The sequence below is a fragment of the Lissotriton helveticus genome, chromosome 1_2 (assembly GCF_964261635.1).
Source record: "Lissotriton helveticus chromosome 1_2, aLisHel1.1, whole genome shotgun sequence".
NCBI lineage: Eukaryota > Metazoa > Chordata > Amphibia > Caudata > Salamandridae > Lissotriton > Lissotriton helveticus.
This window is the reverse complement of record NC_136058.1, coordinates 348,394,944-348,466,654: the sequence shown is the minus strand read 5'-3', so window position 1 is coordinate 348,466,654 and position 71,711 is coordinate 348,394,944. Positions and strand designations below refer to the sequence as shown.

The 71,711-nt window shown below is 48.8% G+C and overlaps 2 non-coding genes across 2 annotated transcripts; one reads left to right on the top strand and one right to left on the bottom strand.

Annotated features, from left to right (window-relative positions):
- The first annotated feature begins 32,770 nt into the window (after positions 1–32,770).
- TRNAP-AGG (transfer RNA proline (anticodon AGG)) lies at positions 32,771–32,842 on the top strand. The gene has a single exon. It is a non-coding gene; the product is annotated as a tRNA-Pro (tRNA).
- Positions 32,843–32,967: 125 nt separating this feature from the next.
- On the bottom strand, positions 32,968–33,039 carry TRNAP-UGG (transfer RNA proline (anticodon UGG)). Its single transcript has one exon. It is a non-coding gene; the product is annotated as a tRNA-Pro (tRNA).
- Between the last annotated feature and the right edge of the window lie 38,672 nt (positions 33,040–71,711).

Below are 71,711 nucleotides of genomic sequence, written 5' to 3'. Positions count from 1 at the left end.
TTACTCATTACATTTAATAAGCTGTAATTCCTAATGGAGAGGAGGTGGTTCTATCATGTTTAGTACCTATGGAGTGGTAACGATAAATCCTCTTTAAGGGCAAAGTCAGATTTATTGCTACTTTTTTGGTAATGCTGCTTTTAGAAAGTCTGGATTTTTCCAGCTCTTAGCCATTTGGTACCTTCTGCCTGTCTCTGATTACTTGTCATGGTTGGGTGACAGCTGAGTATTCCTTCTAGACAGCCATACACAAAAGGAGCTTAGGTGTGACTTGATGGGCCATCTGGGAAAATGGGAGGGAGGGACTGGGCACAGCCTCACACTTACACCTGAATAGGCTGTGTCCTGTCCCCACACAAAGGGCTGCATACCCCCCTGTAGTGAGTCTGGAGCCAGGGCAGGAAGAGAGGACCTCTGTGCACTTCCACTGCCCTTCATTAAAGTCTCCCCCACTTCAAAGGCACAACTGGCTATAAGTACTAGACCTCTGACACCATAACTTCAGCACACTTCTGGACCTGTAACCACTCTGCCAGGAAGAAGAACTGGTATGCTGCAGCACTGCCACTCTGCTGGACTGCTACTCCGGAAGAACTGCTGCCTTACTGTGTTGCCCTGCTGCTCTCTCTTGCCTCATCTGAAGTCTCGGGTACTTAAAAGACTTCCAACCACCTTGATCCTGCACCTTGGAAGTTGGCCTAAGCTGCTTGCTCCAGCGGAACGATGCATCCACTGCTGCGAGAGCAGAATCAACGCATTGTCACAGTTGCAGGAATGGGACCGACAAAGATCGACACGTCACCGCAACTGTGTGGAGAAACCTGGTGCATCACCTCGGAACTGCCTCATTACCGAACCAGCATATCCCCATCAGAACCGATGCATCACCGCCGTTGCCTGGTGAAAGTCAATGAATCACCTCAATTGCTGAATCGACACAGATGCACCCCGCATCTTCATCGACGCAACCACGATTAAGTTTCTTTTGTTCAGCGGGTCTCACTGGGTCACTGTATCTGTCCCAGGCTCCATTGCACTTGGCCTGAACTTTTGACTTTGTTTCGGTCCGGTACTACCAGATATCTCAAGCAAGCATTTTTTAATGCTTCTACACGCTATTTTATAGTTTATTCTTTTAAAATCCATATCTCATGTTCTACTTATGGAATTTTGTCATTTTGTGTGGTGTTTTCACTGTTTTACTGTTTGAAGTGTTGCATAAATACTTTACACATTGCCTCTTAAGTAAAGCCTGGCTGCTCTGTGAGAAGCCATCAGAGGGAGAGCATGGGTTAATTTAGGGTGTGTTTCTGACTTACTCTGCCTGGGATTATGGTTACGGTTTGACCAGGGCTTCCACCCCATTCAACCAGGAACCCAATTTCCAACAGATACCTTATGTGGAAAAAATGTCCCTAAGCATGAACTACCCAGAAAAGGGCTGTGCATTAAGGTGAAAAGGCCCAGCAGTTAAGGGGTTAGTAAACAATTACGTTGTTCCACACATCATAACAATACTGACCAAACATGCAGATCACCAATTATGCAGTAGGAGAGCACCAAATTATTATTTTGCAAAGTTCACTAAATTATGCAGCAAGAAAATGCAAATTATGCAGCATAATACAGCACATCTTTTTATACTAATCATGATGTTCTTATTTTTACTGTCTGGGCTAACATTTCACCTCATTAGTGCTGGTTTAACAAAAAATACAGAAAAAAGCAGCTGAAAGATCAGTAATTAACCTTTGCAAAGGGCTTTCACTGTGCTCTTAGAGCCAAGCCATATCCCTGACTCGGCTCTGGCTCAGCTCCTCTGGCTTGCCCATCTGTGCTTCTGCTTTATCCTTAGAAACAGAAGGAAACTGCAGACCCTAAAGCTTTGGTGTAGACCCTGATAGAAAATTGTCATAATTGCTAAAGTGTTCAACCCAGTAATACCACCAACGGCCGTGGGAGGAGCCTAGTGGTGTGGTGGTTGGGATTAGAGTTGGGCGGATGTCGTACCGCCTCCCAGATCAAATAAGCATTGGCATAGCCAATAGGTCTCGCCTTTGGGGCGTTATAAGTGTTTTGACAGAGCTATGGGCTTTGTTAACGTTTTTAATATGTGTTGTATAATATTGTGAATGTTCTGCAGCATGTTTAAAAGTTATAAGGTATAATTAAAAAAAGTGTTACAACCATTTCTGGCAATATGCTCCTGTCGCTCTCTGGCCAGGGTCTATTCCTGAACATCTCTGCAATTAGGCACGCCCAATGCCAAGACCGATTGACTATGCCATTGCTTGTTTGCTTCAGGAGTAATGATTTCCATTTGCAAATGAATATACTGCTGCAAATAGACCTTACAAATACACTTTAGAATGTGAGTGAGTCGGGGGCAGATAGAGCAGAGTCTTCAAATTAAAATAAAATGCTAAGTGTGAGTTTCCTATTAAAGTCTGGCTGCAGTAAAGCTCTGCGTTAACTTTTGCCGAGGTAAACACTTGGGGCAGATTTACAAGCCCCTTGCGCCACTTTTGCGTCACTTTTCCCATGTTAAAAGTGGCGCAAGGGGCTTGTAAATCTGCCCTTTGGAACTTGGGGATTTCGGAGGACCCACTCTGGTCATTCTCCTAATTGGCTTCATAGAGGTGTTAAGACGAGAGGTGGAAAGGCCAGGAAGCCCATGATAGCTTTTTTTCTATATTGACTTCTTGCGTCAGCCTGATTTACGGTGTAATGGGAGACTTTACTTCACACACTTTATACATTTTGCGCCTCGAAAATTAAACACAATGCGCTATGGTGTTAAATGGCTCCGAGACCTAAAAAGATAAAAGCAATTCTAGTATGTGTGTGGTTGAAGTCATTCACTAGTATAAAGAGTGAAATGCAGACAAAGGGGCATATCAGCAAGGGCTTGTGATAATTATCGCTAAGCGCACTTAGCGCTAGGATAATTATCGCCGGCCAACTCTAAATTTTATCGCGGAGATAGCGTGCTATCAGCAACGCTTATCTCCAAAGCGATAAAATTCAAAGTGCAAGCTGCCAACTGCGTGATTATCGCTGGAAATCCAGCGATAATCGCACAACTTTTGGCGCTAGCTTGCTGATAGGGCTACACAGACTTAGCCATGATATCCACCTTCCATAGGATATCATGGCTAAGTCAGTTTCAAAGCAGGCGTAAGGAAAGTAGTGATAACAGAGGTTATCGCTACTTTTCTTGTCGCTATGCTTCTTTGCGTGAGGCTTGATAATAGGAGAAATGTCGCTTAGCGACATTTCTCCCGTTATCCTGGGGAGGAAAGCCTACTTTGCATCTCATTAGAGATGCAAAGCTGGGCGTTAAGGGAAAGGGCGAAAAAGCATGGATTCACGCGTTAGCGTGTCCTTTCTAATAGGGCATTAAAATTATTGCTGCTTTTCGTCCGAAAACGGACGCTAAAGTGGCGATAATTTTAACTCCGGCCCTTGCTGATATGCCCCAAAGTAACACGACTTTATATTGATGTTATGTGCGCATCTAATATACTAACAAATGAGTCTGCATCTCTTTACTTAAATGAGGATACATTGTGTTTATATAGAACCTAGCGCCTTACTATATCGTGCCTCCAGGCGCTGCAATCGGTTTAAAATGGCCGTTTTTGTTACTATTAAACAACAATATAGAAGGCTGGGGTGCTCAGTCAGGATTCAAACGTGCAATCTATTTCTCGCTGCAGATTTTAGAGGTGGGGGTTCTACTTGTAGAGCATCTTGAGTGCATTTGTCATGTAATTGACACCTCCGTGTTTCGATGCGCATTTCACACAATTGGCATTCGTGCTTTCAGGGCTCTGAAACACACCATTAAAGATATGTGCAATTTCTGATTATTGCATGTGCCATCCTGAGAGTGCAGTTATCTTCTTGAAAATGTACGTTTTAACAGTCACATGCGCAAAGAGTACGCGAGAAGTGCTTTTATATCGTTCTTTTAGGCAGCTATTCTCAGTCTTTCTCCCATGTGTAGTAGTATATATTCACAGTAGACCCTTTTTTGGGTGGGGGGCTTTTTTATGTCATGCAGTGGGACTGAACTGAGTTTTTAAAGGTCTCTGTTCCACCAGCCATTCAGATAATACCGCAGCATTGTCGGAGAGGTGAGAGCTGGGGACCCTGGCTGAGTTCAAAGTTCAGCGGTAATCTGAGCTGCGCGTTTCATCTAATTAGACCAGGCATTCTTCTCTGCCTGGGGCTGCAGGCTTCCCATTTGATGGACCAAACTGATTATTGCATGTGCCACCAGAGTTAAACCTACGCAAGTAAGTCAATTAATGCCCCGGTTACTTACCGGTAATCTTCATTACTCCGAGTCCTAGTCTTCCTCGCCACAGTAATCACTATACTGTGGCGAGGAAGACGGACGAGGAGGTAATGCCCCGGTTACTTACCGGTAATCTTCATTACTCCGAGTCCTAGTCTTCCTCGCCACAGTATAGTGATTACTGTGGCGAGGAAGACAGACGAGGAGGTAATGTAGTACAACCTTCACGTCTACGTTTGATGCACGCTCGTTGGCTGTTGACATGTGATGAACACTATGGGGTGGGTGGGCAATGATTAAGAGCCAACCCTCTAGAGGGACCATTGAACCCACTCTTTTTCCAAGGCTGGAACTAGTGAATCCTCGAGGCTTATCTCTTTCATTCCCTTCAAACACTCATCAATACGTACGTGTGACCGAAGGAAGCAGAAAAAGTGAACAAAACGCGTGTTACTGATTGCTTGTGGTCAGTCTTTGTTCCTGATAACAACACAGCAATCTGCAATAAGGGTAACCCTAACAAACCTTTTGGGCACAACATGGTGCAACACTAGAGAGCCGGATGGTCCCCAGCTCAGCAGTTACAGGCGCTCGAGAAAAGCACACGTAAAGAAATAACAAGCCCTGGAGTGGTGCGCGCCCGCTTGTGCCGGCCGCTGCGCATGAAAAACAGATGGCACACTGCGTGTAACAGCAAGCCCGAGACCATGGGCGGCTACAATTCCTGGCAAAGGTGAGACATCACCCGCCTTTGCCCAATTGCGGGCTGCCTTCACACTCAAAGACCAGTAGAAAGAAAGCAAAACAAAAAACAATCATTGGCATAGCCAATAGGTCTCGCCTTTGGGACCTCATATGTTTTTAGCTAGAGCTATTACCTTTGCCAATGTCTTTAAATTACAGTGTAGAGCAGTGTGGATGCTGTGCAGCATGTTGAAAAGTTATAATAAAAAAGCATTGTAAGCATTTTTGTTATTTTATATAACCAAGAAGATGTTATGTAGAACGGAACAACCCTATTAAACAAGTACTACAGTGCATTTCAATTTTCGAAGGGTATTTGTACATGTGGTTTCCTTCGTTAAAAACATGATAAACCTGCTCTGAGGAGGAGCTACGTCAGCAAACAAGATGGCTGCTTAGGCTCCCGGCTCCGCCGACCTCCGTATCCCGCCGAAATATCCTGTACATTATCCTGATTTTACGCCTAGCCTCTGTGTATATGAACTGTTCCGCACTCCGATGGTGAAATCCGGGAACTTTTATCGGCTGGTTTGACGAAGTTACATCGAGTTGAAGATTGTGGCCTACTCCAGCAGTGAAGCCGGGGCCTCGAGTACTTTCACAGCCGGGCTGCAGTACAACAACATCGGAGTGGAGGCTTTGTTTAAGCCCGAATTTGGCGGCGATCGTTTCTATTGCTCAGCATCGATGGAGGAGTGACTCTGCTTGCTGTTGGCTGCAGGTGGGGGTCCCCGTCCCGCGGACCCGGTATTGGGCCCGCCGGGGTCCGGTGGGTCGGGGTCTCTGGCCTGCGGCCTTAACCGGGTTGACCGTGGCCACGAATAAAGACTGGTCACCCTCCGCATCTGCACGTTCGTGATCCTGTTTGTCCCCCCTGAGGATGCCAGATTCACCCGGGGAGGTGATTGTGATTGGTGTCGGGTGTGAGATTATGGATCAAACGGTGCTTGAGCCATCGCTGAGGTCAATATTGGCAGAAATTAGGGCGTTTCATTCACATGTGGATGTCTTATTGTGCAAATTGGACACGCGCCTTTCTGAGATGCTCCTGGTGGAACCGGACCCAGCCTTACTGTTGGAACAGCAATCTGCAGCCATTCAAACCGCGGCCATTTTGACTCCGTGCGAGAACCCAGTTAGGAAGCAAGTATTGAAACCATCGGATGGTGCCCTGGAGGAAGGTGTTCCTGAGGTCGTCAGTGTATTGCCGAACCTTCCACCACTATCGACTTTGGAGGTATCGAAAGGCGTTCCCCTCCCGGAGACTTTTGTTCTTGACTTTCCATTCATTTTTTGGTCGTCTTCTCCTTTCTTGGTGACTTTACGACTCCTGGGCAAGATACATTGGGACTGTCCATCTAGGAGGGAGAGTTCTTCTGCGTCTGAAGTTCTTGTGGACTCACTGCCTACGAGTCGCCATAGATTGATTCTTGATGACTCCCTTCTCCTCTATTACTCCTTTGTGCTTTGTGTGCCTTTGGGTCTCGCTGGGGGGGTTCGTGTGCTGGTTCGGAAGGGCCAAGGTTAAGATCAACTAGGTCGGGACGGGTTGGAGTGGCTTTTACGGGTGTTTGACCTGCAACTGTTTGATCTAAAAGGCTGGGCAGTGTATTATGGTGCCCCCTAATTTCTTCTATAAGTGTTGTCATACGTTGGTCTTTTAGTGATGGGGGTGTCTGTTTCTGGCGGGGGGACTAAAGGGGCTGGGAGCCCAACCGGATAAGCCCTTGTGAGAAGTTGGCCTGATATATGATGTTTCCAATTCTGGAACCACCTTGTATCAGTCCAAATAACCCCTTATGGTGTCTGGTTGTAAGTCAACCTTGTAGACAAGCTATCTTAATGGTAGCATAGACTAAGCAGCCTTAAAGGCTTAACTCAAGAGGTCGTGTTAAGCGAGCTGTTTTACCAATCACAGTCCTGTAATATCAAATGAAAGGACACCACACAAGTATATATTATAAAAATATATGTATTTATTACTCAAAATAATCCCCAGTACTCTTTATGAATAAAGGGGCGCAAGCGTTAAATCAAAAGCACAGTATAACATACAAAGTTGCACAATTATGGATGAGGGCGGGGGGCCACTCAGACCATATACTAAACAAGTGGTATAAGAGATACCAATCGAACACTGGTTAGGCCTAGGGAATCGCTGGGAGCAGTCGGGACAAGCAATGCTGAAGTCGGGAAAAGCCCGCGGGATTCGGGTGCAGCGCTGAAAGCGCACGCATGCACCAATGTTAATCAATGGTGCGTAAAAGTCACACAAATAGAGTTTAAGGACACTTCCGCTGAACCTAGAAAGACAAAACTTTAGACACAGGCCCTAGAGGTGTGTACCAGTGTGGGAACACCGGTGTTGCAATGTTACCTCACCCACAGGAAGCGGGTGCATAGGGTCGAAGTGGCGTCGGGTCTCGTCACGCAGGTTCTTGGTGCTTGAAGCTGAAGAGGCTGCAGGCGATGTGAAGGAGAAGTGTCCGGTGGGATCCAAGAGTGGATCCAAGTCGAAAAGTACCTGAAAGCAGAGGGGACAGAGTCTGGGTCACTCAGCAGTGACCAGGGTGGAACCAGGACGGAACCAGGCAATGTCGGGCGCAATCAGGTGGTTGTCGAGGAGCTTCTCTCCGCTGTCACGTGGGCTCTGGGGCATCTGCGATGTCCAGGAGCAGGTCACGATCTGTCCCACATAGGCTCTCGCCGTCGGCGCTGTCGGCTTCAAGATTGGAGAAAACAACACTTGGCAAAAGCAATCCACGCGGAACTGGAAGATTGCTTCTCACTCGGACCGGGAGGGTCAGAGTGGGGACTCCTTTTCAGGGGAGCTGGTGCAAATCTGGAGCAACCAGAATCACAGGTCGTATTTCGAGTTTCGTCGGCACAGGGGCCACAAGCCGGCTGGCAAGGGACCGGGCCAACGCATTGAGCCAAAAGAAGCAGAAGGGCCCCACGCAGCACTCGTCAAGTGTAGAGGGGTGAACTTCGGTGCAAGAGTGGCTCAGGGTTGGGGCTTCTCAAACCCCGGTGTACAGCTTCGAGGGTCACTCGTGGGCTGCACGGTCAGCGTCTCGTGGTCTTTTCAAGATGACGTGCCCCACGCTTCCGGTCGCCTCCACGGGTCTCAGCTCTGCAGGGACTGTGGATCGGGCTGTAGGAAGGCAGGCAAGCTTGATCTCGTCGATCTCTGTTGCTCGAGTTCCGGCGGGAACTGCAACAAAGCAGACGTCGAGGGCTGGATGGTGCCTGTTTGCACAGGGTGGTCACTCCTTGACCACAAGGGAGATTCTTCAGTCTTCTACGTTGAGTAGGATGTCGAAGGGTCCAGAGTTTCGTTTCTTATGTTTCATCAGGATAATCTGAAGTGCTTTGGCACTGCTCCCATTCTTATACCAATCTAGGGGGCTGGATTACCTCTAGGACCCCTCCTATGGGTGGGACCCAGGAAGGGGGTGGTACACCCCTTTCCTTTGATCCAGGCCGCGCTGGGTCGGGGGCTGGTGTGCCCCAAAACCGGTTTGGCCGGATTATGCAAGGGGCAGCCTTGTGCGCCCCAAGCAGTGTCTGGTTTCTTTCAAACCTCCCTGCTACAATCCACTATCTCCTGTCTGGGGGGTTGTGACACCTCCCTGCGACAGGAAACCCTTTGGCCAGGCCCCCTTGGCTGAGTTTCGGTCAGCTACAGGGGGTCAGACTTGTGTCTGTGGCAGAAGCATCCATCTTGTGGATCTGAGGCCCTTTTAGAAATTAACCGCATTTCAGTAAAGTAACATGTCTTCTCCCTCTAGAGGGGTGGAATGCTATCCCCGTCGCCAGAACTGGCGAGGGGATAGTATTCCAAATCGTATGACACCTTACACGACATGTTTTGATAAAGCCACACCAAAGTTGCTATATAACCGCGAGGATTATACTGCACTTAAGAGTATATGGTATGGCATTATCCCGGAACAGCTTAGGGAGTTGTTCCCGACAGCTGCAGACAGGCTCAGCTCATGCTAGAGCTCTATCTCACATTAAACCACGCACTCTGCCTCCAGGATTGATAAGGCCTTCCATAGGAGTGGCTCACAGGTTTATATGTGTCCAGATAGGTTTAGATATAGGCATACTATATCTAAGCAAGGGGTGATTACACCACCTTGCCCCAGCTGAGTGATCAGCCAGTTGTGTCAATTTTAGATAGCCAGCCAGGGGGGGCAAAAGATATGCTGCAGCCCCTGGTAGGCCTTGGATGCACCTATGCCCTGGGCACCTATAGTGCTCTGTACAGGGGCTGATAAGGTGACCCAAGCCAATCTAGTTATGCACCTAGGGTACATGGAATCCATTTTACAGAGAGAGCAGATGGCCTGGGGCCCTGATTAGCAGGGAACCAGGCCAACTAAGTCGAAAACCAGCTAAACACAAGGCAAAACATCTGGGGTAACCATAGTCAGGTAGCCACCTTCCTACATAAACCCCCCCCCCCCCAACGAAAGGAGATAAGGCTATCCTTGGCCAGGTAAGCCTATATTGCCTGAGTGGCCATATGAGGAAGTACCTGCACTAGCATGGGTACCCCCTGTCTCATGGTCCACTAAGCAGTCCCTCACCCTTGGGGTATTAGAGGGTCTCCACCATAGGGAATCACTACCTTGGGTGTGTTTATGCAAAGTCAAAGGCTGGTTTGGATATGGAGTATTGAAGTGAGGCTCCACTAATTTAGGGCTCAGCTTCCTCCAATTATCTTCCACCATGTGTGCCTTTCTTTCTTCAACTGAGTTGCACTGTGCTCTCAGGGTCAACCTCTGGCTACCTAAAGCTGGAGGTTGGGTCCCTCTGTTTGGCTTGCTGGAGGGACAGTTCAGGTTTGGGCCCTTTGGGTCCCAGGTTTGGCTGTGCCCAACAGAATCCATCTGTGGGAGGTCCCTAACTATTTTTAAGGCGGCTCCCTCAGGAGTTTTTAAAGTTTTCACCTTACTCGGGCTATTAGTTTTGGTGCCCCTAATCTGTTGATGGGGGTTGCTTTATTTGACAGGAGGCCCTCTGGGTCTCACTGTCCTTCTTGTCCTCTGCAGCCCTGGGCTGACTAAGGCAAGGTAGAGAGGGGCAGGTTACCTGCTCCAGACTGGGTCCCACCTGAGAAGGGTCCACTGCCATCAGAGGCTCTGTCAGGCCAGGCCTAACAACCTCTGGGGCAGTTCCTTCATCAGGGGTAAGATCAGTTCCCTGAGGAGGCTGATCCTGTCCTAATGTCTGGTGAGGGGGAGATTTCTCTTCCTCCTCCATGCTCTCAGTTTGTGTGGAGTTATCCATCATTTCAGGCTTCACAACACTCACATCAGTTTGAGTTTGGGCTGTGGCCATCACAGCCCCACCAACCTTTTCAGGAGGAGACTCAGTTTGGTTTTCTGCTGTTATCATAACAGCTTTTCTATTCTGTTCAGGAAGAGCTTTTGCTAAAGATGGGGCAGAGAGTTGCTCAGCCCTACCAACCTTTTCAGGAAGGACATCTTGAATTGGGGCTGTAGCCATCACAGCCCCACTAACCTTTTGTGAGCGTGGGGTGGGAGCGGACCGGAATAACAAGCGTGGAGGCCGTATGTAGGAGGCTATCTCGTAGCCGCAGTTTATTATATTACAGTTTATCAAGGGTAGGGCACAGGGGTAAAGAGAGTCTCAACGAAACACAGGTTCCCGGTTTCCAAGTGAAGTCTACCGCGCTGAGCGTCCAGGGGCAGTTGTTGGTCTTGACTGAAGTCGAAGATGGACGTGGAAGCAGCCGTCGGCTCCGCTCCTGGAAGGTGGTTCCTCGGAGGGGGGGGGGAAAAGGAGAGATAGAATGACGGCCGTTAGTACTGTCGGTTAAACGGAGGGTAGAAGACCGTTTCCTTCACCGGAGTGTTGGGGCTGAAACGAAGGTGAGGAAAAGGGAGGGGAAGGTAGGAGAGGAGAAGAAACAGCCAGGTCAGGGTGGAGGGTGATTCCGGGTCAGGACGTGGGGGAGGGGTTCTTAATTACAGACGTGAAGGTGCCGCTCTCACACGTATATATACAGTGCTCGGTGAAACGTGGAAGGGAGGGACTCTATTATACAAGGGTGATATTTACAGGCTATAATCTACAAACACTCGTACCGTCTACTATTCTACACACACGCAGAACTGGTACTCACTTGGCCCGCCGCAACTCCGTCCTTGAGTTGCGGCCGCTCTCCAGCGTCCTCCTCTGGAATCCACCAGTCCTCCGTCCAGACCTCGTCTCCTGGTTCGGGTTCGTCTCTCTTCTGCGGGGGTTCGTCGCACGCCGTCTCCTGCCACGAGTCTTCCTGCTTGAACGCGGTGTTGTCTGTTCTTCCTGCTTTTCTGTGGTCCGCCTCCGGAAAGGGGAAGGAACTTCCGGGGTCACGGGGATGTTCTTCCTGTGGGTTCTGTGTTGTGATTGGTTCCTGTAGGAAAAAAGAAAGGGGTGGAGTCCTGGTTGTTTTGGTTGTCCGGGCAACAGGGAATGGTGGTGGTGATCGGGCGGGGAGCCGTGGTATCGGCGCTGGCGGCGCCGTGGTCCCATCACATCCCCTTCCCCTAGCTGTCCTTCTTGATCGGGGAGGCTGACAAGGGTAACGGGAAAGATAGTCAGCGTTTGCTTGGTCAGCGCCTTTCCTGTGCATTGTACGGAACCTGAAGGGCTGCAGGGAAAGGAACCAACGCAGGACTCTCTCGTTGTGTCCTTTGTTACGAGCCATCCATTCCAGCGGGGCATGGTCGGTATACAGAATGAATTCTCTGCCCTCGAGGTAATAACGGAGGCTGTCCACAGCCCATTTGATGGCTAGGGCCTCCTTCTCCACTACGGCGTAGTTCTTTTCCCGAGGGAACAGTTTTCTGCTCAAATACAGGATGGGACGCTCGTCTCCATTGGGGTCTTTCTGTGACAGGACAGCCCCTAGACCCTGTTCGGAGGCGTCTGTCTGAAGAATGAATGGCTGTGTGTAGTCTGGGCTGATGAGAATGGGACTAGACAGTAAGATGTCTTTTAAACGTTGGAAGGCCTCCAAAAGGGAGGGGTGAGGGTGTCTTAGGGCCTCTTCGGTCTTTATGGACTTCTTCAAGAGGTCTGTGAGGGGGGCTGCTATTTGTGAAAACCGGGGAATAAAGCGTCTATAGTACCCGAGAAGGCCCAGGAAGGCCCGTAACTCTTTCTGGGTCTGGGGAAAAGGTATGGAGTGGATAGCGGTGATTTTGTTACTTTGAGGGCGTATCATCCCTTCCCCCAACAGATAACCCAAATATTTTACAGTCGGAGCGGCCAATGTGGTTTTTAAGGGGTTGATCGTGAATCCGTAGGACCCCAGGGAGCGGATTACTCTTTTCAGGTGACATAAGTGCTGATCCCAATCATCACTATAGATGATTATGTCATCCAGATAAGCCCCGGCGTAGGGAACGTGGGGTTGTAGCACTAAATTCATGGCACGTTGGAATGTGGCTGGGGCCCCGTGAAGCCCAAAGGGCATCACTGTGAATTGATATAGACCATCTGGAGTGGAGAAGGCTGTTTTCTTTTTATCTTCAGGACGTAAGGGGATCTGCCAATAACCTTTGCATAGGTCGAGTGTACTGATGAACTTGGCCCTACCGATGCCCTCAATCATTTCATCAACCCGAGGTAATGGGTATGTGTCAAAGGAGGAGATTTTGTTAACCTCTCTAAAATCAATACAAAAACGGACTGATCCGTCGGGTTTTGGTACCAGTACGATCGGGGAGTTCCAATCGCTGCTGGAGGGTTCGATGATCCCCATGTGGAGCATCTGAGTTACCTCGTCCCGGATTACGGGTCGTCGAGCCTCAGGAAGCCGATAAGGCCGCTGACGCACCGTTTTCCCAGGTTCAGTGATAATGGCATGCTCGACGACTGAAGTAAGGCCGGGAGAGGAGGAAAATACCTGCTGCAAGGGCTGTAGGGTGGATCGAAGTTCCTGTTTCTGTTGGTCACGGAGGTCGGTATCTATACAGACCTCGTAGGGGAGTTCCCGGTCAGGGCAGCTGTTCAAGAGGACAGGACGAGGACCCACCCATTCCTTCAGTAGGTTCACATGGAATATCTGTGTGATACGTCGGATAGGGTCGAGCTCAATTTCATATGTCACTGGTGTGACCTGTCTCAGGATAGGAAAGGGACCTTGCCACTGCCCGAGCAGTTTGTGGTCGGATGAGGGCATCAAGAGAAGGACCAGTTGACCAGGAAGAAAGGAGCGAGGTTTGGTGTGTTTGTCGTATTGTTGTTTTTGTCTTGCCTGGGCTGTTACCAGATTTTGGCGTACGATGTCTCTAATCTGTCCTAGATGAGTTCTGAGGTTCTGTATGTACTCGGGTAGGGGTCTGGTACGGTCGGGTTCCGCCTCCCAGGCCTCCCTGGCCATGTCCAGCAGGGTCCGTGGTGGTCGACCATACAGAAGTTCATAAGGGGAATACCCGGTACTACTTTGGACTTTGCAGCGGATGGCAAAGAGGGCTAGGGGCAGCAATTCCTCCCATCGCTTGCTCTCTAAGGCCAGGAGTTTTTTTAGGGTGGTTTTTAGAGTGGCGTTATAACGCTCCACCAGGCCGTCGGTTTGGGGGTGATAGGCTGATGTTCTGATTTGTTTCACGCCCAATTGGGAGCATACCTGTTTCATGAGGGACGAGACAAAGGGGGTTCCCTGGTCAGTAAGTATCTCCCTAGGGAAACCTACCCGGGAAAAAACGGAGATCAAGGCTTTAGCGATATTCTGGCTGGTAGGCTGGCGGAGCGGTATAGCTTCAGGGAAACGGGTGGCGTAGTCCACTAGCACTAACGCGTACCGACACCCGCTTCGGGAGGGGAGCATCGGACCAATAATATCCATCCCTACTCTACTGAAGGGGACGTCTATCAGAGGTAGGGGCTGTAGAGGTACCCTAGGCGGTCGATACCGGCTGTTCTTCTGGCAAATGGGGCAGGCTCGACAGTATTGCTTGACTTGCTGGTGGACGCCTGGCCAATAGAACTTTTCCAGGATTGCCTGTCCTGTCTTTTCATCGCTGAAGTGGCCCCCCAGCAGATGGCTGTGGGTGAGAAACAACACCTTGTCACGGAAGGGTCCTGGGATTACCAACTGGGGAGGTTGTTGGGGTCCCCCTTTTCTATACAATAGCCCGTTCTTTTTGTAAAAGTGGGGACCTACATGTAACGGATCTTCTTGGTCCAGGGCCCTTCCCCAGGCTTCCTGCAATACGGGGTCTTCCTGCTGAGCAGCCCGAAATTCTTGGTCGATTTCCCAAGGATGTTCCTCTACTCTCACCGGTAAGGCCGTAGTGTAGCTCCTTTTCTCTTTTTTCTTCTGGGTTTTTGTTTTGTGCATCCGGGTAGGGGTTGCTCCAGCGTGGGAAGGGCTGCTGGAGAAAGGGGCCTCAGACCACCACTTCTCTAAGCTGTCGGTGGTGTCATGGAGAAGGCGAGGAAGACCAGGATAATCGCTGCCCAGAATGACTTGTTCGGGTAGGGAAGGAACAAGCCCCACCGTCAGGGCGCTTCCGGGATCCAGGGGATGTTGTACCTGGATTCTGGCCGTCGGGTACACCTTTGTGTCTCCGTGCACACACTGGATGGCCACTGTGCCGGTCATGGGTCCTACCGGGTGGGGTAGCTCTTGCGGCCGGAGCACGCTCTGTCTGCATCCGGAATCAGCAAGGGCCAACACCGGGTGTCCGTCTATTCGTACCGGCCGACGAAAAGTAGGAGGAGAGGTCTCAGCGAGACATACATAGTTCCTGGCTACTCCCACCTCCATTGGCTCCTCTTTCTGTGGGCATACCCGGGCGATGTGTCCGTAACCCCCGCAGTTGTAGCACTGGGGGCCCGGTGGTGGGAGTCTGGACATCACCGGGTAAGGAAACAGAGGGGGAGGATCAGGTTTTCTGGCCAGGAAGGGACGGGGCCCTCGTGTGTGTCCATGCGCTTGCGGTCGGTGACTGTGTTCTTCCTTGGGCTTCTGCATGTCTTGGGCGCGGCTGTATGCGCTGGCGATTTCTATGGCGTTCTCCAGGGTCAGACGTGCATGCTGACGGACCCACTTTTGGGTGGCAGGATGGAGCGAAGCCAGGAACTGCTCCAGATATATTTTTGAGAGTATGTCTTCTTTAGTGGCGGTAGAGGACTTCAGCCACCGATCAGCCAGGTCTTTAATCCGATAGGAGAGGGCCCTGGGCGTCTCCTGTGGTCCCTCTTTGGCTTGGCGGAGCCGCACCCGATAGGTCTCGTCATCGATGCCTAGTCTCTCGAGGATGCAGGTTTTGATATCCTCATAGGGGGTTAGTCCTTGCACGTTAGCCTGTTGGAAGGCCGCCTGTAGCTCGCCAGTCAATAACGGCCCCAGATAATGGCCCCAGCGATCGTGAGGCCAGGCAGCGGCTTGAGCCAGCCGTTCGAAATTAGTAAAAAAGTAATCCGGGTCCTCACCCGGTACATATTTTTGGAGCACCACCGAAGGAAGGGAGGTGGTGGGTCTTTGTTGGCCTAGGACGTCGGTGAGCTTCCCCAAAGCCTGGTCCTGAGCGGTGCCCTGGCCCTTTAGGACATCATGTAACTGGCCTCTGTCTTCTTCGGCTGTTTTCAGGAACACCTCCATCATTTTCCCCAGTTGTTCCTGGGTGTCTGCCAGCTTCTGCACCGCGGCCTCCATGCTTCCGGTTGATCCCACTTCTGACACCACCTGTGAGCGTGGGGTGGGAGCGGACCGGAATAACAAGCGTGGAGGCCGTATGTAGGAGGCTATCTCGTAGCCGCAGTTTATTATATTACAGTTTATCAAGGGTAGGGCACAGGGGTAAAGAGAGTCTCAACGAAACACAGGTTCCCGGTTTCCAAGTGAAGTCTACCGCGCTGAGCGTCCAGGGGCAGTTGTTGGTCTTGACTGAAGTCGAAGATGGACGTGGAAGCAGCCGTCGGCTCCGCTCCTGGAAGGTGGTTCCTCGGAGGGGGGGGGAAAAGGAGAGATAGAATGACGGCCGTTAGTACTGTCGGTTAAACGGAGGGTAGAAGACCGATTCCTTCACCGGAGTGTTGGGGCTGAAACGAAGGTGAGGAAAAGGGAGGGGAAGGTAGGAGAGGAGAAGAAACAGCCAGGTCAGGGTGGAGGGTGATTCCGGGTCAGGACGTGGGGGAGGGGTTCTTAATTACAGACGTGAAGGTGCCGCTCTCACACGTATATATACAGTGCTCGGTGAAACGTGGAAGGGAGGGACTCTATTATACAAGGGTGATATTTACAGGCTATAATCTACAAACACTCGTACCGTCTACTATTCTACACACACGCAGAACTGGTACTCACTTGGCCCGCCGCAACTCCGTCCTTGAGTTGCGGCCGCTCTCCAGCGTCCTCCTCTGGAATCCACCAGTCCTCCGTCCAGACCTCGTCTCCTGGTTCGGGTTCGTCTCTCTTCTGCGGGGGTTCGTCGCACGCCGTCTCCTGCCACGAGTCTTCCTGCTTGAACGCGGTGTTGTCTGTTCTTCCTGCTTTTCTGTGGTCCGCCTCCGGAAAGGGGAAGGAACTTCCGGGGTCACGGGGATGTTCTTCCTGTGGGTTCTGTGTTGTGATTGGTTCCTGTAGGAAAAAAGAAAGGGGTGGAGTCCTGGTTGTTTTGGTTGTCCGGGCAACAGGGAATGGTGGTGGTGATCGGGCGGGGAGCCGTGGTATCGGCGCTGGCGGCGCCGTGGTCCCATCACACCTTTCCATTGGCATTTACCATTCTAGAATGGTTTCCTGTTCAACCTCAGCCCAGGCTGAGATTTCTAAATCATTACCAAGTAGGCAGTCTACAGGCAAGTTTGATGACACTGCCACTCTCTTTGGGCCAGTGACACCTCCCCAGCTGAGACTTACTACCGCCATGGGATGATTTGTTTGGATGCCATCAATGTTTGTTACCTGGTATGTGGCACCAGGTAAAAGTTGCTTAGAGGGGACTATACAGTCAGCCACCATGGTGATGCTAGCCCCTGTGTCTCTAAAAGCTTCAACTTTCAAACCATTGATGATGGGCTCTTGTCTATATTTGCTCAAGGTATTTGGGCAATCAGAGAAGTTGGCAAACCCCATGCCAGTCTCATTAACAAGATTATTTGGGGATGGGGACCTGGATAGGCCAGGGTCCACCTGGGCTCCAAAAGTAAACCCACCCAGATTCCTGGGTGTGCTCCCACTTCCTGGGGGATTACTGCTGACAGTAACAGGAGGGGTTGGAACTGGCTTTGGAGGTATATTCTCTTTATTGTTATTCTTGGGACAACAGTTGTCTGTTTTGTAATGACCAACCTGTTTACAGGCATAACAATAAGGCTTTTTCTCAGTTGAGGAAGTGTCTTGGGACCCACCCCCATTCTTGGAGTTTTGGGGCCCTGGGGAAGTCTTTTCTTTACTTTTATCCCCACCCTTATCTTGAGGCTTGGTAGACACCTTCTTCTGGTTACTGTCCTGATTCTTAGGCCTAATCCTGGTTCAGACCCATTTATCTGCCCTCTTTCCCAATCAATTCTTGGGGAGAGGTCAAATCTGAGTCCACCAGGTGCTGGTGGAAGAGCTGGTTCTGACAATTACTTAGGATCTGCTCCCTCATAATCAAATTATACAATCCTGTGAAGTCATGTACTTTGCTGCCATGTAGCCAACCCTCCAGAGCCTTAGTAGCACAATCTACAAAATCAGTCCAGTCCTGAGTCTGTGTCTTCTGGGTGTCTCTGAACCTTAACCTGTACTGTTCAGTGGTTAAGCCAAACCCATCTATCAGAACACTCTTCAGGGGGGGCGTGGCTTGGGCGCCGAGCAAGATGGCCGGCTAGTGGCGGAGCTCCGCCGCATCGCAGATTCTCCAAACAGTTTTCCCGATGTGAAGGGACCTGTTCTCACGGCGACCTGCAATATCTAACACCGGAACCGGCGGTGAGCAATTACATCACCTCTATACCCCATTTCGTGCCATTTTTCCACTGTAATTCGCGACGCGCCTGTCGCGTATTGGAAAACGCGCGTTTTGGGAAGCCGCCATTTCGTGTTGCTGCAGCTTCAACGGACTTCTCCGTCGCTTCATGCTCCTCAGCGTTGGTTCTCCGCTCTCTCCCTCATTCATTTTGTGGACATTGCGGTAAGCGCTGGAAGGGCTCTTCCTGCTGCATGTGATACGCCCTGCCCAATTTTAACCCTTTCTTCAAGATGCGACTGTCGTCTGTCAGGAAGCCGCCATTTTGAGCGCGAATGATTGCGCTACAGCTTCACTCAGCATAACGACTTTTCCTCATGGCTTCACTGTTCTAGTATCAATTTTACCTGCTCCTCTCTCCTACAACATGTCTTTTACATACTGATGAGCACAACATTTGCTTTTCTGAGTATTAAATGATTATCTTTTATGATGTGCCCTCTTCTGGATGTATAATGATATTTTTATACTTACCTTTCTACGCCTCCTACGATATGCATGCCTACTGAAAGACTTCCAACATTTCTATTGTATTGGACCACTGTGTATTCTCTATTTTTCTTCGGTCCCTTGGGTATTGTGCTCCAACCATTTTACTCCTTCTGCCAGTTCACATGTCATAGGTGGCCCGTCTATACTCTACTGCTTTACGATATTTCGCATGGCAGTTGTGCCTCTCAGTAACTCTTAATAAGTCCGGACTTACAATTCACTATCTTTGTGGAGTCCTCCGTCCAGTTTCTATTCCTGCCTCTGGTAACTTTACTTGACTAACTTTCACTGGACCGAGTGTTGTCTCTACACCTCCTTTTCGTGCTTTCATTAAACTGGACTTTCTCGCATGGGCAAGTTACGCAAGCCTAAATTCATTGTTCCCTCCTCTGTGAAGACCCCTTTAAGTGCTCCCACTGATTTGCTTGCTTCCACACAGCCTCTCAAGATGGCCACCTCTACTTCTCAACGAACCTCACAATTACAGGCTTCTAATAAATCCTCACCTCCGGCGACGTCTTCCAAAAGGCTAAAACAAGATCCTCCCTCACCGGATAAATCTTCTTATTCATCCTCCATAGATTTGGTTTTATTTATTTATTTATTTATTTATTTAACTTATATAGCGCGTTATAACCACCGGGGTCTCTAAGCGCTGTTTGTCCAGATTTACATAATGAGGTATGGCATTCACTTGATCCCACTTCTGCGCCTAGGGAGGTCCCTAGCTATTTTTAAGGCGGCTCCCTCAGGAGTTTTTAAAGTTTTCACCTTACTCGGGCTATTAGTTTTGGTGCCCCTAATCTGTTGATGGGGGTTGCTTTATTTGACAGGAGACCCTCTGGGTCTCACTGTCCTTCTTGTCCTCTGCAGCCCTGGGCTGACTAAGGCAAGGTAGAGAGGGGCAGGTTACCTGCTCCAGACTGGGTCCCACCTGAGAAGGGTCCACTGCCATCAGAGGCTCTGTCAGGCCAGGCCTAACAACCTCTGGGGCAGTTCCTTCATCAGGGGTAAGATCAGTTCCCTGAGGAGGCTGATCCTGTCCTAATGTCTGGTGAGGGGGAGATTTCTCTTCCTCCTCCATGCTCTCAGTTTGTGTGGAGTTATCCATCATTTCAGGCTTCACAACACTCACATCAGTTTGAGTTTGGGCTGTGGCCATCACAGCCCCACCAACCTTTTCAGGAGGAGACTCAGTTTGGTTTTCTGCTGTTATCATAACAGCTTTTCTATTCTGTTCAGGAAGAGCTTTTGCTAAAGATGGGGCAGAGAGTTGCTCAGCCCTAGCAACCTTTTCAGGAAGGACATCTTGAATTGGGGCTGTAGCCATCACAGCCCCACTAACCTTTCCATTGGCATTTACCATTCTAGAATGGTTTCCTGTTCAACCTCAGCCCAGGCTGAGATTTCTAAATCATTACCAAGTAGGCAGTCTACAGGCAAGTTTGATGACACTGCCACTCTCTTTGGGCCAGTGACACCTCCCCAGCTGAGACTTACTACCGCCATGGGATGATTTGTTTGGATGCCATCAATGTTTGTTACCTGGTATGTGGCACCAGGTAAAAGTTGCTTAGAGGGGACTATACAGTCAGAAGAAGTTAGAAGAAATCCGGGCGCTATGACCATTTGTTGAAGAAACAAGTAAAGATATGCAACTTTTAAAGGATAAATGGGAGACTATGGATGCTCGCATCTCCTCAATTGAACAACAAATCCCTGAGGTTCAATCTAATACCCAACGCATCTCTTCTTTGGAAAAGACTGTTCTCTCACTTCAACAACATACAGAGGATTTGGAAAATCCAATCGAAGAAATAACTTACGTACTTATGGTTTGCCAGAATCTCTGGAGGGGGAGGATCCAGTCACTTTTTTCACCTCTTTCCTTCCAAAACTTCTGGACATGCCCCCCTCTACGAACATCAGCATCCAAAGGGCGCACAGACTTGGACCACGTACAACTACATCTACAAAACCTCGGGGTGTCATCATCCTTTTTTTGAAATTCACGGATCTTCTCTCCATTCTTTCTGCAGCTAGAGTTAAACGACAAGTATCCTGGCAAGGTCAACGTGTATTTCTAACCCAAGATGTATCTAACGCTACTGCCTCTAGACGGAAGGAATTTCTTTCCCTTCGCCCCTCTCTGCGTTCCATGGGAGCACGCTATGGCTAGTTTCACCCCTGCACCTTCAGAGTGACTCATCAAAATAAGACTTGGACCTTTCAAGATCCTGGTGAACTTCGAAACTTCCTCCTCTTGCAGAATAGCGATGGAATGGAATCCTCCCCTTCAAATAGTGGCTAACTGGTTTTGCTCTCTTATTACCTCTACCTTCTAAGTTGATATGTTCTTTCTTGTACTCATGTATTCCATGTTTTTTCTGCTTTTTCTTCTCTCTGCCTTTATTCATTTCCTCTAATATGCGGTAACCCTATAATAATATAATGTTATATTGTTTTTGTTCCACTTGACCCTCTTATTAATGTCTTTCTTTCCTTTTTATTACAGAGTTGTAATTTTTTGACTATTCCCTTCATCTCGTTTCACCCCTATGTTCATCTGTGAGGTCTTGATGCGGCCTTGTCCCTGCTCCTGGTTGGCTCCGTCTTGTTACGCGTCACCACTTCCCCACACCCCTTATTTGTATTCCCTTCAGGTATGTCTTTTACAGTCATCCTTCTGGATTTGTACTGTCTTCTTTGTTTTCTCACTTCTTTTTCCCCCGCTAATTTTTCTTCCTTTCCTTTATCCCCTTTTTTCCCATTTTCCTTGTTCTTTTTTCGTACTTTCTTATTTCCGGCTTTTTTATGCTTCATTTCTTACTGTTACTGTATACTTTTGCACGTTTCAAAGTTGAATTGTTTATTATGTTTCGATATTTAAAGTTATTTCATGGAATGTGAAAGGTTTTAATAATCCTATTAAGCGGCAGAAAGTATTATCTCACCTTTCCTCTTATAACCCTGACATTGTTCTTATCCAAGAGACTCACCTTTCTGATGTCGAATCTTTAAAGTTAAAACGACAATGGGTTGGTACTGTGTTGTTTTCTCCGGCCCTGCATAAAAAGAATGGAGTTGCCATTTTAATCCACAAACGGCTCAAATGCAAGGTTATACTAGAAGAAAAGGACGAAGAAGGTCGTTGGGTATTAGCGAAATTACTTATTAATGCAATTCCTATTACCCTGTTTAATGTTTATGGCCCCACACTCTTTGATTCTTCCTTCTGGCCCACAATTACTTCTAAATGTATCCAATATAAAGATGATTGCTTCCTTTTGGGTGGTGATTGTAATCAAGTAGTGGATCCCTTCTTAGATCGTAAGTCCTCGGTACGCTTCACCCCACATAAACCGCATAAACAATTCTTGGATACGATTGCACAGGCTCACCTCATTGACTCTTGGAGACTCACTCATCCTGACACTTTAGACTTTTCTTTTTTCTCTCCCCCACATGCCTCCTTCTCTCGTCTGGACTATATTTTTCTCTCCTCTTCTCTATCTCAAAATCTTCTATCCTCCTCTATTGAACGGATTGTCATCTCTGATCATTCTCCTATTATTATAGACTTTGACCTCCTTCCCCCTCTTCCTAAATCGTCTTGTTGGCGTTTTAGCTCATCTCTTCTATCTGACCCTAATTTCTCTACATCTTTCCGCTCCTTTACTACTGAATTTTTTCAATTTAACTCCGACCCTCTTCTTCCTCCACATATTTTGTGGGATTCCTTTAAAGCTACGGCCCGGGGTTTCATCATTGACTTTGTTTCCAAAAAGAAAAAGAAATTTCTCCAGAAACGTAAGGTTGCCTTGGAACACATTAATTCCTTGGAACATCGGTTTTATACTTCCTCCCCCAATCATATGCCTTCGGAACTTCTTCAAGCTAAAATCGCCTTCAATAAACTTACCACTGATTCGGCTTCTTCCTTTCTTCTCCATAGTAGCGCTCGCTACTATGGGGGACGTAACAAATCAGGTAAATTACTTGCTAACTATCTCAAGTCTCGGAAAGAACGTACTTTCATCGATTCCATCTATTCCACTTCTAATGTTCTCCTGCACACCGATAAGGATATGTTGAACCAATTTCAATCCTTTTATGAATCCCTGTATACTCCTGAAAATCCCCCCTCACCTACTCTTCTTCAATCCTACTTCGACTCTTCACCTAAACCTGATACATCCCAACTTCACTTCTCAGATATAGAAACGGATTTTACTTTACAGGAACTTTCCAATGCATTGTTTTCCCTCACCAAAGGGAAAACTCCAGGTCCCGATGGTTTTCCGGTTGAATTTTATTTACACTTTTCTGATATTCTCTTGCCCAAACTTCTTTCCCTCCTTCAGTCTTTTTGCTCTACCGGTCTTGCCCAAGGTTCCTTTCAAGACGCCACTATCTGTCTCATACCTAAGGATGGCCGTGATCCAAAATTCTGTAAAAACTACCGCCCTATCTCTTTGGTCAATGTGGACTATAAACTTTATGCTAAATTGTTAGCCCTCCGTCTTGACCCCTTCATGTCATCCCTTATTGGGAAAGAACAATGCGGATTTGTTAAAGGACGTCTTACATCGGATAATTCCAGATTGTTTCTTAATGTTTTAAATAAAGCCTCTTCTCTTTCGGTCCCCCTGGCTGCCATCTCTGTGGACGCTGAAAAAGCCTTCGACAGAGTGGATTGGTCTTTCCTACTCGCTTCCCTAAAATGGCATGGTTTTGGTCCCAAATTTATCTCGTTTATTTCTTTAATTTACTCTACTCCCAAAGCTTCAGTGCTGGTAAACGGTCAGCTCACTTCTTCCTTCACACTACAACGTGGAATCCGTCAGGGATGCCCTCTTTCCCCACTTCTTTTTATCTTAGCTCTTGAACCCTTTCTGTCCTCTATCCGTACCAACTCTTCGATTTCTGGTTTTCCATATGGAGAACATCAACTTAAACTATCTGCTTATGCAGATGATATTCTTTTATTTATTTCTGATCCGATTTCTTCTGTCCCCTCTCTATTAGCTGAGTTTGAGAAGTTCTCTCTTGTCTCAGGCTATAAAATCAATTCCGATAAGACCAAAATTCTTCCCTTGAATAAATATTGTCTCCCACACTTTTTTACCTCCACAGGCTTCGCTTGGAATAGTCATAAGATAAAGTATCTTGGGGTTCTTTTTACTAACTCTATTTCCTCTTCTATAAAACTTAATATGGTAGCAGTCATCTCCAGGATTGACCGTTTGTTGTCCTCTTGGAATCCCCTCTTTCTTTCCTGGTGGGGTCGTATTGACTCTGTCAAGATGATGATTGCACCTATTCTGATTTATTTACTTTCTATGCTCCCTGTCCACATCCCAGCCACCTATTTTCACCGTATTGATTCTATTATCTCCAAATTTCTATGGAAACAGAAAAAATCTTGTATATATTTAGCGACTCTTCGCAAGCCCAAATCAAATGGAGGACTTAATTTTCCAAACTTTCAACTTTATCACAAATCCTTCTCTCTTCGTCAAGCTTCCCGCTGGCTCTCATCAGTGTTATCCCCTTTTTCTCCTCTCTGGCTTCATGTTGAACACTCTTTATTGTTACCTTTCTCCTTTCAAGACGTCCCTCGTTTTACCTCCAAATCTCCCTATACCATCCCTCCTCTATTCAAATATACCTCTTCTCTTTTGAAACCCTTACTTTCCTCACCGGTCATTTCTCGTGAATCTTTTCTACTTTCACCTATCTGGTACAACTCGCTTATCCTTTTCCATAATAGACCCATCTCCTGGCCTTCTTGGAGATCGAAAGGTATCATTTGGGTTTCTCACCTCTTTGATGGCTGAAGAGCCATCAAAGAGGTGAGAAACCCAATTTCAGTTGCAGTTTCACTGCCCTCGTTCATTTGCGCAGAAATATTATCTCCTTGTGGAAATTGTTCTTGATCGCTATTATTCTCTCCCGTCTTCAGAAATAACTCCCACCTCTTCCCCTCTTCTTTCCATACTCTCCACTGTTCCTAAAGCCTCTTTTATCTACCGCTTCTTCTCTGTTCCTAATCCTGACCACCCTAAATCTAAGATAGAATTATCCTGGGAGAAAGAGTTGGAGTGTTCCTGGACTATCTCTCTTTGGGATAAATTATGGACTAAATCTTTGAAGACCTCTCGCTCTGCATCCCTTACTCAATCCATCTTTTTCTTCTATCACAGACTTTACCTTTCTCCTCTTTCCCTGTCTCGTTTCCTTTCCTCTTCTTTATCTAATTGTTGGACGTGTAATACTCCTGAAGCTGATCTCTTTCACCTTTTCTTCCTTTGTCCCTCTGTTCAAGTTTTCTGGAAACAAGTTTTGTTCCGCATCTCACGCATCTTTACACTCTCTGTTCCCTTTTCCAATTCCCTTATCTTTTTAGGCAGTCTGTCTGACTCTTTGGATCTTCCGACATACTCATTAGGTCTCCTTGATCTCATGTTAGCCCACACTGTTCAGCACATTGCTTCCAACTGGAAGTCCCTTACCAATATCTCCATTCGTGGTTGGTGGAATCTTCTTTGTAATTCCCACAGACTTGATGTTGCTTTTGCTGCTTCCTGCAAACCTCCCCGCAATATTGAGCTTTATTGGCTACCCCATACCTTGTTTTTAGATCAGTCTGTCAACAAGAGGTATACCCCACTTTCCCCTGACAACTTTAAGCCCCCTTGAACATATGTACTTCTGTCCGCAGTTATGTTCCTTCAAAATTTTCACAGTCTAGGTTTTTTTCGCATATGTTATAATTATACTTCTTCTTTCATTATTGTGCATTTGTTTTTGCTTTTTATGCCGATAACTGTTTATTTTAATTTATACGTATATAGCTTTATGATTGTTGTTTACCATGGTTTTTTATAATTCCCTCTCTTCCCTTCCCTTCCTCCCCCTTTCCTCCCCTTAAAATTAGAAAATGCTTGGCTTTTGCTTTGTAACATCAGTACTTTAATTGTCATTATCATTGCCTATTTCCCCATACTCATTTTGGTTCTCCTGATGTTACCTTGTGGTTTTTATATCTTGTTCATTCAATAAAGCTTTCAAACATAAAAGAACACTCTTCAGGACTTTGTAATTGTTTGCATCCTCATGTCTGACAGTGAGGAGCTTATCCCTCCCTTTCTCAGAAAAGGAGTACCATAAGATTGCAGCCCACTGTTCTTCAGGAACCTGCTGTACCATGCAGGCTCTCTCAAGTGCAGTCATCCATTTGTGGATGTCATCCCCTTCCTTGTAGGGGGGCACAATCTTTGTCAGGTTTCTACTATCATAGGACCTGGGTTTCTCTCTAGGAATATTGCTGCCACCAGTGGCATCTAAGCCACACATTTTCTGTTCTCTTGCCAAAGCAAGTCTAGCTTGAGCCAGGGCTACCTCCTCCCTCTCTATCTGGAGTTTGACAGCCCTCATCCTGGCCCTATGCTCTATCTTCTGAGAGGAAGTCATTCCTCTCTGAGATTCTCTTGAGGCACTAGAAATATGAGAGTCCCCTGCTGGAGATCTCACTCTTCTGTTGCCTGGGAGAATGATGTGATGGGATCTGGGGAGGTGCTGGCCCTCTCCATTCCCAAGTAGGTCTAAGTTGGCCTGGCTAAGCCTGGCAACTACAACCTGGCTACCCCTCTGATCCTGATCATCAAGATCTTCTACATCTGAGTCCTCCTCCTCTTCTTCCTCCTCTACATCTTCCTCCTCTGGAGTGGTCTCAGTTACAGGGGGGTTCACTCCATCTCCTGAGTCTAAGGGAGCTGCACTCGCCTTATCTAAGTCATCCTGTTCTAGAATGGCTATCAGGGTAGGACTGGTGGGACTTCTGCCCCTTTTTAGCCCCCTTGAAATGCACAAGGCAATGAAGTCTTTGTGGCTAAGTTTGTCATAGCTGGAAATTGCCTTGGTCAGGTCAACTGTCACAGGCAGAGAGCTTGGAGCTTCACCTGTGCCAGACATGACTCTAGTGTGGTGTAAGTGATGCACCTACCTACACTAAGTGTTTACCTACTGTACCTTGCTAGTGAGTTGTAGTCAGGATGTGCTAATCCCTATAACCTACAACTACTAAGTTCAGTAGAACTTAAATATGCTAAGCTTTTGATTTATATGTACCTAAGGTACTTGATGTGATCTTTCAATTTGATAAAAGGATTGCAATGGTAAAACAACAGCAAGCTCAAATCCGCACCGCTGCGCACCAATGTGAGAAGTTGGCCTGATATATAATGTTTCCAATTCTGGAACCACCTTGTATCAGTCCAAATAACCCCTTATGGTGTCTGGTTGTAAGTCAACCTTGTAGACAAGCTATCTTAATGGTAGCATAGACTAAGCAGCCTTAAAGGCTTAACTCAAGAGGTCGTGTTAAGCGAGCTGTTTTACCAATGACAGTCCTGTAATATCAAATGAAAGGACACCACACAAGTATATATTATAAAAATATATGTATTTATTACTCAAAATAATCCCCAGTACTCTTTATGAATAAAGGGGCACAAGCGTTAAATCAAAAGCACAGTATAACATACAAAGTTGCACAATTATGGATGAGGGCGGGGGGCCACTCAGACCATATACTAAACAAGTGGTATAAGAGATACCAATCGAACAGTGGTTAGGCCTAGGGCCTAGGGAATCGCTGGGAGCAGTCGGGACAAGCAATGCTGAAGTCGGGAAAAGCCCGCGGGATTCGGGTGCAGCGCTGAAAGCGCACGCATGCACCAATGTTAATCAATGGTGTGTAAAAGTTACACAAATAGAGTTTAAGGACACTTCTGCTGAACCTAGAAAGACAAAACTTTAGACACAGGCCCTAGAGGTGTGTACCTGTGTGGGAACACTGGCGTTGCAATGTTACCTCACCCACAGGAAGCGGGTGCATAGGGTCGAAGTTGCGTCGGGTCTCGTCACGCAGGTTCTTGGTGCTTGAAGCTGAAGAGGCTGCAGGCGATGTGAAGGAGTAGTGTCCGGTGGGATCCAAGAGTGGATCCAAGTCAAAAAGTACCTGAAAGCAGAGGGGACAGAGTCTGGGTCACTCAGCAGTGACCAGGGTGGAACCAGGACGGAACCAGGCAATGTTGGGCGCAATCAGGTAGTTGTCGAGAAGCTTCTCTCTGCTGTCACGTGGGCTCTGGGGCATCTGCAACCTCCAGGAGCAGGTCACGATCTGTCTCACGTAGGCTCTCGCCATCGGCGCTATCGGCTTCAAGATTGGAGCAAACAACACTTTGCAAAAGCAATCCACGCGGAACTGGAAGATTGCTTCTCACTCGGACCGGGAGGGTCAGAGTGGGGGCTCCTTTTCAGGGGAGCTGTTGCAAATCTGGAGCAACCAGAATCACAAGTCGTATTTCGAGTTTCGTTGGCACAGGGGCCACAAGCCGGCTGGCAAGGGACCAGGCCAACGCGTTGAGCCAAAAGAAGCAGAAGGGCCCCACGCAGCACTCGTCGAGTGTAGAGGGGTGAACTTCGGTGCAAGAGTGGCTCAGGGTTGGGGTTTCTCAAACCCGGTGTACAGTTTCGAGGGTCACTCGTGGGCTGCACGGTCAGCGTCTCGTGGTCTTTTCAAGATGGCGTGCCCCACGCTTCCGGTCGCCTCCACAGGTCTCAGCTCTGCAGGGACTTTGGATCGGGCTGTAAGAAGGCAGGCAAGCTTTATCTCGTCGATCTCTGTCGCTCGAGTTCCGGCGGGAACTGCAACAAAGCAGACGTCGAGGGCTGGATGGTGCCTGTTTGCACAGGGTGGTCACTCCTTGACCACAAGGGAGATTCTTCAGTCTTCTACGTTGAATAGGATGTCGAAGGGTGCAGAGTTTCGTTTCTTATGTTTCATCAGGATAATCTGAAGTGCTTTGGCACTGCTCCCATTCTTATACCAATCTAGGAGGCTGGATTACCTGCTAGGTCCCCTCCTATGGGTGGTACCCAGGAAGGGGGTGGGTACACCCCTTTCCTTTGATCCAGGCCGCGCTGGGTCGGGGGCTGGTGTGCCCCAGAACTGGTTTGGCCGGATTATGCAAGGGGCAGCCTTGTGCGCCCCAAGCAGTGTCTGGTTTCTTTCAAACCTCCCTGCTACAATCCACTATCTCCTGTCTGGGGGGTTGTGACACCTCGCTGCGACAGGAAACCGTTTGTCCAGGCCCCCTTGTCTGAGTTTCGTTCAGCTACAGGGGGTCAGACTTGTGTCTGTGGCAGAAGCATCCATCTTGTGGATCTGAGGCCCTTTTAGAAATTAACCGCATTTCAGTAAAGTAACATGTCTTCTCCCTCTAGAGGGGTGGAATGCTATCCCCGTCGCCAGAACTGGCGAGGGGATAGTATTCCAAATCGTATGACACCTTACACGACATGTTTTGATAAAGCCACACCAAAGTTGCTATATAACCGCGAGGATTATAATGCACTTAAGAGTATATGGTATGGCATTATCCCGGAACAGCTTAGGGAGTTGTTCCCGACAGCTGCAGACAGGCTCAGCTCATGCTAGAGCTCTATCTCACATTAAACCACACACTCTGCCTCCAGGATTGATAAGGCCTTCCATAGGAGTGGCTCACAGGTTTATATGTGTCCAGATAGGTTTAGATATAGGCATACTATATCTAAGCAAGGGGTGATTACAGCACCTTGCCCCAGCTGAGTGATCAGCTAGTTGTGTCAATTTTAGATAGCCAGCCAGGGGTGGCAAAAGATATGTTGCAGCCCCTGGTAGGCCTTGGATGCACCTATGCCCTGGGCACCTATAGTGCTCTGTACAGGGGCTGATAAGGTGACCCAAGCCAATCTAGTTATGCACCTAGGGTACATGGAATCCATTTTACAGAGAGAGCAGATGGCCTGGGGCCCTGATTAGCAGGGAACCAGGCCAACTAAGTCGAAAACCAGCTAAACACAAGGCAACAAATCTGGGGTAACCATAGTCAGGTAGCCACCTTCCTACAGCCCTCCTCCATTTTTTTTCCTACTTTTAGGGTTTTAGTTATTAGGGGCGACAGGCATGCTGCTAGTGGGGTTAGGCTGTAGCCATTTGCAGGGGTGCAGGGTGGGGGGTTGGAAAGGGTTTTTTAGTTTGCCTTATTTTTATTTCTATGGCCTTTTTCTTTCCTTCCCTTTCTCTTCCTTAAAGGATCAGTATAGCTTGTGAATCATTCGGATTCTTATCGTGTACTTGTATTTAGTGCTTATGCTTTTTATGATATCCTGATTCCCGGGTGGGAAGGCCCTGAGCACTGGCACTCAACATTGAATGTATATTGTATTGTCGTTTGCATCGATCCATATGCTTTGTCGCCAATGTTCCATTATAGCGGTTCTTAAGTGCACATCCTTTCTCTTGCCCTGTCCCCCGTATTCTTCCGTATGATTGTATGGCACCTGATCCTTTCTTAAATAATATAAAATGGAACCTTTGTCTCATCCTGGGACTCAGTTGTGCATTCTAATACAAGTTCTATCCTGAATCGCTGCCGGACCTCAGGGCTGTCGGCTGATGAGCTGTGTCGTACTGTGATATAGTGGGTCTTAATTTTGTTTAGCGGCCGGCCCCTGCGGTTGTAGGCCCATGCTTGTATTTTTATTGAATGCTACAATAAAGGTTTTTTAAACAAAAAACAATAAAAAAAAAACCATGATAAACATGGAAGTACCCAAATACTTCCAGCTTTTAAACTCTATATTTATCTATTTCTTCGTTAGTAGACAAGATCCACATGACCGTTTTATAGTAACTTGACACAATTAATAGATAGTAATGTTAAAAACAGAATATAATTGTACTCATGAAACAGAAGAAAGACTAAAAACAAATCACTCTTCTTACCGGCTCAGGACTTCATCTTAAAATGTAAACAAAAGATTTCTGCACATAATTATCCCCCACGGTAGCAGAGAAACAACAAAGATCCAACTTGTAGAGCAGACACAGAGGTTGTGGTGGGAGCACAGTGCTGAGATGTCAGGCAGAGTGCGGCTGTAGCTGCAAACACAGTTGAGGAGGAAGGGGACAGGAAATGGGAGGTTGCGTGCGTTTGACTGGTTCCTGTGTAGTCTTGTCTCACCCGGTACCTCAGACCCTGTTACTGCTACATACATAGAGTTACTGGTATTTGAATTTATTTTTAGATTGCACTTACTACCCCTGACGAGGCATCATGTATAATCACCAGTTGGCTTCTACCCTACTTCTCAAGAGTTATCACTAGAGGCTCAACTTTCATAGGTGCAGCATGTGTGGAGGCAACACTGCCTGGGGTGCTTGAAGCACACGATGCTGCTGGTGGAGGGAGTCGGTTTCATTAGCATGGACTGAGTGTGCTGCAAGCACCACATAGTCGGCAAGCTGCACTGCTGATTTTTTTTACCCGTGCACGCATAAACTACACTTGCTCTAAGCATCAGAATGGCCCGCTGACTGCACAAGATACCACCCTGCAGCTCAGGGACCAGGACGCTCGCCCCTCTGCAGGACACTGCATTCGGTCCATTGGATTACTGGGCAGAGCTCTGCTCGACGTGCCTCATTGATCAGCCTGGCTTATGTTCTTGCCCTTCGCCACAGAGCCTGCTGGTGTTCCTTGAGAGCACACATCAAGCTGTTTCCTAAAGGAATAATAAAAAGCGGCTCTGGAAGACGGCAGCATATCCGGAGCGCAGCAAGGTGACTTCAGCCGTTATTACCTGTGAGCGAAGGGACAGAGGTTCACAGGGGCGGTGGAAACTGAGTTCCTTTGTACACGTGGATGCCGTCAATTGCCCCAACTCGGGTGCACTCTGTGTGCCATTCATCCGTCTAGGCGATAACCTTGTGAGGCAATGAGTTATTGAAAGAGAAATAAAACCATGCTGTGAAAAATTAGTGGTGAGTGCGTGCTAACAAAAAAAAGGAAGAGCAGCCGCCTCTGCTAAAGCAGCGCCCAAGCTTCAATTAAAGTAAACAAGCATGCGCCTCGTGTGGCAGCAGGGGGAGGGGAGAGAGGAGGGGGTCTGCGCAAGTTTCCCTAGGCGCGATAATTTCTAACATATGGCGCCGCTGCTCGCTCCCGCAAGGTAATCACCAAACGTGCACGCGTTGCCATTGGAAGCAATGCAACGCGTGCACGTTTTGGCCTGCAAAAGTGTAGCGATGGCTAAAGGTCTTTTCCTATACAACGCATGTGCACTGCATAGGCGAGACCTAACCACATGCACGAGTGAGTGAAACGTAGAGGTCGTTTTCCTAGTGTAACGCATGCATGCTGCGCTAGGCTCGACCTAAAAAGAAGAGACACACATTGTATTGCAAGAATGTGAACACGCAGACTTGTCTGCTGAGTGACACAGTCATCCTTTAGTCAACCTATTTCACTGTGTGGGAGAGAAAGAAGTGTAAATAAATTAGTATTCTGGTCTTTCCTTGGAAGACAAAATTATGAATTATTGCTAATCGATATTTTGAAACTGATCTGATAAATATGTAGTTTTCTTTCTTGGGAAAGCAGAGCATAGTATGTCAACAGGATCACTTTCCATTAGTGTGTTAATGTTAGAATAGCCAGATAATAATGCAGTGGGCTATGATGGATCCGTTGTCTTTGATATCTTAAAATCCCACATAATGTTAATTTTCATCCCACATAATTTGCCTTTCATTCTCACATTATTTACAGAACACTCAGCTTAATGTGCCCTCCACTGCCTCTTAATTCCAGGGGCCCTGTCCATACAGGGGGGGAGTCCTCTGGGCGCCATGCACTGGAATATTTTCACCGTGAACTGACCCCTTGCAGGGGTCCCTGAAGCTGGGTACCACTAGGGAGACAGCTGAGGGGTCCCTGCACCTCTAATGTTCTGGCTGTTGGCTTGTGATTAGTGCAGACACACACTGGTCCCCTTGCACGATTTCACACTTCCATCGATAAACAGACACCCAATTACCGAGACACTCTTGTGCACCTTTGCACAAATAAGTGAATGAGTGAACTTGTGGGTTGGGCTACAGTTCACCCTTTAACTGTAGGGACCCAGTAGAGACCATCTCCTAGAATAATCTGTTTCCTTCCACTTCTCAATGTTGAATACAAGAAGCAGACACTTTTTTTTTTTAAGCAGGGTCTCTCTCTTTAAAGCAGGGCTTTTAGTGTGACTTCCAAGGCGCGGGTGAATGTAGAAAAATCAAAAAACAAAAAACAGCACCACACGTTTAGGAGCTGTACGAAGTACATGGATAGCTCTATGAGAACATTTGATGTTTGGCTCGTTGGTCTAGGGGTATGATTCTCGCTTAGGGTGCGAGAGGTCCCGGGTTCAAATCCCGGACGAGCCCCATTTTATTTTGAAAACATTTACAGAATATTTATACGCCATTCAATTTAAAAGTCGAAAATAAAACCGTGTAATAAAAGAATATAAAAGTGTTAAATAAAAAAAAAAAGTAAAAAAGTAAAAAATGGGCTCGTCCGGGATTTGAACCCGGGACCTCTCGCACCCAAAGCGAGAATCATACCCCTAGACCAACGAGCCAGCTGATTGTACTTGCTTACAGCTGGTTTGTAGTCGTGTCACTGAATCAGTGGGGTTGTGGGCGGGCTGCAGTTAATTTCTGGGTGGTGGGTATTAGGGTTTGGGCACTGCTGCTGCAGCCCTGGCCCGGCCCCTCTGAGCTACCTGCCAGTCCCATCCGGTCCACGGCTCCACGTCGGGTTTTGTCTGATGCACTGGATATTTTGCTATTCATTTTCACTTCCGGTTGGTTTGCAAACCTCTCCAGCATAATTTAACGCATGGATTTTTACACCGCTCTGGGCGAAAAATGAAAAACTACTTCATTCTTCCCTTGTAGGGATGGTCGAGCGGGGCAATATATGAAGGGGGGGGGGGGGGTTGTCACTAGCAGTGCTCATGGCACAGGCTCTGTACAGCGCTCCAGAGAGGGTCACTGTGCAGCGCTATAACGGGGTTCACTGTGCAGCGCTATAAAAGGGGGTCACTGTGCAGCGCTATAATGGGGGTCACTGTACAGCGCTCCATGGACCATGGAGGGTCACTGTGCAGCGCTATAACGGGGTTCACTGTGCAGCGCTATAATGGGGGTCACTGTGCAGCGCTATAATGGGGGTACTGTGCAGCGCTATATTGGGGTCACTGTGCAGCGCTATAATGGGGGTCGCTGTGCAGCGCTATAATGGGTGTCACTGTGCAGCGCTGTAATGGGGGTACTGTGCAGCGCTATAATGGGGGTCACTGTGCAGCGCTGTAATGGGGGGGGTGCTGTGCAGCGCTATAATGGGGGTCACTGTGCAGCGGTGTAATGGGGGTCACTGTGCAGCGCTGTAATGGGGGTCACTGTGCAGCGCGGCAGAGGGGGCCGGCGTGCGTCATTCTCGGAGAAGCTCGTTCTTCGCAGCGCTGGAATGAGTGCAGGCATGACTCAAAGACTGCATTCCAGTGTGAGGGTGAATATGCAGTGCTGCAGAGGAGCCACAGTGTGCAGTGCTGCAGAGGAGGCCACAGTATGCAGTGCTGCAGAGGAGGCCACAGTGTGCAGCGCTGCAGAGGAGGCCTCAGTGTGCAGTGCTGCAGAGGAGGCCACAGTGTGCAGTGCTGCAGAGGATGCACAGTGTGCAGTGCTGCAGAGGATGCACAGTGTGCAGTGCTGCAGAGGAGGCCACAGTGTGCAGTGCTGCAGAGGAGGCCGCAGTGCTGAAGAGGAGGCCACAGTGTGCGGTGCTGCAGAGGAGCCACCGTGTGCAGTGCTGCAGAGGAGGCCACAGTGTGCAGTGCTGCAGAGGAGGCCACAGTGTGCAGTGCTGCACAGGAGGCCACGGTGTGCAGTGCTGCAGAGGAGGCCGCAGTGCTGCACAGGAGGCCACGGTGTGCAGTGCTGCAGAGGAGGCCGCAGTGCTGAAGAGGAGGCCACAGTGTGCAGTGCTGCAGAGGAGGCCTCAGTGAGCAGTGCTGCAGAGGAGGCCACAGTGTGTAGTGCTGCAGAGGAGGCCACGGTGTGCAGTACTGCAGAGGAGACTGCAGTGCTGCACAGGAGGCCACGGTGTGCAGTGCTGCAGAAGAGGCCGCAGTGCTGAAGAGGAGGCCACGGTGTGCAGTGCTGCAGAGGAGGCCGCAGTGCTGAAGAGGAGGCCACAGTATGCAGTGCTGCAGAGGAGGCCTCAGTGAGCAGTGCTGCAGAGGAGGTCACAGTGTGTAGTGCTGCAGAGGAGGCCGCAGTGCTGAAGAGGAGGCCACAGTGTGCAGTGCTGCAGAGGAGGCCACAGTGTGCAGTGCTGCAGAGGAGGCAACAGTGTGCAGTGCTGCAGAGGAGCCCACAGTGCTGAAGAGGAGACCACAGTGTGCAGAGCTGCAGAGGAGCCACAGTGTGCAGTGCTGCAGAGGAGGCCACAGTGTGCAGTGCTGCAGAGGAGGCCTCAGTGTGCAGTGCTGCAGAGGAGGCCACAGTGTGCAGTGCTGCAGGGGAGGCCACAGTGTGCAGTGCTGCAGAGGAGGCCACAGTGTGCAGTGCTGCAGAGGAGGCACAGTGTGCAGTGCTGTAGTGAGAGTCGGTCTGTGCAGTGATGAAAGAGATGCACACTGCTCACTCATCGCAAGTCAACAGTGAGTGCGACTGCAATAATGTAGGGATTATCTATTTTGGTGCAGTGTTGTCATGACGGTCAGTCTGCGCTGTGCTGCTATGAGGGTGACTGGGTATACTGGAGGGACGCTCTGCAGTGCTGCAGTGAGCGTCACGCTCTACAGTTAAGCAGTGAGGTCTCTCCAGTGCAGAAACAATGGCTGTCACCCTCACTGTGCAGTGCTGCAGTAAGGGTGACTTGGTATTCTGCTGTGTAGAAGGACACTGTGCAGCTGTGCAGTGAGAGTCAGGTTCTACAGTTGTGCTGCTGCAAGGGTCACACTGCCCGAGCACTGCAGTGAAGTTCACCGGGTGCACCGCTGCAGTGATGTTGTCTGTGTGCTGTGCAGCGCTGTCTGTTTTCACAGTGAAGTGTCCTCTGTCACCTTTGGAAATAGCCTGAGACCTTCTATGTTGTGAAGAATGACACGCAGAGGCCAGACTGAGGGAAAGGAATGATCGGGTTCCATGAGAGAGTGAAGTTTGTCCCTTATTTCTCGTTTTTAGGTTTCGCCTGTCGAAAGCTGCGCAAGCAGCCTTTCGCGCAGGTGAAATCTTTAGTCTAGGGTATGTGTGTGTAGTCCCGCCCCTCTGTTCCATTGGCTAGCTCCATAAATGGAGGCTAGCCATTGGAAGAGAGATCTGCTCGTCATTCTGCGAGCAGATTTGTGGGCGTTCCTGCGATTTTTAGGCTTTCCGCCACGTCATGCGGTGGGCGGATGTTATTTTTTTTTTCCAGGCCGGCATCCTTCGTCACACCAGTCTGCTCGCTCTTCCTGTGAGGACGCAGACCCGACCCGCTCCCTACTCCGAGCAGGGGTGGGCTGCGCCATTTCACTTTTCTTGTCTTAAAACTGGTCGAATCGGCACTTTCGCATCGTGCTAGGGAGACTGCAGGGGTGGAATATTGACAACTTTGTGAAATGGGAGTTTCCCGATCCCTGTGCTTTTTGGTCCAGTTTGCTTGGACGCCAGTCCTCGGGGCGCGAGAATGTGCTGTTCCTGTACTGTAGCAGACGCGTTTGTTTTTCTCTGCGTGTTTATCTGTTTGGTTTTCCGTTTCTGACTGGAGTAAAGATTCGAGTTCTTCTTGGCAGTGCTTGATGTCTTGGCCAGGCCAGCAGGAATTTCCTGCTGTCGGCATGGCGATGTCAGCCCAGTGGTGGCGTCATGTTCGGTTTATCGCAGCCAGAGGCTTGGACACGTTCTGCTATTCTTAGGCACACGCAGGCCGGCGCATCGTTGCTATTGAGGGCCCACGGGCTCTTTTCGTGGCGCCGCCTCCCGCCTCCGAGAGGCGGGGTGTGAGAAGTTGGCCTGATGTGCAGTGCTCACTATTCTAGTGATCACTATATATCAGTCCAAACAACCCTTATTGATGATTGGTTGTAAGTCAACCTTATAGACCAGCTATCCTAGTAGCATGGATACGAGCAGTCTAAGGCTAAGACTCTAGAGGGCGTGTTAAGCCAGCTGTTTTACCATCACATTACCCCTTGAACACCCAGTGAAAGGACACCACACAAGTGTTATGAAAATAAACAATGTATTTATTAGAATCACAACAACCCTGTACTCTTTATGAGGACAGGGTGCTAAGCACACAACAAAACTCTTACGAAAATACTTTTAAGTTAGCACGTTACACAAATGCCCGAGGGGCACGAAAAACCATATACGCTAAAAGTAGAATGCGAATTACTAGCAGGTAAGTAACAGTTCTAATAGGCTTTGGAATCGCTAGGACTGGACTAGGGAATCGTTAGATTATTACTAGGAGGCCCAGGGGACTCGGGTGCAGAGTGTGCACTCTCACGCGGGATGCGGGACAAAGTCTATGGAAGCTAGAATTCACAAAGTTAGTGTTCACGGGCGAACCCGACCTGGTAGGGAGAAAACGACAGTGGATCCTGACCCTTGGATAGTGAGGCTATGCTGGGACACCGGAGTGCCGAAGTTACCTAGCCCAGGGGCTGCAGCTGCATAGGTCTGAAAAGACGTCGGGGATCTCGTTGCCGGACCAGGAGCCTGGAAGAAGGAAGTTGCTGGCAGGCGACCAGTGAAGGAAAGTTCGATGGATCCAAGCCTGGATCAAGGAAGAAGAAAACCTGAAAGCAGAGGGGACCAAGTTCTTGAATCACTAGCCAGTGATTAAGTGGGCACCAGGATGGCACCGGGCGAAGTCACCGCAGTCAGGTGAGTGGGCGCTGCTGGACTCTGCAGTCTCTCGGACCAGGAGGCGTTGTCGGCGACCAGGATGGAGGTGCGAGCTGTCCCACGAAGGATGAAGTCGTTGGCGTCGAAGTTACCCAGGATTGGGCAACAAGCCTTGGCTAATTCAAGCCCACGCGGTGGACTCAAAATGGCGTCTTGAGTGGACCAGGAGGGTCCAGGGTGCTCCTCTTCTGGGAGGGAGCAAGGGCCAGTCTGGAGCAACCAGACCAGCAGCAGAAATGTCGTCGGGCGTCGTCAGGAAGGCCACAAGCCAACGGGCTAGTAGCCAAACAACACGGTGAGCAGCGGAAAGCAGAAGGGCCCCACGCAGATCGTGGAGATGCTGGGGGGCTGCACTTCGGAGCTGGAGCTGCTCAGAGTCGGGGCTTCTCGGACCCCAAAGCACTCACCAGGAATTCACTCGGCGGGCTTGCTGGAAAGAAGTCGTGCAGTCTTGCAGATGGCCGGTCCCTTGAGGTCTCGTCGCACCCACGGTTCTCAGCTGGGCTGTAGAGGTGGGTAGAGGTCAGAGGTGCCAGGGAAGCCGGTTCTCGTCGAGCTGGGCAGTCGGATTCCGGAGGAAGGACTTGCAGCAGACCGCAGTGTTCTTAGATGGTGCCTGCGGATGCAGGGTGACTACTCCTTAGTCACAAGGGAGAAATCTTAGGAAGAAGTCTTGAGGTTCTTTCGCAGAAAGTAGTTTCAGGATTCAAAGATGATCTGATTTGGAAGGGGGCCAGTCTCTACCTTTATCCTGTAAAAAGGGGCTGGCACGCGACTAAGTCCTGCCCTATGGGTGGGACTAGGAGGGGGGTGGTTACACCCACTTCCTTGGCGGGCTTTTCCCCAGCACAGGGTCTGGAGTGACCCTGGAACTGGTTCAAGCCGGCCTATGCACAGTGAGCACCGGGGTGCTACTTGCAGTCACCTTCCTCTAAAGCCCTGCCTACCTACAATACACAAAACCCTGTCTGGGACGGTGCTGGCACCGCCCCTGGCAGGAAACCCTTTGTCCTTATCTCCTGCTCTGGGAGGACTCCCAGCAGCAGGAGGGCAGACTTGTGTCTCGGTGGCAGCATCCATTTTGTGGATGCTAAGGCTCTGTCTGACTTTTAACCGGGTTATAGGTTACAGGCATGTCGTGTCCCTCTAGAAGGGTGGAATGCTAACCCCGTCGCCAGAATTGGCGAGGGGTTAGTATTCCAATTCGTATGACACCTTACTCGACATGTTTTGATAAAGCGATACCAGAGTTGGCACATAACCGCGAGGATTATAATGCACTTAAGAGTATATGGTATGCGATATCATGGAAACGGCTAAGGGATGGATCCCGAAAGCCGCAGACAGGCTCAGCTCATGCCAGAGCACCATCTCACACGATTCCAAGCACTCTGCCTTCAGGATTGTTAAGGCCTGCCATAGGAGTGACTGATAGGAGATCTGTGTGTCCATTTTAGGGTTAGATATAGGTATACTATATCTAAAGCAAAGGGTGAGTACACCACCTTGCCCCAGCTGTCGTGCAGCCAGTTGTGTCAGTTTTAGTTAGTCAATCCAGGGGTGGCACAATACGTGCTTCAGCCCCTGGGAGACTTCTGGGTGCACCTCAGCCCTGGGTACAGGGACTTGGAGAGGGCCCAGTGCCAATTCAGTACCTGGGTACAATTTGGATAGAGAGAACAGCTAGGCTGTGGGTCTGATTAGCAGGCCCACAGCCAGGGAAAGTCGTAAACCAGTGCAGCAAAAAGCAAAAATCTGGGTGATCATAGGATTGCAGACCCTACTCTCCTACATGACCCCCCCCCAAACTTTGGGACAATAAGCTAACCTTGACCAGGTGAGTCTTCTTGCTCTAAGTGGAAATACCTGGAGAGCCCATCAGCATTGCTGTGATCAGTCCCAGGTCTATGCTCCACTGTAAAATCCATCCCCTGTAGGGAAATGGACCACCTAAGCAGTTTGGGGTTTTCACCCTTCATCTGATTTAGCCACAAGAGGGGCTTATGGTCTGTCTGAATGGTGAAGTGAGTGCCAAACAAGTAGGCCCTCAGCTTCTTCAGGGCCCAGACCACAGCAAAGGCCTCCCTCTCAATAGCTGACCAATTTTTCTCTCTGGGTGTCAACCTCCTACTAATGAAAGCAATAGGCTGATCATTACCATCAAAATTCAGTTGAGACAGAACAGCTCCCACACCCAACTCAGAAGCATCTGTTTGGACAATGAATGGCTTGGAGTAATCTGGACTCTTGAGGATAGGTGCTGTGCACATGGCCTGCTTTAGGTCATTGAATGCTTTCTGACAGCTTGCTGTCCACTGAACTTTCTTTGGCATCTTTTTGCTTGTCAGGTCATTAAGGGGGGTCACTATGGACCCATAATTTCTGACAAACTTCCTATAGTACCCAGTCAGGCCCAAGAAAGCTCGAACCTGAGTCTGGGTGATTGGAGGAGTCCAGTCCTTGATGGCCTGTATCTTACTCTCCAGTGGCTGAACCTGGCCTCCACCTACAAGGTGGCCCAGGTATACAACCTGTGACTGCCCTATCTGGCACTTTGTGGCCTTGATAGTGAGGCCTGCCTTTTGCAGGGCCTCTAACACTTTCCTCAGGTGGACCAGGTGATCCTCCCAGGTGGAGCTAAAGACAGCAATATCGTCAAGATAAGCTGCACAGAAGTCATCCAGCCCAGTGAGGACTTGATTCACCAACCTTTGGAAGGTGGCAGGTGCATTTTTCAGTCCAAAGGGCATTACCACAAATTGATGATGCCCTCCAGGGGTAGAAAATGCTGTCTTAGGTTTGGCTTCCTCAGCTAACCTGATTTGCCAATACCCAGCTGTCAAATCAAATGTGCTTAAGAAGTTGGCAGAAGCCAATCTATCTATAAGCTCATCTGCTCTTGGTATTGGGTGGGCATCAGTCTTAGTGACTGCATTGAGGCCTCTGTAGTCTACGCAAAACCTCATCTCTCTCTTACCACCCTGGGTGTGAGGCTTTGGCACTAGAACTACTGGGCTAGCCCAAGGGCTATCTGAGGGCTCAATGACTCCCAGTTCCAACATTTTCTGCACTTCAGTTTTGATGCAGTCTCTAACATGATCAGGCTGCCTGTAGATTTTACTCTTGACAGGCAGACTGTCTCCAGTGTCAACATCATGGGTACACCAATCAGTTTGGCTGGGTGTCAGAGAGAACATATGTCGAAAGGATTGCAGAACTTGCCTGCAATCCTGTTGCTGATGTTCAGTGAGGCTGCCACAAAAGACAACACCATCAACTGACCCATCATCAGGATTCTGAGTGAGCAGGTCTGGGAGAGGGTCACTCTCTTCCTCCTGTCCCTCATCTGTGGCCATGAGCAAGCTCATGTCCTTCCTGTCAACATATGCCTTGAGCCTGTTAACATGGAGCACTCTGAGAGGGCTCCTGGGAGTTCCAAGGTCCACCAAGTAGGTAACCTCTCCCTTTTGCTCAATGATGGTGTGGGGCCCAGACCATTTGTCTTTCAGAGCTGCTGGGGCCACTGGCTCCAGCACCCACACCTTCTGTCCTGGCTGGTACACAGTCAGTACAGCCTTTTGGTCATGCCAAGCTTTTTGAAGTTCCTGGCTGGCCTCAAGGTTTTTAGATGCCTTCTCCATATACTCAGCCATCCTGGAGCGGAGACCAAGTACATAGTCCACTATGTTGGTTGCAGGCTTTTTGAGAGGTCTCTCCCATCCTTCCTTCACCAAACACAGGGGTCCTCTTACAGGATGCCCATACAGAAGCTCAAAAGGGCTGTAGCCAACCCCCTTCTGTGGGACCTCTCTGTAAGCAAACAAGAGGCAGGGGATCAGGACATCCCATCTTCTCCTAAGAGGTTCAGGTAGTCCATGAATCATCCCTTTCAGGGTCCTGTTGAATCTCTCAACAAGCCCATTGCATTGTGGATGATAGGGTGTGGTGAACTTGTAGTTCACACCACACTCTTTCCACATGGCAGTCAGATATCCTGACATGAAGTTTGTACCTCTGTCAGAAACGACCTCCTTAGGGAAACCCACTCTGGAGAACACTCCAACTAGGGCTCTTGCCACTACAGGGGCTGTAGTGGTCCTAAGGGGAATAGCCTCAGGATACCTGGTGGCATGGTCCACCACCACCAGTATAAACTTGTGTCCTGATGCTGTCTGGGGTTCCATTGGACCAACAATGTCAATCCCCACTCTTTCAAAGGGAACCCCCACCACAGGTAGTGGTATGAGGGGGGCCTTTGTTGTGCCACCTGACTTGCCACTGGCTTGGCAAGTGACACATGAGCGACAAAACTCCTTGGTATTCTCATTCATATGGGGCCAGTGAAAGTGTGAGACAAGCCTGTCCCAAGTCTTTGTCTGACCTAAATGACCTGCAAGGGGAATCTCATGGGCCAAGGTGAGAAGGAAACCTCTCAGAGACAAGGGGATGACCAGCCTCCTGGTTGCACCAGGCTTGGGGTCTCTTGACTCAGAGTACAGGAGTCCATCTTCCCAGTATACCCTGTGGGCACCTGTGGCATTCCCTGCAGCCTCAGCAGCAGCCTGCTGTCTGAGGGGTTCAAGGGAAGGGCAGCTCAACTGTTCCTTCCCCAGGTCTGCTCTGGAGGGTCCCCCTGAGCCCAGAAACTCAACTTGATCAAGTTCAAGCTCTTTAGGCTCAGTTTCCCTCAGCTCTTCTAGATCAGCCTCCTCAGAGACTTGATCCTCAACCTGGGGCAAGGGGGAAGGCAAAGCCTTACCCTTACTGCTCTTCTTCTTGGAAGGTGTCTGGTCCATAATTTCAGGATCCAGCACCTGTTCAGTGGGGCATCTTCTGGCCTGTGACCTAGTCACAGCAAGCACATGTGCTGGCAAGCCTAACATCTCCATGTGAGTCCTCTGCTCCACTTCTGACCATTGTGATGACTCCAAATCATTGCCCAACAAACAATCAACTGGGAGGTCTGAACTGACTACAACTTTCTTTTGTCCCTTCACTCCACCCCAGGAGAAAGCCACAATTGCCACACTATGACTAGTAGTGACATTGCTGGCATTGGTCACCAGGAAATCAGTACCTGGCATGATCTGTCCAGGGTCCACAAAGTTAGGTGTCACCATGGTGACACTGGCACAAGTGTCCCTATAGGCCTGAGCCATTTTGCCATTAATCAAAGGTGTCTGCCTGTATTTGCCCAAAGTATTGGGACTTATTTCAGGGGACATATCCATATCCCCTGTACAGACAAGGACAGCCTGAGTGAGTGTGCCAACTAAGTTGTCAGACCCCTCAGTACCCAAGGTTAACCCAACTAATGCCTTGGGAGTGACACTACCACTACTGACTGTACTAGGGGGTGCAGTTGCTTTAGGAGCTGTAGTGGCAGGAGTTTGTCCTCCTCCTCTTTTGGTGCACTCACTAAACCAGTGAGATTTACTTTTGCAGTACTGGCACCACCTTTTTGACTGGCCTTCTTGAGTCTTCTTCTTCTGGGAAGCCTGACCCCCACCCTCTTTGGTTTGTTGGGGACCTGGTGAAGACTTCTGGTCATTTTGCTCATTCTTAACATTACCCTTCTGGTCTGCTTTCTTCTGACCACCCTGGTTCTGGTTCTGGTTCTGCTTGATCCTTGTCCTGACCCATTTGTCTGCCTTCTTTCCCAATTCTTGGGGAGAGGTCAGATCTGAATCAACAAGGTGCTGGTGCAGCAACTGGTTCTGACAATTGTTCAAAATTTGTTCTCTCATCATTAGATTATACAATCCTGTGTAATCTGTAACCTTGCTACCCAGCAACCAGCCCTCCAAAGCCTTAGTGGCACAATCCACAAAATCAGACCAGTCCTGAGACTGAGTTTTCTGGGTGTCTCTGAACAGCAACCTGTACTGCTCAGTGGTTAAACCAAACCCATCAACCAGTGTATTCTTCAGGACTTGGTAATTGTTAGCATCCTCCACTCTTGTAGTGAGGAGCTTATCTCTACCTTTACCATCAAAGGAGAGCCACAGTATAGCTGCCCACTGACTCTGGGGAATGTTCTGCACAGTGCAGGCCCTCTCCAGAGCAGCCATCCATTTCTGGATGTCATCCCCTTGCTTGAAGGGGGGCACTATTTTAGTCAGGTGTTTAGTATCTAAACCCTTCTCTCTATCTCTTGGGAGATTGCTGCCACCAGTGGGAGCTAGCCCACTCATCTGCTGCTCTCTTGCCAGGGCAAGCTTCTCTTTGGCCAGGGCAATTTCTTCCCTTTCAATCCTCAGTTCAGCTTGTCTCATCCTAGCTTCATGCTCCTTTCTCTGAGGGGAAGTAAATCTCCTCTGTGGAGGATTCCTTCTCCCCTGAGAAGAGGCATTAGAGTGCAGAGATCTATTGGAGTCCCTAGAAAGAGATCTATCTCTCCTAACTCCAAGGTTAGGCCCACTTCGGGTTAGTACTGGGGGGCCCCCAGATCCTAGCCCAAGTAAGTCTAAGTTGGTCCTAGTTAGCCTTCTGACTACCTCAAGACCTTTGTCTACCTCATCCCCAGAGAGTACCTCCTGATCCTCCTCCTCAACTGCTGAATCAGTGTTGGGGAGGTCTGGATCCCCAGAGGTTCCCTCTAAGGCTGGCATGCTCTCATGTAACTGAGAGAGCTTTCTGGCATCATATGTCTCTAAGAGACCTATCAGAAAGGGAAGGGTGGGGTTAGACACCTGCTTCAGTTTCCTGGAGACACAGAGTTGCCTCATCTCCTGAAAATTGAGAGCTGCATATCTTGAAGCGACCTGTGGAGGGTCAAAGCTGACCAGGGGAGTCTCAGTAGAGTCCCCCTGAGTCGACATGCTTTTCTAGTGAGGTGTAAGTGGTGCACTTACCTACACTATATGTTTGCCTACTGATCCCTTGCTAGAGTTGTAGTTTAGGGTGTGCTAGGCCCTAGGAGCTACAACAGCTGGTTCAGTAGAACTCAGAGTATTCTAAGCTAAGTTATATGTACCTTTAGTACTTATGTGATCTTTCACAAGATATTCTTAGGGCATGTGTGGTAAAACAACAGCAAGCTCAAATCCCAACCGCTGCTCACCAATGTGAGAAGTTGGCCTGATGTGCAGTGCTCACTATTCTAGTGATCACTATATATCAGTCCAAACAACCCTTATTGATGATTGGTTGTAAGTCAACCTTATAGACCAGCTATCCTAGTAGCATGGATACGAGCAGTCTAAGGCTAAGACTCTAGAGGGCGTGTTAAGCCAGCTGTTTTACCATCACATTACCCCTTGAACACCCAGTGAAAGGACACCACACAAGTGTTATGAAAATAAACAATGTATTTATTAGAATCACAACAACCCTGTACTCTTTATGAGGACAGGGTGCTAAGCACACAACAAAACTCTTACGAAAATACTTTTAAGTTAGCACGTTACACAAATGCCCGAGGGGCACGAAAAACCATATACGCTAAAAGTAGAATGCGAATTACTAGCAGGTAAGTAACAGTTCTAATAGGCTTTGGAATCGCTAGGACTGGACTAGGGAATCGTTAGATTATTACTAGGAGGCCCAGGGGACTCGGGTGCAGAGTGTGCACTCTCACGCGGGATGCGGGACAAAGTCTATGGAAGCTAGAATTCACAAAGTTAGTGTTCACGGGCGAACCCGACCTGGTAGGGAGAAAACGACAGTGGATCCTGACCCTTGGATAGTGAGGCTATGCTGGGACACCGGAGTGCCGAAGTTACCTAGCCCAGGGGCTGCAGCTGCATAGGTCTGAAAAGACGTCGGGGATCTCGTTGCCGGACCAGGAGCCTGGAAGAAGGAAGTTGCTGGCAGGCGACCAGTGAAGGAAAGTTCGATGGATCCAAGCCTGGATCAAGGAAGAAGAAAACCTGAAAGCAGAGGGGACCAAGTTCTTGAATCACTAGCCAGTGATTAAGTGGGCACCAGGATGGCACCGGGCGAAGTCACCGCAGTCAGGTGAGTGGGCGCTGCTGGACTCTGCAGTCTCTCGGACCAGGAGGCGTTGTCGGCGACCAGGATGGAGGTGCGAGCTGTCCCACGAAGGATGAAGTCGTTGGCGTCGAAGTTACCCAGGATTGGGCAACAAGCCTTGGCTAATTCAAGCCCACGCGATGGACTCAAAATGGCGTCTTGAGTGGACCAGGAGGGTCCAGGGTGCTCCTCTTCTGGGAGGGAGCAAGGGCCAGTCTGGAGCAACCAGACCAGCAGCAGAAATGTCGTCGGGCGTCGTCAGGAAGGCCACAAGCCAACGGGCTAGTAGCCAAACAACGCGGTGAGCAGCGGAAAGCAGAAGGGCCCCACGCAGATCGTGGAGATGCTGGGGGGCTGCACTTCGGAGCTGGAGCTGCTCAGAGTCGGGGCTTCTCGGACCCCAAAGCACTCACCAGGAATTCACTCGGCGGGCTTGCTGGAAAGAAGTCGTGCAGTCTTGCAGATGGCCGGTCCCTTGAGGTCTCGTCGCACCCACGGTTCTCAGCTGGGCTGTAGAGGTGGGTAGAGGTCAGAGGTGCCAGGGAAGCCGGTTCTCGTCGAGCTGGGCAGTCGGATTCCGGAGGAAGGACTTGCAGCAGACCGCAGTGTTCTTAGATGGTGCCTGCGGATGCAGGGTGACTACTCCTTAGTCACAAGGGAGAAATCTTAGGAAGAAGTCTTGAGTTCCTTTCGCAGAAAGTAGTTTCAGGATTCAAAGATGATCTGATTTGGAAGGGGGCCAGTCTCTACCTTTATCCTGTAAAAAGGGGCTGGCACGCGACTAAGTCCTGCCCTATGGGTGGGACTAGGAGGGGGGTGGTTACACCCACTTCCTTGGCGGGCTTTTCCCCAGCACAGGGTCTGGAGTGACCCTGGAACTGGTTCAAGCCGGCCTATGCACAGTGAGCACCGGGGTGCTACTTGCAGTCACCTTCCTCTAAAGCCCTGCCTACCTACAATACACAAAACCCTGTCTGGGACGGTGCTGGCACCGCCCCTGGCAGGAAACCCTTTGTCCTTATCTCCTGCTCTGGGAGGACTCCCAGCAGCAGGAGGGCAGACTTGTGTCTCGGTGGCAGCATCCATTTTGTGGATGCTAAGGCTCTGTCTGACTTTTAACCGGGTTATAGGTTACAGGCATGTCGTGTCCCTCTAGAAGGGTGGAATGCTAACCCCGTCGCCAGAATTGGCGAGGGGTTAGTATTCCAATTCGTATGACACCTTACTCGACATGTTTTGATAAAGCGATACCAGAGTTGGCACATAACCGCGAGGATTATAATGCACTTAAGAGTATATGGTATGCGATATCATGGAAACGGCTAAGGGATGGATCCCGAAAGCCGCAGACAGGCTCAGCTCATGCCAGAGCACCATCTCACACGATTCCAAGCACTCTGCCTTCAGGATTGTTAAGGCCTGCCATAGGAGTGACTGATAGGAGATCTGTGTGTCCATTTTAGGGTTAGATATAGGTATACTATATCTAAAGCAAAGGGTGAGTACACCACCTTGCCCCAGCTGTCGTGCAGCCAGTTGTGTCAGTTTTAGTTAGTCAATCCAGGGGTGGCACAATACGTGCTTCAGCCCCTGGGAGACTTCTGGGTGCACCTCAGCCCTGGGTACAGGGACTTGGAGAGGGCCCAGTGCCAATTCAGTACCTGGGTACAATTTGGATAGAGAGAACAGCTAGGCTGTGGGTCTGATTAGCAGGCCCACAGCCAGGGAAAGTCGTAAACCAGTGCAGCAAAAAGCAAAAATCTGGGTGATCATAGGATTGCAGACCCTACTCTCCTACATGGGGCCTCTTTGTTTACATCGGTTATTGTTGTGGCTTGCTCGCTTGTAGCCTTGAGCTTTGCTCTCTTGTGGCTTGCACGCAGGCGGACATTCGTCTCTTGAACCCGGGGCTGAGCTGACAATGGTGCTGTTTTGGAACCAGGTGGAATATACCTGTCGGTCGCTGAATGCTAATCAGGTAGGCCCCGCCGCTCCGGTGTTTTAAATGCCGTGTGCGGCGCATCTTGTTTTCGCAGTCAGTGTAAAGGGGAGCAAGGGCATTGAGAGGTTTGCCGATCACACTGTGGTGAAGGTGGGGATGACGGGATAAGAATATGATACCCCATGGTTCCTCAGCTGAACTACTATGATAGCTAGCGTTTCGCTGGAAAACCTTTGTTTTCTGCTGTGTACGATTCAAACAAATGCGTTCATCTCTATGATCGCAAAAATTACTTAAGTGTATTCTTGGTTTCAGCTGCCTTGGCTGTTAAACGGGTGCTTTCTTCTGACCACCCTGGTTCTGGTTCTGGTTCTGCTTGATCCTTGTCCTGACCCATTTGTCTGCCTTCTTTCCCAATTCTTGGGGAGAGGTCAGATCTGAATCAACAAGGTGCTGGTGCAGCAACTGGTTCTGACAATTGTTCAAAATTTGTTCTCTCATCATTAGATTATACAATCCTGTGTAATCTGTAACCTTGCTACCCAGCAACCAGCCCTCCAAAGCCTTAGTGGCACAATCCACAAAATCAGACCAGTCCTGAGACTGAGTTTTCTGGGTGTCTCTGAACAGCAACCTGTACTGCTCAGTGGTTAAACCAAACCCATCAACCAGTGTATTCTTCAGGACTTGGTAATTGTTAGCATCCTCCACTCTTGTAGTGAGGAGCTTATCTCTACCTTTACCATCAAAGGAGAGCCACAGTATAGCTGCCCACTGACTCTGGGGAATGTTCTGCACAGTGCAGGCCCTCTCCAGAGCAGCCATCCATTTCTGGATGTCATCCCCTTGCTTGAAGGGGGGCACTATTTTAGTCAGGTGTTTAGTATCTAAACCCTTCTCTCTATCTCTTGGGAGATTGCTGCCACCAGTGGGAGCTAGCCCACTCATCTGCTGCTCTCTTGCCAGGGCAAGCTTCTCTTTGGCCAGGGCAATTTCTTCCCTTTCAATCCTCAGTTCAGCTTGTCTCATCCTAGCTTCATGCTCCTTTCTCTGAGGGGAAGTAAATCTCCTCTGTGGAGGATTCCTTCTCCCCTGAGAAGAGGCATTAGAGTGCAGAGATCTATTGGAGTCCCTAGAAAGAGATCTATCTCTCCTAACTCCAAGGTTAGGCCCACTTCGGGTTAGTACTGGGGGGCCCCCAGATCCTAGCCCAAGTAAGTCTAAGTTGGTCCTAGTTAGCCTTCTGACTACCTCAAGACCTTTGTCTACCTCATCCCCAGAGAGTACCTCCTGATCCTCCTCCTCAACTGCTGAATCAGTGTTGGGGAGGTCTGGATCCCCAGAGGTTCCCTCTAAGGCTGGCATGCTCTCATGTAACTGAGAGAGCTTTCTGGCATCATATGTCTCTAAGAGACCTATCAGAAAGGGAAGGGTGGGGTTAGACACCTGCTTCAGTTTCCTGGAGACACAGAGTTGCCTCATCTCCTGAAAATTGAGAGCTGCATATCTTGAAGCGACCTGTGGAGGGTCAAAGCTGACCAGGGGAGTCTCAGTAGAGTCCCCCTGAGTCGACATGCTTTTCTAGTGAGGTGTAAGTGGTGCACTTACCTACACTATATGTTTGCCTACTGATCCCTTGCTAGAGTTGTAGTTTAGGGTGTGCTAGGCCCTAGGAGCTACAACAGCTGGTTCAGTAGAACTCAGAGTATTCTAAGCTAAGTTATATGTACCTTTAGTACTTATGTGATCTTTCACAAGATATTCTTAGGGCATGTGTGGTAAAACAACAGCAAGCTCAAATCCCAACCGCTGCTCACCAATGTGAGAAGTTGGCCTGATGTGCAGTGCTCACTATTCTAGTGATCACTATATATCAGTCCAAACAACCCTTATTGATGATTGGTTGTAAGTCAACCTTATAGACCAGCTATCCTAGTAGCATGGATACGAGCAGTCTAAGGCTAAGACTCTAGAGGGCGTGTTAAGCCAGCTGTTTTACCATCACATTACCCCTTGAACACCCAGTGAAAGGACACCACACAAGTGTTATGAAAATAAACAATGTATTTATTAGAATCACAACAACCCTGTACTCTTTATGAGGACAGGGTGCTAAGCACACAACAAAACTCTTACGAAAATACTTTTAAGTTAGCACGTTACACAAATGCCCGAGGGGCACGAAAAACCATATACGCTAAAAGTAGAATGCGAATTACTAGCAGGTAAGTAACAGTTCTAATAGGCTTTGGAATCGCTAGGACTGGACTAGGGAATCGTTAGATTATTACTAGGAGGCCCAGGGGACTCGGGTGCAGAGTGTGCACTCTCACGCGGGATGCGGGACAAAGTCTATGGAAGCTAGAATTCACAAAGTTAGTGTTCACGGGCGAACCCGACCTGGTAGGGAGAAAACGACAGTGGATCCTGACCCTTGGATAGTGAGGCTATGCTGGGACACCGGAGTGCCGAAGTTACCTAGCCCAGGGGCTGCAGCTGCATAGGTCTGAAAAGACGTCGGGGATCTCGTTGCCGGACCAGGAGCCTGGAAGAAGGAAGTTGCTGGCAGGCGACCAGTGAAGGAAAGTTCGATGGATCCAAGCCTGGATCAAGGAAGAAGAAAACCTGAAAGCAGAGGGGACCAAGTTCTTGAATCACTAGCCAGTGATTAAGTGGGCACCAGGATGGCACCGGGCGAAGTCACCGCAGTCAGGTGAGTGGGCGCTGCTGGACTCTGCAGTCTCTCGGACCAGGAGGCGTTGTCGGCGACCAGGATGGAGGTGCGAGCTGTCCCACGAAGGATGAAGTCGTTGGCGTCGAAGTTACCCAGGATTGGGCAACAAGCCTTGGCTAATTCAAGCCCACGCGATGGACTCAAAATGGCGTCTTGAGTGGACCAGGAGGGTCCAGGGTGCTCCTCTTCTGGGAGGGAGCAAGGGCCAGTCTGGAGCAACCAGACCAGCAGCAGAAATGTCGTCGGGCGTCGTCAGGAAGGCCACAAGCCAACGGGCTAGTAGCCAAACAACGCGGTGAGCAGCGGAAAGCAGAAGGGCCCCACGCAGATCGTGGAGATGCTGGGGGGCTGCACTTCGGAGCTGGAGCTGCTCAGAGTCGGGGCTTCTCGGACCCCAAAGCACTCACCAGGAATTCACTCGGCGGGCTTGCTGGAAAGAAGTCGTGCAGTCTTGCAGATGGCCGGTCCCTTGAGGTCTCGTCGCACCCACGGTTCTCAGCTGGGCTGTAGAGGTGGGTAGAGGTCAGAGGTGCCAGGGAAGCCGGTTCTCGTCGAGCTGGGCAGTCGGATTCCGGAGGAAGGACTTGCAGCAGACCGCAGTGTTCTTAGATGGTGCCTGCGGATGCAGGGTGACTACTCCTTAGTCACAAGGGAGAAATCTTAGGAAGAAGTCTTGAGTTCCTTTCGCAGAAAGTAGTTTCAGGATTCAAAGATGATCTGATTTGGAAGGGGGCCAGTCTCTACCTTTATCCTGTAAAAAGGGGCTGGCACGCGACTAAGTCCTGCCCTATGGGTGGGACTAGGAGGGGGGTGGTTACACCCACTTCCTTGGCGGGCTTTTCCCCAGCACAGGGTCTGGAGTGACCCTGGAACTGGTTCAAGCCGGCCTATGCACAGTGAGCACCGGGGTGCTACTTGCAGTCACCTTCCTCTAAAGCCCTGCCTACCTACAATACACAAAACCCTGTCTGGGACGGTGCTGGCACCGCCCCTGGCAGGAAACCCTTTGTCCTTATCTCCTGCTCTGGGAGGACTCCCAGCAGCAGGAGGGCAGACTTGTGTCTCGGTGGCAGCATCCATTTTGTGGATGCTAAGGCTCTGTCTGACTTTTAACCGGGTTATAGGTTACAGGCATGTCGTGTCCCTCTAGAAGGGTGGAATGCTAACCCCGTCGCCAGAATTGGCGAGGGGTTAGTATTCCAATTCGTATGACACCTTACTCGACATGTTTTGATAAAGCGATACCAGAGTTGGCACATAACCGCGAGGATTATAATGCACTTAAGAGTATATGGTATGCGATATCATGGAAACGGCTAAGGGATGGATCCCGAAAGCCGCAGACAGGCTCAGCTCATGCCAGAGCACCATCTCACACGATTCCAAGCACTCTGCCTTCAGGATTGTTAAGGCCTGCCATAGGAGTGACTGATAGGAGATCTGTGTGTCCATTTTAGGGTTAGATATAGGTATACTATATCTAAAGCAAAGGGTGAGTACACCACCTTGCCCCAGCTGTCGTGCAGCCAGTTGTGTCAGTTTTAGTTAGTCAATCCAGGGGTGGCACAATACGTGCTTCAGCCCCTGGGAGACTTCTGGGTGCACCTCAGCCCTGGGTACAGGGACTTGGAGAGGGCCCAGTGCCAATTCAGTACCTGGGTACAATTTGGATAGAGAGAACAGCTAGGCTGTGGGTCTGATTAGCAGGCCCACAGCCAGGGAAAGTCGTAAACCAGTGCAGCAAAAAGCAAAAATCTGGGTGATCATAGGATTGCAGACCCTACTCTCCTACATGGGGCCTCTTTGTTTACATCGGTTATTGTTGTGGCTTGCTCGCTTGTAGCCTTGAGCTTTGCTCTCTTGTGGCTTGCACGCAGGCGGACATTCGTCTCTTGAACCCGGGGCTGAGCTGACAATGGTGCTGTTTTGGAACCAGGTGGAATATACCTGTCGGTCGCTGAATGCTAATCAGGTAGGCCCCGCCGCTCCGGTGTTTTAAATGCCGTGTGCGGCGCATCTTGTTTTCGCAGTCAGTGTAAAGGGGAGCAAGGGCATTGAGAGGTTTGCCGATCACACTGTGGTGAAGGTGGGGATGACGGGATAAGAATATGATACCCCATGGTTCCTCAGCTGAACTACTATGATAGCTAGCGTTTCGCTGGAAAACCTTTGTTTTCTGCTGTGTACGATTCAAACAAATGCGTTCATCTCTATGATCGCAAAAATTACTTAAGTGTATTCTTGGTTTCAGCTGCCTTGGCTGTTAAACGGGTTTCGAAAGCACTGATAGAAAACCGAACATTCCAGTCAGTTTGTTGGTTTCATGCTGTGGCACTGAGTAGAAAAGCACTTTGTTTACAAGCGGTGCAGGTGCTGCTGCTGCCATGAACACATCTGTTCTACGAGACGAAATGGCAGGTGGAAATACATTTACTTTATTGGTGGTAAAGCATAGGGTTTATTTAATACGTCCGATTTAAAGTTTGCTTGTGAATCTACCGAGTCTGAGGCCCTCCTAAACGTTGTTGTGCTTCATGGGCAGCCTCGTTGATCCAATCCAAAAAATTCTTTATTTCGGCCATTTGAGATCATAAAGATTCATTAAAACATTTAAAACATTTAAAAACACATCAAAAACACAATAAAAACATGCAGGGTGCATTTCACAACTAGTACATTTCCCTGTAGGATCTGTGCATTAAGAGGCAATTAAATCTATTACATTACAGTTCATAACACTTTTTACAGAAAATCAATCTTTTAGAATTTTTCCCCTTATCTGCCACATGGCCGTTAGAAAATTAGCAACTGCAAAAACTATATGGGGCAGGGTACTTGTCTTCAGAATTCTGTATGAGTGTAAATAGTTTCTAATGCCCAAATTCCTGCACAATGGCACTAGCCAGTATTTCCTTGGTCTAGTGTAGGCAGGGCAAAAAAACAACACATGTGTTTCGTCCTCTTCAAACTTAGTACACCCTGGACAGATTTTATTGTCCCGCACTGTCCATTTGCAAGTGAAAGTTTTGAGAGGCAGGGTGCCTAGCCTCCATTGGATGAACAGTTTCCTTGCCAGAATGGGAAATATAATGTCCATAAAACCTTCAAAGTAATACGAACTTTTGGTGTCCAGAAATTGTTCAGTTAGGGTGCCGACTTTGGATGCGCACACTAGAGAGCCTAAACTTTTCTCCTTGAATATTTCAACGAGCCTTTTGCGTGACACCCTTTGGCAACCGCTTTCAGGAACCTCCCACAACTCAGGAAGACCCAGGCGATAGAATTCTCTTTTGGTGTAAGCCAACCACGGGATTCTGTCACGCTGGTTAAGGTTCATAACATGCTTAAGTTCTTCCCTATAGTGGGCAAGTTCGCCAGTGGACCAGAGCCTGTGCCAAAACCGTAGCGGTTTTAGTGCCAGTTCATCCCCTATTGAAGGGAGCCCCAGATCTAATCTTAGAGGTAACAGGGGTGTACTTTGGGGGAGGACCAAAAGGCGTCTGAGGAAGTTATTTTCTACCATGACAAGATCTGTCCTGGCTTTGTGACCCCACAACTCACCACCATAAGATGCGGCTGCTTTGACTTGGGTTTTGTACATCTCCAAGGCTGGACTAATGGGTTTAAAGGTTGATGTATTCGCGACCTTCAGAATTGCCCCCGACATTTGCGCCAACTTTAAACGGGATCTGACTATCTGAGGACCCCATGATAAGTTCTCGTGTAAAGTTACCCCCAAATACTGGAACCTTCTGACCCTTTCCAGCCTTGCAGAACCCAGTGTTGGGTTGGGCCTAGTTGTAAAGGAGGGATTAAATATCATGAAATTGGTTTTCTCTGTATTGATCTCCAGACCATGTGTCCTACAGAAATCCCTAAACCCATCTAGTATCCGTTGAATCCCCATCGGGGATTTGGAAAGCAGGAGGGTATCATCGGCAAACATAATAGCCGGAACCCTCCTGCCTGCCAACAAGGGTGCGTCATTGTCCCTGACGTGGTCAAGATGGGATATGACACTGTTAACAAAGAGGCAGAACAGGGTCGGCGCAAGAACGCAACCCTGTCTTACCCCTCTGAGAACTGAAAACCTAGAGGACAACGCTCCGCCCCTCCCGCACCTAACCTGGGCAAAATTACCTTCGTGGAGCCTAATTATAGCCTTTAGCAGTTGTGAGGGAACGCCCAACTCCTTAAGAACCTCCCATAATTTCTTACAGGGAACCAGATCAAATGCGGACCTCAGGTCCACGAACACCATGTACAGACTCCCCCCCCCCTCAATCCTCACCGTTTTCCAGTAGAGAAGGATGAGGCGGAAAATCTGGTCCATGGTGGACGTGTTTTTCCTGAAGCCTGCCTGGAGGGGACTAAGAATCGCATTATCCTCCATCCAGTCGAGGAGATGGTCCAGGAGAAGGCGGGAAAAGAGTTTTTGGGGTACATCTATGAGGCTGATCGGCCTGTAGTTGGCTGGGAGCAGAGGAGAGCCCTTTTTAGGTCGAGCGACCTATCTCAATGCGCATGCGCATTGAGCGGGAGCTCGATATATAGGGGCTTAAATAAGCTTTACCAACTTGCAAGTCGATGGCGATTCCTTGCAGTGCCCGTGAAATTCAAGCTCAATGCGCAGGCGCATTGACATTAAAAGCGCGTGCACATGCCACCAGCCGCCTGCCTTGCATTACACATCAAAGGCAGCCCAGCCTCCCTCCCGCAGCCCCTGCTGCTTCACACCCTCATCGCAGCCTGAAGTCACTTCTGCTTGTTTTTTTACTATTGCCTCAGCTCGTCAATTAGCAATGTTGTGTTTTTTTTGGGTTTGTGAGATGACGGCATGTTTAGTTTACACACACAACGTTTCTCGATTTTCTAGTTGTCTGTATTAGGAATATATATATTTTTTGGCTTTTCTAGCAAAACGCACCTAGCTGTTGTCATTTACTTTAGAATTCACAGATACACGGAATCTTTAGTTTACAAACAGTTTCCCTCAATTGCCTTGGCTCGTTCTCTTTGTTTCCTGCTCATCTCTTCATCTTATCTCGTCACATTTGCTGTGCAGGCAAAGACCGAGTTCAAAAGTCAGATGCTTTCCGAGAGCGCCTGTTCGTGCCCCAACCCCCCTCCCCGCTTGCTGCTTCTTTTCTGCTTTCTCCCCTTAGTAATAAAGTGGCAAAGATGAAAGACTCCCCCATACATTGTTAACTGTTTTAATCCTCGTTCAAAGCACTATTTGCTCTACAATGTAAAATGGTTTGTACTTAAAGGCGTAACACGCATCTCAAGTCTGTCAATTCAAATATTCAATTGTTATTTTAAAAGGAAATGCGTTTCGCTGTCAATAGACATGAAGCAAAAGCCTATAATACTTCAAATATGTACTTCTCAGTATAGTGCTATAATGTGCCTAGTAGCATCAAAGCTCAAAGCTTCCACAATAAAGAAGAGTAGATGGTACAGCACCAGGATAATGTGCTCAATGGCTAAATCCTTCTAAGGTCCCAAAGGCGAGACCTATTGGCTATGCCAATGCTTGTTGAAAATTGGCACTATCTCTGCCCCCAGCCAAGTACAGGGGATCTCCATCCCTCCCAAGATAGAATTAACAAGATTTACAATGCAACGGTTTCGCCTTTGGAAAAGTTAGAGCTATTGGCATTGTAAATGACAAAATGTTTATGTATGTGTTGGTTTTGAAAACAGATAAATAAATGGCACTGTCATTTACAGTGCCAATAGCTTAATCTCTCGCAAATGCCACACACAAACACACAGACCCACACAGAGTCCCACACACATACATACCTACAGAGCCACACACAGAGCCACACACACACACACAGAGCAACACACACACATACACAGAGCCACATACACATACACAGACACACACACAGCCCCCCCCCCCCCCCGTCGGAACGCACCCTCCAGGGCCAGCATGGACGGGAATTTATTATTTATTTTATCAATTTATAGGGCGCAACAGCTACCCAAAAAGGGTTTCCCGGCGCCTAGACACAGCTAGATTGAGGATAGAAAAGGAGGTGACTGTTAAGTGGTTATTGTTCATACAGCCAGGTCTTTACAAGCTTCCTGAACCTACAGTAGTTTTCCTCCTTCCGGATACCGGAAGGAAGCGTGTTCCACAGGGAGGGTCCCAGATAGGAAAAAGATCTGCCACCTGTTCTTGCACGTTTAAACCTAGGTATGCAGAAACAGGCTGCTGTCTGTGACCGGAGGTTTCTCTTGGGCGTATAGAGGCAGGCAAGAGATTGGAGATATTTTGGTGCTATTCCTGCTTTTATTTTGAACATATAGTTCAGGGCCTTAAAGCGGATTCTGCTCTCTATCCTGAGCCAATGAAGATTCCGACGATGGTTCGAGACTCCAGAGTTCTTCGGAATATTGCAGAGGAGTCTGACCGCAGCGTTTTGTGCTACCTGTAGTCGTCCGATCACAGATTTGTTTGCGCCCAGATAGAGGATGTTGCCGTAGTCCAGCCTTGATGTGATGAGGGCATTGACTACGGTCTTTTGCGTTGACACTGGCAACATCCACAGGATCTTCCTCAACCATTTGGCTATGGTGAGACAAAGGCCGGTTACTTTACTGGCCTGTTTGTCCATGGATAGGGCATTGTCCAATATAAAGCCCAGATTTCGAGCATGGGACACCGGGGTAGGAAAAGTGCCCATCTGGTCCGGCCAATGTGCAGAGTTCCAGAGAACTGGATCCTTACCCAAAATCAGAATTTCCGTCTTGTCGCCGTTCAGTTTTAACTGGTTAGTTGTCATCCAGTTCAATATTTTTAAAAGTCCTTCCTTGAGTAACGACGGAGAGTGGGGACATGATTCAGATAGGGAAAAAATGATTTGGGTGTCGTCGGCATAGTTCATAAGCGTTAGACCTAACTTTTCAACAAGTTCTGCCAGAGGTTTAAGATAGATATTAAAAAACAGAGGGCTCAGGATGGACCCCTGAGGCACTCCATGTGATGCAGGTAGGGTGTCTGACACGGCTTGTGCCGAAGCGATCTGAAAGGTTCTATTTGCCAGGAAGGATTTGATCCAATCCAAAGCCTTTCCTCTTACACCATTTGTAAATAGCTCTTTAATGAGCGTTTCATGAGAGATGGTGTCGAACGCCGCACTTAGGTCCAATAACACAAGTGCGACCGTCTGGCCTTGGTCAAGAAGTTTTCTGATGTGTTCAGTGACACCTAACAGGGCGGTTTCAGTCGAGAAGCCAGCCCTGAAGCCAGATTGCGAAGGATGGAGTAGGGAATTTTCTTCTGCAAAAGTGGCTAAGGTAGAGTGTACGTGTCTCTCAAGACATTTAGAAAAAGCTGGAAGCAGAGATATAGGTCTATAATTGGCCAGTATTTCTGGGTTTGCAGTTGGCTTTTTCAAAAGGGGTGTCACCATGGCATGCTTCCATAAGGCTGGGACAGTGGCGAGATCGAGGGATGAGTTTAGGAGATTGGCAATGATTTCCAAAGACTGGTCATCCAGTTTTTTAATAATTTTAATGGGGATGGGGTCCCTAGGGGAGCCGGATTTAACAGTTTTTAGGATTCCTTTCAATTTCTCTAATGAAAGAGTCGGCCAGGCTTCCAGTAAATCTTCACCCGGAACAGTGGGTTGAGGCAAAATAGGGTCAGAAAGAGGGGGAAGATCAGAGTCAGAAATTTGTGTCTTGATGTCTGAGATAATTTTATCGATTTTCTCAGAAAAGAAACAAGCTAACGCCTGGCATTGTTGTGTGCTTAGTGGGGGTGCAACAGCTGTAGTATGTGCGCCCGCCAATTCCTTGACTTTTGAAAAAAGAGTTTTAGGCATGTTAGTTGCTTCAATAATTGTTTTGGAGACAAAAGCAGCTCTCGCTTTTGTACAGGCAGCATGATAATGATTTCTGGCTTCATGATAGCTTCTTTTTGCATTGGAGTCGTACTTTTTACGCCATTTGCGTTCTAGTACTTTGCATTTTGATTTTTCAATTTTAAGGCTGTCATTAAACCATGGGGCCGGAGGACGATGCCTACTCCCTTTGGTACGAGTAGAGGGCAGACAATTGTTTGCTGCATTTTTTAGCCAGTTTTGTGTTTCAATTGCTACGCGATCCATATTGGCGTTTAGGCTTGGAGGGTTATGCTTTAGTGCCGCATTTAAAGCATCGATGTCGACTGACTTCCAATTTTTCCTGTAAGTGGCATCAGTGTTTTGTTCCAAACTGGGGGAGGATGGAAGAGTAATGCTAAAATTAATAAGATGGTGGTCGGACCAGCCAGAAGGTACGGTGGCGATGTACGTAAGTTCCCTGATGTTGGATATTATGGGGTCCAACAAGTGGCCCGCTATGTGAATAGGACTGAAATTTATTAAAGACAAATTTAGTGCAGCTAGGTCTTCCAACAGATTAGAACATGAGGGGATGGTGGGATCTTCTAGATGTAGATTTAGATCACCCAGCAGGGAAAAATTGCTTGCTGACATATAGTAGGGAGTAATAGAATTTGCAAAGTTTGATACCCATTGAGAAGGGTTGCCTGGAGGTCGATAAATCAGAAGGCCTGACATTGTAAAATTGGGGTTCAAAGAGATTTTGAAAAGACCCGCTTCACAGTCTGGAATTGATACAGATTCCAAAGTGCATTTGAAATCTCTGTTAAAAATGATATCAATCCCACCCCCTACCTGTTTTTCCCTGTCTATTCTGACAATGGCATAGTTCTCGGGGAGGGCAATAGCAACATCCGGGCCGGCGCTGTCATGCAGCCATGTCTCAGTTAAGAAAACAGCGCTAGGACTTTCTTCGGTAAGGAGATTAAAGATATCATGCTTATGCTTGGGCAATGATCGACAGTTTGTACTATAAAATACGTATGTTGGCGGCACGTTTTTACGTAACAGTTTGCATTTCCTATGTCTCCTAGGTGGGTCGGGGTAGGGTTGATATACGGTAGTAGACAGTTTACATTCGCAGCAAACATGAGTTCCAACTTTGTGAAGGTTGAACAAAGAGCAATTCAGATTGGGGGTAGGGCGCAGCGCTTTCAGAGCGGAAGATGTTCTTACCAGCCTAGGGGAAGAAGTGGGAGTGGGAGCCTCTGCCTCGTGCCCCGTCCTGGCACGGACGGGCACAGACGGGCACAGACGGGCTAGTCTTTGGCGTGTCTTCGGCGTGCTGATGGTGTGCCCGCTGCGCTCGACCGCTGCGCTGTCGAAAAGTGAGCATGATAAAGAGGGGATAGAGGAGTGGGCGTGGCTACGTGGGTGGGCGTGGCCCCGAGTCACGTGGGTGCAGTGACGCTGAGTAGGGATTTGGTCTCCCCCTCGGCGCAGTTTAGTGCAAAAGAGCAAAGCAGCTGACTAAGTAAGTTTTAAGTCTTTTTAAAATCAAAACATAAAACAAAGTGCAGTTATACAATGATTAAAATCAACACAAGTCTAGCAGCAACACAGACACCCCGGCTTTCCGCCTCAGGGTACTAGCTGGTCAACACCGGCTTAGAACGAGCACGGCGCTTTTCTACTTCCTGGAGTGGGCGTGGCTACGTGGGTGGGCGTGGCCCCGAGTCACGTGGGTGCAGTGACGCTGAGTAGGGATTTGGTCTCCCCCTCGGCGCAGTTTAGTGCAAAAGAGCAAAGCAGCTGACTAAGTAAGTTTTAAGTCTTTTTAAAATCAAAACATAAAACAAAGTGCAGTTATACAATGATTAAAATCAACACAAGTCTAGCAGCAACACAGACACCCCGGCTTTCCGCCTCAGGGTACTAGCTGGTCAACACCGGCTTAGAGCGAGCACGGCGCTTTTCTACTTCCTGGAGTGGGCGTGGCTACGTGGGTGGGCGTGGCCCCGAGTCACGTGGGTGCAGTGACGCTGAGTAGGGATTTGGTCTCCCCCTCGGCGCAGTTTAGTGCAAAAGAGCAAAGCAGCTGACTAAGTAAGTTTTAAGTCTTTTTAAAATCAAAACATAAAACAAAGTGCAGTTATGCAATGATTAAAATCAACACAAGTCTAGCAGCAACACAGACACCCCGGCTTTCCGCCTCAGGGTACTAGCTGGTCAACACCGGCTTAGAGCGAGCACGGCGCTTTTCTACTTCCTGGAGTGGGCGTGGCTACGTGGGTGGGCGTGGCCCCGAGTCACGTGGGTGCAGTGACGCTGAGTAGGGATTTGGTCTCCCCCTCGGCGCAGTTTAGTGCAAAAGAGCAAAGCAGCTGACTAAGTAAGTTTTAAGTCTTTTTAAAATCAAAACATAAAACAAAGTGCAGTTATACAATGATTAAAATCAACACAAGTCTAGCAGCAACACAGACACCCCGGCTTTCCGCCTCAGGGTACTAGCTGGTCAACACCGGCTTAGAGCGAGCACGGCGCTTTTCTACTTCCTGGAGTGGGTGTGGCTACGTGGGTGGGCGTGGCCCCGAGTCACGTGGGTGCAGTGACGCTGAGTAGGGATTTGGTCTCCCCCTCGGCGCAGTTTAGTGCAAAAGAGCAAAGCAGCTGACTAAGTAAGTTTTAAGTCTTTTTAAAATCAAAACATAAAACAAAGTGCAGTTATACAATGATTAAAATCAACACAAGTCTAGCAGCAACACAGACACCCCGGCTTTCCGCCTCAGGGTACTAGCTGGTCAACACCGGCTTAGAGCGAGCACGGCGCTTTTCTACTTCCTGGAGTGGGCGTGGCTACGTGGGTGGGCGTGGCCCCGAGTCACGTGGGTGCAGTGACGCTGAGTAGGGATTTGGTCTCCCCCTCGGCGCAGTTTAGTGCAAAAGAGCAAAGCAGCTGACTAAGTAAGTTTTAAGTCTTTTTAAAATCAAAACATAAAACAAAGTGCAGTTATACAATGATTAAAATCAACACAAGTCTAGCAGCAACACAGACACCCCGGCTTTCCGCCTCAGGGTACTAGCTGGGAAGTCCTTGCAGTTTGAGATGCCAGTGGAGTCGGTGATGCAGGTCTTCCACAAGTTGGACCAGAAGGTGGCCGTGGTGATGACCGTGCCGTTGATGCTCGACACCTTCTAGTAGTCAGTGGGCAGCGTGGAGCAGACCAGCACCCAGCCCGACAGGGCCAGCAGGACGGCCACGATCTCCCCCGCCATGCTGGACATGGTCACTGGCGAGGGTCACAGGGCACAGGTGTCAGAGCTGAGGGCACGGGTGAGGGCAGAGGGCACAGGGGTAAGAGCTGAGGGCAGAGGGGTGAGAGCTCAGGGCACAAGGGTAAGAGCTGAGGGCACAGGTAAGAGCTGAGGGTACAGGAGTCAGAAGCGAGGGCCTAGGAGGAGCTGAGGGCACAGGGCAGGGTAAGAGCTGAGGGCAGAGGGATAAGAGCTGAGGGCACAGGTAAGAGCTGAGAGTACAGGGGTAAGAAGTGAGTGAGGGCCTGGGGTGATATCAGATGGCAGAGGATTTAGAGGTGAGGGCACCTGCGAGGGCAGAGAGCAACGCGGTAAAGCACCTTTACCTGCGCTCATATTTACTAAATTATCTTATCTGAATACTTTATAACTCATATTGCACAGGTGGAATTTGCCCGTCCTTCACAGTATGCTTAGCATGGGTAAAATCTGGTAAATGGTTCCGGTGCTGGGTAATTGTGCACAGACATTAGTAGTGGCCAGCGAGTATGAGAATGATATTCACACTGACCTTCCGGTGCGAAAAATACACTCATGACGTGTGTTGTGCAAAACTCTATTGCACCATTTCAAACCTCCATAGCACTGTCGCCATGACCGCAATCAGATCACCAGATGTTTATCACATTGTGTAAGTGCAAGAGACGTCACACCTGTCTCCGCCTCCCTGGGTTGAAGGTACAGAGTTAATATTTCACCTGCTCTGCACTTCACCCTTCCTGGTTGAGGAATGCGACCAGCAAGTGAGATCAGGCGAGGCCACCCTTCGAATGGGTCATATACAGCCAGAGCTCACGTGATGGAAGGGCTGCTTCTAACCAACAGGGGCCTCTCCCACCTTCTCCCGCTATTATAATAAACTATACTATATTATACATAAACTGGCATTTTTGGAATGGGATTCTGGAGGACATTATTTGTGATATTGGACAAAGGTGTGTATGGTCATGAATCCTTCAATGCCCTGTTTTCCCTTCGCTTGAGACCCTTTCAGCAGGATGTACAGAAGTTCCTATTTTGTGTCACTCAGAATCCTGTATACTTGAAGCGTTGCCTATTCTTTGCAGAGTGTTAGAAACGTTAATGCTACGATTAGATACTGCTGTGCTTGGAGTTATGATTTTAGGCGCTTGTGCTGTCTCGCACAGTTATTCGTTTGATGTAATTCACCTAAAATCGTTTTTTTTTTTAATTAAGCCAAATATAAAGAAAGGCAGTACAAAACAGAGATTATAGAGCCATCTTTAAATATACTACCACAAGTAGATCATTATAAATAGTGAACTGGCTACACAGGAGAGACAATGATCATGGACAGTGTAGACCATGAGACATGGTGCACTGAACACGCGAAGTGCTGGCCACACAGGACAGCCGTATCAAAAAGAGGCAAATGACAGAGGCCACAGCCAGTTCCGCCCCGTACGGTACAAAAAATATCACACAATATTTGCAATTCACAGGAAAGGCCATCCAACTGGACTGAAAATTTTTACGTGGAAAAAATGGCTGGCAATCAATTCTCAAAGCTGACAAAGAGGAACTGTGTCATTTCTATATACACTTCTAAAAGAACAAGTGTTCCACACCGTGATTGCTAAAGTTGCTTCTCAAGAAAAAATGCATCGGAAACCCCTAAATCAAATTCACATACAACAATAGACAGCTTGAGATTCATGGAAATCACTGCTACAAAGGGTAAGATGTTTCAGAAAACGACCAAGAGTTTAAAAAAAACATGTAACAGCGTGTTTCTCAATGGCAGCAAATCGGTTTCACGCATCACAAGTTACAACTGCAGACAAAACGTAGAACTACTGAAAGCAATTGCAAATGAGCTCTTCCTTATGCTTTGTGTCGAAAGCGCCAGAGATGAACAATGAGGAAGTCAACTGTAACTGGGAGGTGGTGCTAAAGGGATTCCTCTCCCACACACCTGTTCTTTTTAAAAGAAACCCAGCGACACACAACCGTGGCGTCCTTACCCAATACAATGCCACAACTCTTTAACCATTTGTGGCTTACATCTTGTTTTATGGGCCCCTATTCAACTGAACCATGCATTTCTGTGTATATAACATTGACCGGTGCAGCGAAGGAGGCAGTACAGGTCCACGGCAGGCTCTGACCAAGAACTCAGGTCAACCCATGCCACTTCTCAAACCATGAAGTAGCCCCTTTGACTAACTAGCGTGTTTTCTTGAGATGGGAATTCCCCACTCACACATAGAAAAACACTTTAGGGCGTGTATACACATAGTCTGGATATACACTCACTAGTTTTAACTGCACACACCTTCTTATCTTTTTTACCCGTCCTGAAGAAAGCCAGCATAGTAATAAGGCACTGGCTGAAACATGTTGACACTCCCCAGGATGTGTGAGGTCGTAACTCGCCTCTAACATCCAATAGCCTTATTTTTAACCGCTGACGGTGACCCAGCTATTAAAGTGTATCTGCCCTCGGGCACTGGGATCCCCGCCAAGCCGTTTTAAATTCACAATCCTTAACAGTCTTCACCGCACACACAGCGACATACCTGCTCCGCTGTCTTCAGGCGTCGAAGCACACCCGGGACACGCTAGGTGTCACTGGGTGGGCCCGATGATGAAGCATGCCACCAACTAGGTTGGTGGGTGAGGGCTTTATGAGCACACCTACCAGGTGCCACAAACCGTTGACAAAGCATACTTGAGTCCCTGATAAATTTAATACAATTTATTTTCTTTTGATTATTTAGCTAGTCCAATTTTGATTTATTGACATATAATCGGGGGATAAGGACTAGCTTTCTGGTCCTCTCTCTCCCTCTTGATACACGCATATATAACATTGCAAACATACACAAAACCTTTGTGTTGACCTAAAATATATTAACTACATGCCGTTGTGTCCCATGTGCTTCCTCCCTTTGGAAAAAACATAGACGCTTTGGCATCCAGAATAAACAAGAAGCACGGGCACATGGACAGCGGGGAGGGGGGGGGCCGGGAACGGACAGCGGGAGGGGGGGCGGGAAGGCTTGTGTTGACCTAAAATATATTAACTACATGCCGTTGTGTCCCACGTGCTTCCTCACTTTGGAAAAAACATAGACGCTTTGGCACCCAGAATAAACAAGAAGCACGGACAGCGGGGAGGGGGGGGCCGGGAACGGACAGCGGGGAGGGGGGGGGGGCGGGAACGGACAGCGGGAGGGGGGGTGGGAAGGCAAGGAAAAACAAGCACTCACCTGGACTTCCTCCGGCGGCGGTCGGCCGCGGAATGGCCAAAACAAACCTCGACGAGCAAAAAAAATAAACCCCGCCCACCGCCGCACTGACGTGACAAAAGGGGCCGGATGAGAAAAATTCTCAGAAACGCCGACGAGTCGCCTCGCAGGATGACGGACGCCTCTGTTTGCCAATGGCTAGCGTCCATTTATGGAGCTAGCCAATGGGAAACAGAGGCGGGACGAACATCCATACTGTTAACAAAAGTTTTCGCCTGTGCGGAGCACTGCATGTTACGGCCAGGCGAAACCTAAAAAGGATTAGAAAGTACGGGCCCCAAATCTCTGGGTGATATCCAAACAAACCGCCGGGCAGTCTATCAAGTCCTGGGGCCTTCCCAAGCGCCAGTCTCTCTATGGCGTTTACTACCTCACCCAATGTAAATTCTAATTTATCTGCAGGATCAGATGTAATATCAAGGGCCACCTCATTAGCAAATTCAGGAGTATCTTGGTACAATTTGCTAAAATGGGATTCCCATACCGAGGCAGCGATATTTGGCTCCACTGCTGCTTTTGGTTCGCCTGTACCAGTGTTAACCAGGGACCAGAATTTTCTAGAATCCCTGGTTTCCAGTGCCAGGGCTAGGTCCTGCCATCTATTCCAGTCCCATTCTGCCTTTGCCTCTGCCATGGCTTCCCTGTATTTACGTCTGAGCTCAACTACCTTGTCCTTATTAGTGCCGGACTTTATCATAGAAATCAGCTCGGTCTTGATCTTTTTACAAGTAGAATTATACCAAGCTGAGGTTCGAGTCCTCTTCTTCCTGGTCGCCACCACCGGGTAAAAAACCCCTCCCAAAGTTCCCACTAGATCTGTGTGGATTTGGGCTAATTTCTCATTAAAATCAATGGCTCTAGGTTGGTTAATTAGCCCGTCTATTTCTTCTAACTTTGGGAGTGCCAATTCGTAAATTTTAGTTATGCAATCTTTTGAACTTACTAATTTCCCCCATCTTACCCTGCGTCTATTGTTGGATAGGACCAAATTCCCTGTGTCTTCACTGGGGTCAGTAGATGGCGACCCTTCTTCTGGAGCAGGGTGAACCATTTCTAGACAAAGGGCGTTATGGTCGCTATCTGAACTTTCTATTACCCTAAAATCCTGGACCTTGGACCACAAGCCTGTATCTACAAAAATGTAGTCCAGACGCGATTCGTGGTCCTTCCTATTAAAGGTACACGCTGAGGGGGTATCAGATCCAGATGGAGTGCGCCCATTACAAGCCCTCAGGGCGAAGTTCAGAGTCAGGGACATAATCTGCACCGCTAAAGGGGACCATGATTTTGGGTGAGGGGATTGGCATGGGGGAATCCCCCAAAAATCGTCTTCAGCAGGTAGGGCACCCTCCTTCAAACCTTCCAGGGGTTCGAAGTGGCAGTTGAAGTCTCCACCCATCAATATCTTGCAATCGCTGGGAAGTTGCCCCAAAAATGAAGATAGATCATCCAAAATGGGTGATTCCAAGGACGCACTGACTGGACGCGAGTACACATTGACAATCGCCAGTTTAAGGGCGTTAGGCCATTTAAGAAGAACACATAGTATGTCCTCCGAGAAAGTTGGTATAATCTCTGCACTACAACCAATGTGACTGGCCACCCAGACAGCGAGTCCACCGGAAGGCCTCCCTTTACCATTCCACTTAGCATTGATGTAAAAGGTTGCGTAACCTGCCCTGAGAAATGGTTCCCTAGCCCAAGTCTCCTGAAAGAGACAGATATCGTTACTACTAACTAGAGAAACCCAATCATTTAAAACGAATTTGTTGGCGATGCCTGCCACATTCCAGGAGAGGACCTTCAAAGGTCCTACGGGAGTCTTGAATACCGTCCCCCTAGTCCTCTCGGCAGCGTTACCTACGGATGGTAATACAGACCTATCCGTTAACCCTCCCAAATCAGTTTGGGCTTCAGATGCTAAGTTAACACAGAATGGTCTCGGGGAGAGGTTGGCGGGATAGCCCTGTAAACTGGTGGTAGTTGTAATCTCCAAAGGAGATGTAACAGGGTCTCGGTTGATGTTATGAATTGGATCTATTTCTGTTCCCAACCCAGCAGTTTCGAGAGCTACCCCTTGGGTGTCCCCATCAGATGCGCCCATCGGGAGTCAGTCAACCTGGTCGAGGCAACTGTATCTATTAGGATGAACATAATTGCTATAGGCAAAGGTATCATAGCGAGGGGGCCTATACCTTGACCCATCAATAGCAAATGCCACCCTGGTCCAGCCGTCGTCCCTCCCCATGGTCGCGTCTCCAGCATTAGGATAAAAAAACGACAAGGGGACCAGTTCTATGGATGTGTTCCCTGAATTCCCAAACCAATTGCAGATCTGGGTCACAACCTGAGAATTCCTAAAACTTACAATTATACAATCTCCCCCTTTTTTCTTAACAGTGTACCCAACCCATGGGACCCTTCTAACCATCAATACTTCTCCTCTCAGATTAGGTGCTAGGGGCATGTGTACATTTAACCAGCTAATGACTTTGTTACGTAGAGAGTCAAAAGATTCCACCACATTACTAGAAAGCTCAGGTACCCCATCAGAATTACAGTATATGCCGCCGCCTCTGGAGGCAGGTTAACTGCTTTTCGCCGATTAAGGCTATTGCTAATCCGGTTGGGGCATTCAGCCATTACGTTAGGCGGTCTCTCCTGTCCTGTTGTGGTAGCCACAGTAGGTAGCCTCGACTTCCTAACCGGCGGAACTGGAGGGAGTTGCCTAGGGAGAGGTACTGGGACAGGTTGGGATGGGGTGAATATAGGGACGTTCTGCATGGAAAGGGTAGTGGGCAGGGTTGATGCCACAGTATTAGAAGCACTAAGCGGGGGAGAAATCCCATTATTAGTCCCATTTACTCCATTAGTACTTAATCGCAACCCTTGCTGGTCCGCCCTACCCCCACTTAATTTTTCTATTGCTAGAAGTCTAGCCTCAATACAATCCAGTTTAATCGAAAGGGGATCCAAGAGATTTTTGATAGTGTCAGTAATGGAGCAGATAATGTGCTCCGTGGTGTTTGAGAGTCCCCTTCCAAAGATGAATGGGCCAGTATCCGGAGGTATATGATTGGGGGAAGGGTGTGAAGGGCTCGCCGTTTCGATGACGCTCACGGCAGAAGATGTTCCTGGGGCATCCGTGCTGTCATCAACGGTGTCTGAAGTAGAATCTACTTTAGCCCTTTTAGCGCCTTTAGACTTCCTCGATCTTTTCCTTTTCGGGACAGCACCCTCTCGAAGACCCATATGATCTGTTGCAGTAGAAACATTCCCAACGTCCCTAGTCAAAACTATCTGTGGAATCGGGGAAGACGTCACCTCATCGATGGTATGGACTGAGTCTCGATCCCTATGTGAGTTAGATGGTGTCCTCAACTGCTGCAAAACTGACTCTATAGTTTGGTCAATGCTGTCCATGAGTGATAAGTGGGTAGCACCAGCAATTGTGATGATCTAACATTCACAGATGACCCTGGGGAGACTACGTGCGAGCTTTCCATCCCTTCCTCTAGTTGTTTTTCTAGGACTGTAAGACCCTTGTGCACCACAGTATTAGCCTCAGCAAGAAAACTGTCCAGAGTACCTGTTAGCATGGTGGCCGCCTTACTTCTTGTTTCCCTAGTTGTCATAACGAAACTTATGAGAAGATAGATGTTGTATACTGTGAAACTGTTAAAACAATACCATATAATACAAAACAAGCGCCTGATGTGTTATGCCACCAATATCTTTTTATCCTATGCTGTGTGTCTTGGTGTTGCTGAGTTCTGTCTTTACCATGTCTTGTGAAGCCTGTATATTTTTTGTAGAATGCTGTGTGTTTTAACTAGGCATTTATAGTGCGGCCCGTTCGCATACCCGTGTGTTGTTTATATGTTTATAGAAGCTTCTGTGTTTTGTGTTGTTAGACTGGCATGTCTCCTGTCTCTGTTGAGGCATGTGTAGTATGTGAAAGTATTGAACAATTTGGGGACTTGAACTTCAAAACCGTTTGTTTTCCTTGTTTTAGACACTGTAGCGCTGTATGTTTGCACACTGTACCCCTAGCAGTCTGTTTTATGTTTTAAGACGACTATTTTTTGTTCAGTTCCTTCTCTCAGTACTTTCCTGTGTCTCCCGTTGCCCGTGGGCATATTGTCCTATTTCCCCAGAATGTGATCTGTTTCCTCAGAAACCCTTTCTATTTTGTTGTCGGGTCTTGTGCATAGGACCTCCTCAGCTAGAGAGACATACAGAGAGGCTAGCTAAGGTTTGGTCTTTCATTAACCCCTCTTGGTAACGTGCAAGTTAACGAGGCTGCTGGCATGTCTTCTCGGGGGTCAGTTACACACTTATGTCAATTTATGCTCCTCGAGACAGTATTTGTACCTGCATCCGCCAGACGACGAAGCTTGATTTCCACAGAGGATATGAGTCTGACACAACTAGTTGTAAATATTTGCTTTTTTTATGTTAAGTCAACCCGAGCTCGTCCAGGGATGACGAGCGCACATTTGTGTGTCTGGTATGTTAATTGCTGCCGACCCTTTGTCTCGCTCTTAATGGGAACAATGCAGCCAGGGAGGTCTTTTACAGTCTACTTGTCTTTGGGGGCTGTTTGGGGTGGGTAGGTCTCCTAGTGTCTCGTTGTCGTTCTGTAGGCCCATCCACACACTCCCAAGTTTGTGGGGGGCTGTTAATGATTTTACTTGGGCTCGGTGTGTGTGTGTTTTTTATCGGTGTATGCCTGTGGCGGTGCCTAAATCTTGCATGCAGTCAGTAGATATGTGGCCTAGCGGTGCTGTTTACTAAGATGGCTGCTTCCGCTCCAGCAGATGTCATACAGTGGTATGTCATCATGCAAGACCTTCCTATTTCATCTTGACATCCTAAGCTTAAAGGAGGTTGGTCCTTGCCTCTGTTGCCTGCTTGCGTCCGGTTTTGTGTGTCCCCCTTGTTGCTTGCTTGCGGTCCGGTTTTGTGTGTGCCTATGTTGCCTGCTTGCGGTCCGGTTTTGTGTGTGCCTATGTTGCCTGCTTGCGGTCTGGTTTTGTGTGTGCCTCTGTTGCCTGCTTGTGACCCGGTTTTGTGTGTGCCTCTGTTGCCTGCTTGTGATCCAGTTTTGTGTGTGCCTCTGTTGCCTGCTTGCGACCCGGTTTTGTGTGTACCTCTGTTGCCTGCTTGCGATGCAGTTCTGTGTGTGGCTCTGTTGCCTGCTTGCAATGCGGTTTTGTGTGTGCCTCTGTTGCCTGCTTGTTTTATTGCTGGCAGGAGGCAGGGTGGGGCAGGAGCCAACACTGAAGTGGAGTGGAGGCAACAGGTAGTTTCGCCTTTGGAAAAGTTAGAGCTAATGGCAATGTAAATGACAATGCCATTTATTTATCTGTTTTCAAAACCAACACATAAATACAAATGTTGTCATTTACAATGCAAATAGCTCTAACTTTTCCAAAGGCGAAACCATTGCATTGTAAATGCTTGTTCCTTCTCCTCCTAGTGCAGGAATGGGCAGCTCAATGAAGGCTGAAGAAGGCGCTCATAGGCCGGAGGCCTCTGCATGCACACAGCTGTGCATATGCCCTCATGGTCTAGCGGTTCGACTCCCTGTATGTGAAGGAAGCACTTCTTATGTAATGTAATGGTACATTTATAGAGCGCATCTATCAAGGAGCATCTTGGCGCTATAATGGAAACCAGAGATGGAAACAAAAAAGCCTGGTTTACTGCTCACGGTAAGAACAGGGAATCAGATCAGAGCAGATCAGGTGCACTTAAAATCCAGGGGCCTCATTTATGAGAAATGACGCATCGCTGTGTGAAAGCAATTTGACGCATTTGCCGCCGCACTTCACGCATGCTGCGCAGCGGGGGACGCTGCAGTCAGGCTACGGGTGTGCTCCGCGAGTCTTGCTTTATTAAGGACATTAGCTGGCGCCGCTCGCACTGGGGCACAATTGATGTTTATCGTTCATAGTGGGTGGGCTCCGCTTGCAGGGACAGTGCCTGGTATCTCTTCTCACGCTGCGGGCACATTCACCCCACCGCCGCAGCCTCGGGATCACACGCTGCGTGGCGGGGGAGTCAGAGTAGGCTTCGGCGTGGTGCAGCGAGGTGGGCTCTCGCTAGACTCATTGCGCTTGGGTTCACCTTCGAACCGGCGGCCTTCCTCCTCCACACGGGTGGGCTCCGCGGAGGTTGCCTCACAGTTGGGGATGTCGCGACCGACGCGGGTGGGCTCCGGTCGGTCCGCTCCTCTCACGGTGGGGTCTCTGTCTTGCGGCCGACGCGGGTGAGCTCCGGTGGGTCTGCACCTTCCACTTGGGGCACCGCCAAGGCAGGGCAGGTTATAGCAGGCCTGAGAGGTGCGGGGTGGGCGAGGTGCGTAGTCCCGCTGCAAAGTCGAGTCTTCCTCCACCCTTGTGAATCCAGCAACCTCTTTGGGCACAGATGAGGCACAAACACTTCTCGCCACTCCACACAACTGCGAGCGGCGCCCGCGAAGCGGGGGCCACGAGTCGTGGTCTTGAGCGCCCAGGGGGGGGGGCACGGTCAATCGGGAAGAGTCACCAGGTGCGGCTGGTCAGCACGCCGCTTGGAGTCCTGGGACTTGCAGTCCCGCTGCAAAGCCGAGTCTTCCTCCACCCTCGTGAATCCAGCAACCTCTTTGGCCACAGATGAGGCACAAACACTTCTCGCCACTCCACACAACTGCGAGCGGCACCCGCCGTTGAAGCTGGGAGGATTCCCTGTCTATGGAGCGCAGTTCTGTGAGTGGGATGAAGGGCAGAGACTGCATCTGTCTGTGTTCAGAGATGTGCAACATGAGACCTTTAAACCTGCACCCAGTATGTCAACATAGACCGCCCCCTCCATGGCGAAGTTATAAATGTTCGGTATTTAGTTTAAAAGTGTTCATGTACTTTTCTAAGTGGACTTATGAGAAGATAGATGTTGTATACTGTGAAACTGTTAAAACAATACCATATAATACAAAACAAGCGCCTGATGTGTTATGCCACCAATATCTTTTTATCCTATGCTGTGTGTCTTGGTGTTGCTGAGTTCTGTCTTTACCATGTCTTGTGAAGCCTGTATATTTTTTGTAGAATGCTGTGTGTTTTAACTAGGCATTTATAGTGCGGCCCGTTCGCATACCCGTGTGTTGTTTATATGTTTATAGAAGCTTCTGTGTTTTGTGTTGTTAGACTGGCATGTCTCCTGTCTCTGTTGAGGCATGTGTAGTATGTGAAAGTATTGAACAATTTGGGGACTTGAACTTCAAAACCGT